The sequence below is a fragment of the Denticeps clupeoides genome, chromosome 1, assembly GCF_900700375.1.
Source record: "Denticeps clupeoides chromosome 1, fDenClu1.1, whole genome shotgun sequence".
In the NCBI taxonomy this organism is placed as follows: domain Eukaryota; kingdom Metazoa; phylum Chordata; class Actinopteri; order Clupeiformes; family Denticipitidae; genus Denticeps; species Denticeps clupeoides.
Genome location: NC_041707.1, coordinates 17,966,933 through 18,039,021, shown reverse-complemented (window position 1 = coordinate 18,039,021; position 72,089 = coordinate 17,966,933). Strand labels below are relative to the sequence as shown.

Here is a 72,089-nt window from a genome sequence, read left to right as displayed (position 1 = left end):
TGCTACAATTTTCTTCAATTTTGAGATGTCAAATTCAGTTCTGTGTGTCTTCAGTTTATGTGCCTTTTTTGCATTTGTAACCATTCTAGAATCAATACAAGCACACACTTGAGAATTTTTTTCTTTAATAGCTGGGCTTTGTTGATGACAATGGGGCACACTGGAGCAGAGCTCGGCAATTAGATGACCGCTGAGAAGCTGAGAAGCAAATGCAACAGTGTACGGCCCCTGCTGGACAACAGACATATTACAATCAAACAGTCCGGCTGTCCTCAACACATTTATAAGGGCCAGGACAATGTTCCTAAATATCAGTGGTTTTTGCTTCTCTAACCCCGCACAAAGAAAAAAACGATGAATATACATTGCTCAAAAAAAGGACCTCAGAGTATAGTATCAGATCAAACTTCTGGAGAGTTGATTTTAGCAGAGTGGGTTGTTAATCGGTGATAGATATTTTGTGTTCGCAGGTGCACTAAAGGGCCAAAAAATTTATCTTGCCTTTCATGCTTTTCATATAGGAACAGAATGTTGAAGGGGTATTTAAAATCACTTCTGTCATTTTAAGATGACAGTTTGATTTCTGAAACACTGTTTTATATGTGTTATATGGTTTTTGTAAGATGATTTAAATTGCATTCATACATTTGTATGAAAGCAATGTTTTAATCAGGCATATGACAAGAGCTAATGTTCTCTGAAGAACACAAATGTTATGGAAGAGTTTATAAAAACTTCTTCAGACTATTTCTATCTATTTTCATGATAGAAAACTCAATCTCAGTTTTATAATTAGTGTGAAATAACCTCTAAAGAGACCTGGTCCAGCACTGATGATAGGTCTGTCCCTCAGCCCGTGGCTTAGGGACATGTTTGACATCAATAACTCATTCCCACTTTTTAGTCTCACTGTGTGTGTGTGTTTTTATGTGTTTTTGTCTGTGTGTCCAATCTCGAATATATACCTGACAGCCAGCAGTATTAAAAATGTAGAACTGACAATCAGCATTAAAAAGCATCGCAGGACACTCCCAAGACCCCCTGCAATATGCCTACAGGTCCACATAAGGTGCCATCGCTGCTGCCCTTCATTGCTCCCTCTTCGACCTGGAAAAAAAGACTCCTATATCAGGATGCTCTTTGTTGATTACAGCTCTGCTTTCCATATGGTAATTCCCCACAAACTCATCCACAAACTGATCTCACTAGGACTACACCCCACCCTCTGTGACTGGCAAACCTCAGTCTGTCAGGATCGGTAATAGGGCTTCAGCCAGCATCACCACATACACTGGTATCCCACAGGGTTGTGTCCTCAGCTCCATACTCCACACCCTGTTCATCCACAACAAATTCATTGTAGATGACACCACAGTGACAGGTCGCATAACTGGAGGGACAAAGGAGCCTACAGGAGAAAGTGGCCGGTCTGGTGTCATGGTGTAAAAACCATAATTTCCTCCTCAACACAGAAAAGAAAAAACTGATTATAATGGACATGACGAAGAAGAGGATTCAGTCTCATGAGCCACTGTTAATCCAGAAGCTTGAAGTGGAGAGAGTGAGCAGTTTAAATACTTGGGCATTCTCATCAGTGAGGACCTCACCTGGACACTGAACACCACACAGCTGGTCAAGAAAGATTAACCATGGTTGTACTTTTTGAGAAGGCTGAGGAAATTTGCTATGTCAACCAAGATCAACTTCTACATCTGCATCGTGGAGAGCTGCATCACAGCATGGCACGACAGCACTACTGCTATGGACTGTGAAATCTAAAACTGCCATCAGACTCCTTAACAGCTGTTAGGAGTTTGACCAATGGACAGCATCACCTCCCTCATACTTTAATTCTTGCACATGTTTCTTGTTGTTATTTGTATAGGTTTTAACATATTATTTCTATTATATTTAAAAGTTTAGCATTGTGTGAACAGCAAAATAAGAATTTCATTGGGCAGAGGAATGTTCACTTCTGCTGTACATATGTCAGTAAGCCCTTTGAATCTTGAAAGAAGTAGTTTATAATGAATTCTTTGGAATTTTTACATATTGCTGTCTAAAAGATTTATAATATTGCTTGCATTTTATCAGATCAAGGCTTCCTAGGTAGAACATGGGATTGTGCCAGTTTTGATGCAAAACAATCATAAAAAACGATGTGAAAAATCTATGTAATAATAAAAAGTATGCCCACCTTTTCGGATATTGGACGCTTTTGTCACATTTATCAATTAGATTCTAAAGCATATTGAGTTGTAATGTCAGCTTTTTACTGAGAGCTGTCGAAAACCTTGACATGGCTGACTATCTATTTTATGACCCTATATTGTATACACCAGCCCTCAAAACTGTGTGTATGTGTGTGTGTGTGGTTTTATAATGTGTGAGTGGCTGATAATAATCTAAATCCTCTAACACAAAGCCTTTAGCCTCCACTGCAACCCCCAGTGCTTCAAATCAAATCAGTTTCATAACTTCTTCAGCAAGCCCACTTGAACAACATTCACGCATGTTATTCTGTTATTCCATGCCTGCATACATAAACAGAGTTGCCTGCTGAAGAGGCTCAAATGAAAATGGGTTTGGTTAACAATGCCCAATGCTTTGATTAGAATGCATTGCACTTTCGGGTTTCCGCAGCTTGAGTGTACATTACTCAGAAGTGTTCTGTCAATTAGTATTTTTATAGAGTTGTTTTATTACATTTTATTACATAGAGAAGCTCACAGGTCTGAAACCTTTTGTGATCCCCAAAAAGATCACTCATCTAAAAACATTTCAGAAAACTCTGTTTAATCTGAAATTGTGACTGATTTTATTGAACAGACCATGCACTGTGAAGATTTAATGATATTTGTGCTTAGACTGTGAGTAATCCTTAAAGCCTGCATAACATTTACAGCGATTTGTGTTTTTGTAATAGCTTCTTGCAGTGTTTTTCTTTTTTTTATTTTTATCCAGCACTGTATTGTGTTCATATTATGTTCTTCATTATGTCCAAAATGTCGCACTTGTGTGTTATCAGGACCTCCGACAGTTCATCTGTGTGACTCACACAACAGGTGCTGATGCATCTGATCAAGCAGTCCTGATCACTCCCAGCTGAAGACACTGGTGCTGCTGCTGCATTAATGTGGAGAGACCTCAGTTAGTGTGTTTAGTGTGTTTTCTTCCTGATGCCCAGTCACACCCCTTTGGGTTAGTATCGGTTTATTTCTGTTATTTGGCCCTCATGCAGGTGTTTATTTGGTGTTTTATTAAAATGTCTTTCCTTACCATGTCACGCTTTTGGACCTCATTTCCCTTCAAACACCGAACAGTAACAATCCCAGAGGGCCAGCGAGCTTGGACATGCCATCAGTTTGCATGCTATGGCCCGTTCTGCTGACATTTTAAACATAGGTCAAACAGAAATTATTCTGGCAGTGTGACATATCAGTACATCATGTGAGCGTGACGTGATTCGCTTACCAATGAAGGTAATAGTGCATAAGGTAATAGTGATCTGAGGTTTATGAATGAAATAACAATATGTAACTCCTTTATGACTACTGCTGACAGCCTTCTTAAAAGGTATAAGTAATTACTGCATGTGATATTCTGTTTTTGTGTGATCATCTGGGGGATGCACTTCTAGCAGCTTCAAATATTTTTCAACAGCAGGCAACTCTTTTATATTATATAGGGACTGTTCCTGTAACTACTAACGCCTGCTCAATGCCGTAAATGTAATTGTACTGAAAGCTATTAAGTTTAGACTTTTCACCATCTAGCATCCAGGTTTGTCCTTCTACCAGCTTCACCTTCCTTCTTCAACAGTGCCACTAAATTATTGACGACCATGTACATCACTCATTCCAACCCCTTTATATACAGCCAATCAGAGTTCAGGGTCAGATCCCGGTAGACTGCTTTGAGCTTTGCCCCCATGAAAATATATAACAAAGTGCAGTGGGGTGGGACATGCGGAAGCGGTTATGCCATTTTAATCAATTGCTTTTCCTGTTTTGTAAAACCATCCTTATTGCCAACACAACTGAAGCACGAACCTTCAGCCTGATTCTATCACACATGCATAGAGCAGCTAATAAATCACTCTGCTGCTCTCCGCTCAACCCTATTAAAATCGAAAAAGCCGAGGTACACAGATTTCGACAGTGTTTCAGGTTGTCACGCATAAGCAGAAGCTGAAATACTGTACAGCTTATAAGAAATTGTAATAATACTGTGAGAAAAAGCAAACATCCCGCGGCACCATCTCTTTGTGCACAATTAAAATGCAGTAACGCTGACAAAAAAAAAAAAAAAGCATTTCAACAGACAGATGCTCACAGCCAGAGCGCAGCTCAAGAACATTAATCTGTACCAGTTCCCAGCTCTCTGAGGGGTTTCAACAAAACAGATCCCGGTCTCTGAACACTGCTACAGCTGCGCTGAATGCGTCTAATCTGCCAGCGCAGAGCTGCTCTCTGCTGTTTCTGTGTGATAGATTCCAGCCTTCCCGGATTGGCCCGGGTATGAGGGCGCCAGTGCCTCTTTTTTAATGAGCAAGCGAAGGCTGCAGCAGAGTCGCCAAGATGTCAGCGAGAGCGGTCTGCATGGGCAGTGGAGTAGATGGTGAACTTCTGAGATCAGTTGTCATGTTCTGCAGGTGCTGATCACGGGTTGTGTTTAGCTGGAAATAGCTGCAGTGCAGGGGTTAATTTTTCTGGGCAGACACCTTGATGCAAGTGAAGGGTCTCAGACTGAACCCCAGATGAGCTGAAGAGGTTAAGCTAAATTGGTTTGTTTATATGTTCGCCCTATAATGGACTGATTGCTTGTAAAATGTACCAATATTTGAAAATTACTTGGATGGGCTCTGGCCCCAGACCTGAAAATGATCGTGTGTGTCTGTGTGTCTGTGTGTGTGTGTATGTAATGCTTTGGAAATGTTCTGCTGTGAAACCTGAATTCATGTCGATGTTACTTTGACACTTTTACCACTTAATGGTTTTACCACAACTGGTTCTTGTTTACCAGAAATGGAACCAGTTTTTCGCGATGGCACGCTGCAAAAATGGTTCAGGAAAGGTTTGAAGAACACACTGATGCGTTTAAATTGTTTATTTGACCTCCAAATCTCCATATCTCGATCTAATCAAATATCTGTCGGATGTGCAGAAAAACAAGTAAGCAGAACCACTCAGGACTTCAAGGACATGCTTCTGTCTGTTTAGTAAATTCAGAGGACTAGTGGAGCCCATGCCTTAAAGGCTGTCAGGGCTGTTTTGGTGCCAATGTCAGGTGGGTGGTGTTAATGTTATGGCTGATTGGTGTATAATCCCATTCTCCAACCCATGGTTGTTCCTCACAACCAGACATGGATGATCAACACAAGATCCCATTGGTCACAACACAAGTTCTCATTGGTTGCAGTTGCATGCAAAAGGCCAGATATTCATATGCATACACACGGGGAACCCCACCCACTGGAAATGAGAGGAAATGAGAGAAAACTATTAGACTGAATAATAAATAATCAATGGAAATGCTCTGCAGTTGCAGTTGCTCACAGATTACTACAGAAAAATTAGACAAATATGAACTGGTGTTTACTAAAGAGGGACATCGCCCCTGGGAAATCCAATCGTCTCAAACAGTCAACGAACAGAAATTAGACTCAGACTCCTGACTGTGTGTCTGAGAGAGAGAGTAGTGAGCGAGCATATGGGGATAGAATGAACAAGATTAATGAAAGTGAGAAGGATGGGAGAGAAAGGGGAAAAGGAGGGTGGGAAAGAGCTTAGTTGTCTTGGCTCTTTTTGTTCTAATCAACATCATAATGACTCCAAAAGAAAAGGAGCAATTACAGAGGAAGCTGATGGTAAGGATGACAGCCTCTCCGGCAGCTCTGTCAGCTCCCACCGTGACACAACGTGCAGAAGCCAAGGAAAAAATGAATCAAACACAGACGTGCAGGAGGAAGGAAAAAGAATGACTGAGGAAATCAAGTATGAGAGATGGTGCAAATGCTTCTCAGTGTTAATGTTCCTCAAAAAAACAAACTGAAAGTATTAATTCAAAGAGGAAAATCCGTCTTGAATTATTGGTTGTTTTGGGGAGGGGCCTCGGCATGGGCTCACCCCACTGCTAGGGGCATCTGTTTCATGGAAATGCGGCTGCCATGAAGACACACCCTGTGAGATTGACACCTGGTATGTGCAACATGGATAAACAGAGGAGGTAGGACATGTGCACACTCTTTTTAGTTCTGTGGCTCCTTTGTTCAATCACTACCGTCTTTTGTACATTAAATGCATTCTGTGCATTCACACTTTATGTTGTGTCCCAAAAATTACAAAATAAACCACACCACACCAGCACATCCCATGCAGAAAAGACAATGTCATAATTTTACCTAAGCTGAACCAGGACTTGTCTTCAAAATATTGTCTTCAAATATCAATCCAGTGGACAAAGACGTTTTACAAATAGCAAGGCAGCAAAGGCACTGCTGAGTGGACTTACAAGGTCATTTTTGCCCAGCGGTATGAGCAGGGGAGTGCAAATGTAATTATTGAGGGATGTTTTCATCTTCACTAAGGCCATCAAACGTAGACAGTGATGGCGCTTCCTTGTGTGTTTGTTCCTCTGCATTCTTTCTAACCAGGTTAGCAACACAAAAACATGCCACTTATGATCGGCTTTTTCCTTTGGTACCATCTGCTGCCTTTTCTTTGTCTGGTCCCTCTCCTGCTGTAAGAGCTCCCGCTGAGTGCCAGGGGCACAAACTCTGTTACTGTACTGCTTCCATATTCTACAGCAATTTCAACACGGACGTTTTATAGATTTCCCAAATGGAGATTGAGCCCATGCTGAAACATTAGCAGATTAGTGGTAAAACTATGGCAGCTAGTTAGGCACCAGTTTAGGGTGGCGCGGTGTCCCACATGAGTTAATTCAGAGTTAATTCACCACTTAATTCAGAAACAGAAATGTTTTAATTCTAGCGCGTACACAGACACTAGCCCTTGTCTTCCAAGCAACACAGTACAATACAATTCAGCTGCTTTGTACATTTATTTATTTATTTATTTGGATGATGAGGCAGTCAATATTGATGTATGTGTAGTTCTCTGGAATAAGTTAACTTATTACTGGCTGATTTGCAGTAGTAATCTGTCCCATATTGTCCCATAATGTCATTAGTCACTGCTATCTGATCATTTGTTTTGCTCAAGTAAAGGCACTGTTATTTTGCACTCTAGGTTAGTTAGATTAGTTAGATAGTTGTATCATAATTTATGTCATATTTGTCTAATCCATTGAAAAAAAGACATACCAGGTCACCAGGGACAAGTTTAATAGGTTGACATGATCTAGTTTTTCAGGACTGAGTGGCAGTATGAATGCCGGTGACTGTTTGTTGGAGGATAAATTGTTTGAAAGTTTTAAATGTTACAGTTACTTATTTATTGATTTCTTGCTTTTTTGACTGGCCAAGAGAGTTCAAGAGAGTTCAAATTACCCTTCATTTCACTTCAATGCCTTGCACATACAATATTCTTTTGAGTATGGCCTATGAACCATTTATAGCACAGTGTATTGTTGCAGGCTGCCTGCTTTGTTAAAGGGAACTGTGGGAAGGAACTTGTTCCATGCAAAAAACTGAAGGCAACAATTAAATATAAATGAGTCAGAATAGCCATTCAAAAATAAAAGCCAGAGAGATGCAGAATCAGTGTTGCTTGGAATTATCGACCCATCCGCTGCAGTTCTGATTCATTCATTTGCATGATTTGGAGTATTGATTTAGCTCTAGCAGGTGCTTTATCTGAGAAACTGCAAAAAAAAGTTCATTCACAACCACTCAGGCACACACGCACACACCATAAACAAATGACTGAACAAACAGAAGCAGTTGATGCTAAAATGGCACTTGTGACAATATTTGATGTAGAAAACTGCAAAAATTTAGTATGGTAATTTTTTTTTGATAATTCAAATATGATGTAATAACCACACTGGACTTGTTACACTTGTGCTTGTAAAATATATAAAGCAGCCAGTAGATGTTTGTTATGGGTTATATATTGTAAAACTGTGGAGAATAGTATACAAAACTCTCTCTCTACACACAAAAGTGGTGGCCCTGGTTAATCAGAAGGTTGCCGGTTCGAATCCCGATCTGCCAAGGTACCACTGAGGTGCCACTGAGCAAAGCACCGTCCCCACACACTGCTCCCCGGGCACCTGTCATGGCTGCCCACTGCTCACTCAGGGTGATGGGTTAAATGCAGAGGACAAATTTCACTGTGTGCACTGTGTGCTGTGCTGCTATGTATCACATGTGACAATCACTTCACTTTCACTTCAACTTGATGTTACCTGGCAGAAAGAGGCATGGCACAATAGAGGTTAAAAGGATGAACAGTTTCTAATTTATTAACACCAATAGACTATTATTGCAGTTACATGTAAATATTATATGTAAAAAAGGTACCAATGTTACAGAGAAAACCAAAATTAAGAGAAAGGAGAAAACATAGGAGAAAAAGCTAGGAGAAACAGAGAAAGAAGAAAAAGGCTCAGGAACCGGAAGGCCCAGTTCCCGATGGAAAAGAAGCTGGAACTCCACAGGCCACAAGAGAAATTCCTTTTATACATTTGACACCCAGGACGTTGCTACAGACCAATCAAAATTAGTTGTATTTTGTCTTGTGACACCCCAATGTCTCCCATCTGGGGAAGACAAAGAGAGCGGGAGATCTCACACCTTTTGAAGGCCGCCAAATGCCAGAATGCCGTTTGACAAAGACATGGAGAACAAAGAAGTATCCTGGTCCTGCCGAATGTCCGATCTTACAATATGATCAATGAGCTTTTTTAAAACTATTTCTTTAGTTGAGAAATTATTGGCCGCATAGTTAGTTATAGTTATTACAGACATTCCTATGGCTTCCATCATTTTTTTAAACATATTTTATATAATTATATTTCGTACCTCGTATGTAATTGCGTACAACAGTCAATAAAATTTTTACACATCCAGAATAAATAAAATCCTAGTTTAAGCAATTAACCTCCACCATGGTACCACGTACCATGGTGGAGCACTGCATCAGGTTTTGTCTTGGACCAGCTTCATATTCATTATTCAGCATTATTCATGATATGCTACCATATACACAATTTATCAGCCCATTTTTTTCTGATTTTAATCTGCCATTTCATTCATCTCCACCTGGATAAATTAATATCTTTATATCACACGTACCCTGATTTTTACACTGAAATATATGCTTGTATTGATAAATAAGGCCCATTGAGATTGTGATGCCTTGGTGCACACTGCTTTGCTCAGGTGGCACCCATACACATGAGTGCTGGGCTCTGATCACTCACAGGTACTGCCTATTTGAAGATGGTGATCAGGAATCTTCAATAGAGAACATGTGACTTGCGTTCCATGTTTCTCACTCTGCCAACATCCTCCATGTGTTTTCTGGCCAATGAGCCAACATTCTTTTCTGTTTAGTTTTTTCATTAATTAAAACATTGTTTGCTCAATCCATGTTGAGTGTTTGTGCTTTTTTCATCTGTTGGCGTGGTATGACATAGACAAATATACACCACATTTTTAAAAGACACCGAAACAGTAAATGATCAAAAGATCATGTTTTTGACAACCAAAATGTTAATAACCAATAATCAGAAAACATGATGGCAGTATTTTGAGCTTTATGGATCACCCTTTGGTGAAATGGAATCCCGGTTTGATTTATGATCAGACTCAGCTTACATATTCCCATAGAAATATTTGACAAGAGAATAACCATTACCCTTTCCTCTCAGCCTTATTTATTAGCTCAGGGAGTTGGCCTACAAATGATTTATACCCTCAGGGCAATTCAGCATGAAAATATGATTTTTCCTTTCCTTTAATTAAGTCCAAAATGTAGGAGTTTCCACACCCCAAGGCCAAAAACATTTCATGGCCTTTGAAGGGTCCATATTGAGCTCTGAGGTGGTGACATTATGGCAGTATTATTGACTAGAGATGATATCAAAGCTCAGGGGCAGGAGAAAGGAAGAAATCAGGGATGAATTTGTTTCATAAATTAACATGAGTTACAAGAATATACACACATATGTTACATATAACCGTTTAAACCGGAAATACAATAAAGTAATAAAAATGAATGCTAGAATTGACAGAACATTGGCAGTTAAATCAATGTATTTAATTTTAAGACAATGAAATATACTTCATATTACCTCATATATTAGTAGAGGCAGTTTTTAATTCCAATTTTTAAAGTGATTCATTTGTTGTCAAGTTTGATATACCAGGAAAGCATTATGACAGAGATTTAAAAAGAATTACCAGTTAATTAAAAAAAACACAATAAAAGAAAAGTACAGACAATATACTGCAGTAAAAAGGGGGATCTGAAAGTTTAAAAATGTATTTTAAAATCTCATAGGGCACCAAACAGGGTAAAATGCCCCTGGTCATTTCCACGCACAGGCTGAACTTAGTCAACCCAGAATTGTGCAACACTGCAGTATTTTTAAGACCTTTAAACTCTGAATTTAAAGGTTATTGGCCAATTTTAATGATATTTAAAGCCTTAAGGAAAATCAGATGTAACACTTTTTAAGGAAAACCTGTAAGAACTATTTAATGCATCTGTAGAATATCTTATAAGCAGAGAATTACAAAATTTAGTTCTACAAGAAATAAAAGCATGGGCCAGTTTGTCAGAATGAGTGAAGCACAAAGTGCTTAAAAGACAACTATGATTTTAACAGTGTTAAAATAGATAATGCACTCACGCAAATCCTAAAATTGATAAACATCCTTCTAACTTTCATGGGAAAAGCCAGTGTAATCACAGTATTGTCAGTGTTAAGTAGAAAAACTTTTCAACTGAATGGCAATACAATAAGACTTTATACTGACAACATAGGCATGACTTGAACAGTGAGAAAAGAGAGGGCCCAATACTGTCCCCTGTGGAACACCATACTGAAGTTTTACCTGCGAAAAGTGTAGCTGTTTGCACAAGTTTTGGGGTTTGCACAAGTTAGGGGGCACAGTAATGATGCAGTGGGTGTCCCTAACCTAGATTCAGGTTTCTTCTGTACATGTTTCAGATCTAATTGAGTGTTTACTGACTCATGTGATTTCAGGACACAAGTAACACCATATAACACTTGTATGTTTTTGGGGGACAGGAATGAGGGAATTTAAATGCTTTGAAACAGTCATCTGTAGACCAGTGCATCATCTTGTGACATGTTTGGGTTACTGCGAATTGAAGGGTCATTGTGATACTTTTTTTCTCAGGACTAGTCACTTCCTGCCTTTGTTGACAAACTTCCCAAACAGTTTCCTGTTTTCTCCTTCTCTAGCGACTGCTCTCGCAGGAAAGTTTGAAGGTCATTTCCTCAGAGAAAGATGCAGTCCACGTGTCACATAAACTCCCATGGGTCACATTTCCTGGAGAGAATGGTTTCAGAACTGTAGGGTGACACAAGGGTCCTGTTCAATCCAATAGAGCTTTACATCCTGCTGACATCCTACAGTTGGTCTGCTTCCTTAGAATAAATAGACAGGTGTGCAGTATCACAACCTTTATATCATCAACTCTTTCCACAGTAGCTGATTTCATTTGGACAAAATTATTACTATGAATAAGTCTTATGTAACAATACAGATATTTCAAAGATCTTGTGGCTGCTGGTCTCCTGTCACATTCCCAGCCTCCTGCCAGTCACACCCACAGTCTTTTCAGATCCGTGGTAGCCCGTGTTAATGGTGTTACCAGTGTTATTGTAAAGTTGCCATTTATTTTCAGTTTCAGCCACAAACTGTTTTCAGTCACTTTGTCTGGTCAAAGATCCAATTGTCCAATACATTTAAAGAACAATCAACTGTAATCAACATTTTTTTTAAAATGTGTAAATTTGTGTGTAAAGTGTGCGTGTCATGTTTTACAATCAATAATGCTTTCTTGCCAGCCACATTCTGGTTGCTTACACTGGTCCATGCTATTTTCTTTTTCTGTACTCTCTGGCCAATACACACTGGCAATAGCAGATTTCTCGATGGTGGGAAAGGATGTCTGTCCTGCTGGGGTCTCAGGATTTGTGAAAAGCCTCTGACGTCTCCCTGGGGCAGAAAGATTTAGGGCCTAACTCAGAAGAGCAGATTTATAGATACAAATACCAGATCAATTCTACTCTGACACATTATCCCCTCAAGGACCCTCTGTGTTGGTGGGTTTATCTCCACTGCTCCATATGTGGTCATGTATTGCAGTGCCCTGGTGTGTTTGAATTTAAATCACCATATAATTCCCACAGGATACCTTGTTCAAAAGGGCACTACAGGAAGGAAGTGATGTCATGGCACATTTGCACAGCAGAAAGATGCAGTTTTGGAAAATAAAAGCTGCAGGTGCAGTTTTGCTATTCCTGCATAACTGTGAGAACATACAGGAAACAAGTAACACCATTCATCCAAAAAAAAACTAGAGTTTGTTCCGTGGTCTGTGTTTACATGTTCATGCCCTGGCATTGTTGTTTTATTACATTACATATCACAATACTGCACTTCTTTTAAAATTGTTGTAAAAATACTCTGTGAACTGTGAAAAATGAACCACCGAACGGTGTTTAAATACTATTGTCCTTGTCACTCAAGGCTGATATTTACTTGTCTATCATGTGCATAATTTACTGTGTATGTATATTTGTCTTCTTATGTTGTGCACTTATGTTGTGCATATTCTGATCATTGTTTATTTACCCAATATACAAATTTTGCATAAAATTTCCAGTGACAGACACACAGAAACAAACAATATACACTGCACAAAAAAAATTGAAAAATGAACACAAAAATAAGACATCCTAGAGCTAAGTGAATGAAATATTCTATATTAAATACTTTATTCTTTACATAGTTGAATGTGCTGTCATCAAAATCACATAAAAATTATTAATTTATTAACCCATGGAGGTCTGGATTTGTCGTCACATTACAGGTTGATCCAACTTTGATGTAATGTCAAAATGAGGCTCAGTACTGTGTGTTGCCTCCATGTGCCTTTATGACATCCCTACAATGCCTAGGGATGCTCCTGACGAGGTGACCAATGGTCTCCTTAAGGATCTCCTGAGGGTTCTCCTGAGAGACCTCAGTCTTTACGGTACCTAATGGCAGTCAGGCTACCTCTGGCAAGCACATGGAGGGTTGTGCGAACCCCCAAAGAAATGCCACCCCACACCATTACTGACCCACTGCCAAACCGGTCACGCTGGAAAATTTTGAAGGCAGCAGAACATTCTAAATGGCGTCTGTAACATGTGCTCAGTGTAAACTTGCTTTCATCCGTGAAAAGAAAAGGGTGCCAGTGGCGAATTTGCCAGTCTTGGTGTTCTCTGGCAAAAGCCTAAGTGCTGCATGGTGTTGGGCTATAAGCACAACCCCCACTTGCGCATGTCAGGCCCTCATACCACCCTCTTGGAGTCTGTTTATGACCTCTGAGCAGACACATGCACATTTGTGGCCTGGAGGTCATCTTGCAGGGCTCTGGCAGCGCTCCTGGCAGTGCTTGTCAATCAGTGTTAATTCCTAAGTGGACTATTTCATTTCACAGAAGTGTGATTGACTTGGAGTTACACTGTGTTGTTTAAGTGGTCCATTTCTTTTTTGAGCAGTGTATATGATGCCTTGGTGCCCCTAATCACATGACAGCATGGGTCACAGCTGCTGTGAATGATTATGTGTTCACTGTGTTATTGATGTGTTTTCTTGCTGCAATTTCTTGCAGATCCTATACCTTTCCTTAGCTTGTGGTAATAATACAACAACATGAACAATGAACAATCCCATAACAATAAGCAAAACTACCCATTATTGAATTTCTTCTGCATTTTCTTTTATAGCAAATTTTAGACCTTCTGTTGATAAATTTGGACTGTTTTTTATTGTGTCCCAGCATTGCGACAGTAGTGCCAGCATTGGAGTGGGCAGCTATTTGTGTCGCCGATCTACTGCCAAAGTCACAAATGGCTGGCATATGCAGGGAAATATTGGAAAACTTTTTTTTTTTTTTACACAGGATTGTACAATGGATTAAATATTGCACTTGATTGTGTTGCTTTTTCAATAGCAGCATGGAACACCTAACACACGTGGTCTATAAGTTGAATGGACACCTTTCATTCTGAAGCAGATGCATTTTTATGAATAATGCAGTGTGAACACCTCTGTCACAGCCAATACACCTCCAGCCCACCAGAGAGCACCAGACCAGACAGAGAGACGGCAACCCGGAAGAGGAAATGAGAGCGGGCAGCGTAGAGTATAAAAGTCAGGTAACTCCGAGGAGACGCTGCCCGCTCTTTGAGTTGAATCTATTCCCCAGAGACGCTAGCCTTTTTTTTCCCCACGCCCAGCTGACTAGAATCCACGACCACGACCCTTGCCTGTCCCTGACCACGAGCCTTGCCTGCCCCCTTTATTACGAAGATCTACGGACGGATTCCACCTCGACACCACGACCTTCGCCTGCCACTGACACTGAGTTTGCCTGACCCTTGTAAGAAGACGATCTCCCCGCTACCCCCCACGAAGCCCTAGTTCTCTCCACGCCGCGCTGCGGCGCGTCCACGATTCCACTCCCGTTACCTCCGGCCTCCCTCTCCCCGACCAAACGCTTCCGGTCCTCCTCCCCAGCGCGTCCTATGTCTGCTCCCCGTGCGACGACTTGTCCCCTTGCTCCCAGCATGCCTGCAAATGCGTCCCCGAACTCCAGCAGTGACAGTAAGAGCGGGCCATCTCCTGACGCAGCAGGCATGTCCACCATGCAAGAGACGCTCGGTCAGCTGACCGCGTTCCTACAGCTGCAGCACATCGCAATCCAGGATCACCAAGACACGCAGCTCCAGCAACAACGCGCACTTCTCCAGGTCAGCTCCGCTCTCGCTGACCTGTCGGCACATGTCCACTCGCTGCAGTCCCAGCCCAGCTGTCCCGGTCCTGCAGTCGCCACTCCAGAGTCACGTATGTCCACCCTGGCGGGATTGGCCCCCCCGCCACTTTATGACGGTGATTCCAAGAGTTGTCGCGGATTTATCACGCAGTGCCGGCTGCTTCTCCGCCTCCAAGCCGCCCACCTCCCTGACGAAGAAACGGCGGTCGCGTATATAATTACGCGGCTGACCGGACGCGCGCTGGACTGGGTCACGCCGCTGGTAGAGCGACGCGACCCGATCTGTCTGTCTGTCCCCGCCTTCCTGGACCGCCTCCAGACCGTGTTTCAGGGAGAGACCGGGCGGCGCGCGTCGTCTTTGCGGCTCCTGTCGCTACGTCAGGGAAATCGGAGCGTAAGCGATTACGCGATTGAATTCCGAACCCTGGCGAGCGACAGTGGGTGGACTGACGGCGCGCTCCCCGCCGCGTTCTACCACGGCCTCCGGGAGGCGGTGAAAGACGACATGGTAAATCGCGATTGGGGAACCACGCTGGACAGTATAATCACGCTGGCCACGTCCATAGACAGACGTCACGCTGAGCGCGACCAAGAACGACGTAGCCACGCCCCTTTCCACTGTGCCCCCGCCGCGCGCCTGCATGACGCCCCTAGGGCTCCGCCCCCCCGTCGATCCTACGAACCCATGCAAATGAGCCGAGCCCGACCCCCACTCACTCCCCAGGAACGAAAGCGCCGAGAAGAGCAGAGACGCTGCTATTACTGCGGAGAACCTAACCACCTCAGCGCCGTCTGTCCCAACCGCCGAATAAAACCACACCCATCTGGAAAAAACCCACGCTTCCCTGAGGTCTGGAGTCCCCTGGCGAGGACCAGGGCCATTCCCAGAGCCACCACCCACTGCTCACTTCCCATCATCGTCTGCTGGAATAAACCCAGACCCGGCCACCATCAGGGGCGAGCGCTGGTGGACTCCGGGGCGGCCATGAACTTGATCGACGTCGATCTGGCCACCCGACTCCAGCTCCCTGTCTCCCGGTGTGATCCCCCCCGTGCGGTTATGGGACTGGATGGCAGCCCGTTGGGCTCAGGCAGAATCCTTTTCCAAACCAAACCCCTTCTAATCTGCCTTGAGCCCAATCATGTGGAAACCGTGACATTCTACTTAACCACGACCCCCCATGACCCAATTGTGTTAGGATACCCATGGCTGACCACCCACGAGCCCCACATTGACTGGACCACAGGCACCATCAAACAGTGGGGACGCCAATGCATCCACCACCAACCCCGACAGGCCACGCCCCCGAACCGCTCTGGACCCACACATGTAGCAACGGTGAGACTCGGCCACGCCCCTCAACCCATGCCATGCTCCCTGCCTAGGACCAAGACCCCGGTCCAAGACTGCAAACCACGCCCGTTAGCTGAAACCACTCCCCTTAGAGACGATGTGACCCAAAAGCTGCCAGAGACCACACCTCGATCTCCACATGACACCACCTCCTCCTTACTGGGGGTCCCTGAGTGTTACCATGACCTTGCTGCGGTCTTTGACAAGGACAAGGCAGCAGAGCTGCCCCCCCATAGACCTTATGATCTGGCGATTGACCTGCTCCCTGGTGCCTTACCACCACGAGGCCGACTGTACTCGCTCTCACTTCCAGAGCGAAAGGCGATGGATGAGTACATCACGGCATCCCTGGCTAGCGGCATAATCCGTCCTTCCACCTCTCCAGCTGCTGCCCCGTTCTTTTTTGTGGGTAAGAAAGACGGGGGACTGCGGCCATGCATTGATTATCGGAAGCTGAACGCGATAACTAAAAAGAACCGGTACCCCCTCCCACTTCTGAACACCGCCTTTGAACTCCTGGCAGGGGCCACTGTCTTTACTAAGCTGGACCTCCGGAATGCATACCACCTCGTTCGGATCCGGGAAGGGGACGAGTGGAAGACGGGTTTTATCACGCCATCCGGACACTATGAGTATTTGGTAATGCCCTTTGGTCTCTCGAATAGCCCAGCCGCCTTCCAGGCGCTCGTTAATGATGTCCTCAGAGACATGTTGGATCAATTTGTGTTCGTCTACCTAGATGACATTCTAATTTACTCACCCAACCTCTCGACCCACATCTCCCACGTCAGAAAGGTCCTCCAGCGCCTTCTACAAAACCGTCTCTTTGTGAAATTGGAAAAGAGTACTTTTCACGCAGCGGAAATCTCCTTCCTGGGGTTCCAAATCAGCCCCCAAGGAATTGCTATGGATCCCATCAAGACAACCGCAGTCACGGACTGGCCTGTACCCACCACCATTCGTCAGCTACAACAGTTCCTCGGATTCGCCAACTTTTACCGTCGCTTCATCCGCAACTTCAGCAAGGTGGCACAACCCATGACCTCCCTCCTTAAAGGCCAACCAACCCGACTCCACTGGAACCCCCAAGCTCAGCAGGCATTCAGTAAACTCAAACAGCTATTCACCACGGCCCCCATCTTATTCCACCCAGACCCCCAACTCCCATTCGTCGTTGAAGTTGACGCGTCTAGTCTAGGAGTGGGGGCGGTACTATCGCAACGCAACCCCCTGGACCACAAATTGCACCCATGTGCCTTCTTCTCCCGAAGACTAAACCCGGCGGAGCGGAACTATGATGTCGGGAACAGGGAACTCCTGGCCATCAAACTGGCCCTGGAGGAGTGGCGCCATTGGCTGGAGGGGGCAGTCCACCCATTTTTGGTACTGACAGACCACAAAAATCTGGCGTACCTCCAAAACGCCCAACGCCTTAACCCACGGCAAGCACGGTGGGCCTTGTTCTTCACAAGGTTTGAATTCACCGTATCCTACATCCCCGGCACCAAGAATGCGAAGGCTGATGCCCTGTCCCGCCGCTACACCCCAGAGGCTGAGGACAATCCGTCCTCCCCTATCCTCTCCCAGCCGTTCCTACTGGCCCCCGTACGCTGGACCCTCATGCAAGAAGTGATTGCGGATCACACACACCACCCCCCACCTCGGACCATGCCTCCCAACCTCACCTACGTGTCACCCCCTCTCCGACCACGCGTCCTACAATGGGGGCATGACACTCCATTGGCTGGACACCCTGGACGTCAGCGCACCCTGGCCAACATTCAGCAGACGTTCTGGTGGCCAGGCCTGGCCTCAGATGTACAGGCATACGTTGCCGCTTGTAACACCTGCGCCTCACACAAGGCCGACACACAAAGACCCCAAGGCCTTCTCCTTCCCCTGCCTCGCCCCCATCGCCCATGGTCCCATGTCTCCATGGATTTCATCACGGGACTGCCACGATCAAGAGGGATGACCACCATTATGGTACTTGTGGACCGTTTTTCCAAGATGGGCCGGTTCATTGCCCTTCCAGGACTCCCAACAGCTGCGCGAACCGCCGACGTCGTCCTCCAAGAAGTGGTACGGCAGTTTGGACCCCCAGTAGACCTCCTCTCTGACCGCGGCCCCCAGTTCATCGCCAGATTCTGGCGTCACTTCTGGGGACAACTGGGGGTATCGGTCAGTCTGTCATCAGGGTACCATCCCCAGTCCAATGGCCAGACCGAGAGGGTCAACCAGGAGGTGGAGACCTACCTTCGCTGCTACTGCTCGGCCCGACCAACCTCCTGGTCCCAACACCTCCTCTTGGCGGAGCTCGCACGGAACCAGCACAGTTCCTCGGCCACAGAGCGCTCCCCCTTTGAGGTGGTCACTGGCCTCAGACCCACATGGTTCCCCACGCCCATGGTCGAGGGACCGGTGCTGGCGGTCAACAACCGACTCCGCCAGCTCCACACGGTCTGGTCCCAAGTTCACCGGGTCCTCAACCGCACCGCGGAGCGCATGAAACGACAGGCGGATCGCCGCCGTCGGCCGGCCATCATGTACCATCCCGGAGACAGAGTTTGGGTCTCCACCCGAGGCCTGCCTATGCCGTCCAGTCCGCGAAAACTAGGACCCCGCTTCATTGGACCCTTCAGAGTGACTCGACGCATCAACCCGGTTGCATATCAGGTGGCCATTCCACGCACTCTGCGTGTCAGCCCAGTCTTCCATGTCTCCCACCTCCGTAAGGCTCACTCATCCCCTCTGCAACCCCCCCCATCTCTGCCACCATCTCCGCGGCGCATCGACGGCTCTCTGACCTACACGGTCCGTCGCCTCCTGGACGTCCGGAGGCGGGGCCGCGGCCTAGAATATTTGGTGGACTGGGAAGGCTATGGACCAGCGGATCGGTCCTGGGTTCCCCGGCGGGATATCCTGGATCCAGCCCTTCTCCTGGATTTCCATGACCGCCACCCTGATTTGCCGGGCCCTTCAGGAGCCGGGCCTAGGAGGGGGGGCTCTGTCACAGCCAATACACCTCCAGCCCACCAGAGAGCACCAGACCAGACAGAGAGACGGCAACCCGGAAGAGGAAATGAGAGCGGGCAGCGTAGAGTATAAAAGTCAGGTAACTCCGAGGAGACGCTGCCCGCTCTTTGAGTTGAATCTATTCCCCAGAGACGCTAGCCTTTTTTTTCCCCACGCCCAGCTGACTAGAATCCACGACCACGACCCTTGCCTGTCCCTGACCACGAGCCTTGCCTGCCCCCTTTATTACGAAGATCTACGGACGGATTCCACCTCGACACCACGACCTTCGCCTGCCACTGACACTGAGTTTGCCTGACCCTTGTAAGAAGACGATCTCCCCGCTACCCCCCACGAAGCCCTAGTTCTCTCCACGCCGCGCTGCGGCGCGTCCACGATTCCACTCCCGTTACCTCCGGCCTCCCTCTCCCCGACCAAACGCTTCCGGTCCTCCTCCCCAGCGCGTCCTATGTCTGCTCCCCGTGCGACGACTTGTCCCCTTGCTCCCAGCATGCCTGCAAATGCGTCCCCGAACTCCAGCAGTGACAACCTCACATACAGGGAATTTCAGTGTACATTGGGGCAAAGACACCAAGTTGTCCCACTTAAAAAGATGAGCGAGGTCTGTCATTTCATCATAGGTACACTTCAACTGTGAGAGTCAAAATGTAACAAAATCCAGGAAATCACATTGTATGATCTTTATAGAATTTATTTGTGAAGTAAAGTGAACAAAATAACAAACTTAAATGTGGATGTAGAGTCAGAGACAGTAGTGAATGAGGTTCATATTTCCAAAATTAGTCTCTAATTAAATGTTTGACCTCTGCCATTGCCAACAAAGATTTAATTACAAAGTATTAAAGTGAACTTTTGCTACTGCCCAAATAAATTCTTTACTTCATACAATGTGGGTTTTTCTTCACATTCTGTCTCTCACAGCATCTCCTGTAACATCTCCTCCAAATCGTCATGTGTAATGACTCGTAATGAGTAAAAAATCCACACAATATAATTAGAATCACACCAAAAGCCATAAACATGATAAACATAAAAATCATACAAGTGAAATGTACTCATGGTCAAGACTTGACTGAGGGTTTTTTGGTTTGTTAAAATCTTTTTCCATTAACAGGTCAATAATACAATTCACCAACAATAGAGTAGTACATATCATAAGAAAAAGTGCATTTCTTATTTAGCCATTACCTCATAACATATCGCCATATGAAATGACTTGTAACGAGTAACAAATCCACACAATATAATTAGAATCACACCAAAAGCCATAAACACGCATTACACATATTCTGTTACATTAAAATCATTACATTCAACATTATATCAAACCACGATCTTTCTCACTTTCATTTCTTTCTCATCCATTCGCTTCCTGCAGCTTCTCGAGATCTGTTATAACTGTTAAATGCAGAGGACACATTTCATTGCGTCACCGTGTGCTGTGCTGCAGTGTATCACAGTGACAATCACTTCACTTTTAACACTACTAGTGAAAAGAGAGAATAATGATATTGTTCAATATACAGCTATTGCACAGTATTTCAATGCTAAATTAATATTAATGTTGCACAGCTGGAGGAAAGAAGGAAGTCCGGCGGTTTGACAGAAGGGGCAGTATTTGCTATGTGTCGGTACACTTCTGATAAAACACAGTCATGTCCACGTTAACCAATAAATTGCTTTCAGGCATGGAACCCAGTGAAATTTGTAGGATAAAAGCTCCACAAATGTAACGGGGCTGCCCCCTGGTGTTTTTAAATCACAGTACAGTGACAAGAACTAGGACATATTACACTCAGCTGAAAATGTTCTTTTTAATTGAACTGCAAATTCATAAATATTCAGATACTGGGTAAAGATTTCAATGTTACTATTAGCAAATAAATTGTCAGACCTTCTTATATATCCTCAAAGTATATACACAGATTAACCTTCATGAAACATTTCTGAAAACTGATGATCATTACCTGTCCATTCCATCAAGCTCCTGGCAGTGGACTCATGACCATAGTCAATATGAGAGGCAGGGTAATAATGGTCATGGATTTGTACATTATCTGCCTGATTGTGGGCTCGTGGAGACCAATCCCTGTACAGATGGTTGCCTGATGAGTATCAATAATTCTTTATTTGAGGTTGATGCACTATGAAGGACAGTATAATGGGTCTGATGAAGGTTAGCTCATTTGGTTTGATTCAATGATGAGCTACTATAGTACAAATTACTAAAACCTACAATGTGAGACATGACAGAAGAGTGTCAGTGTATCATAGCTTACTCCAGCCATAGCTGCTCACCAGTCAGAGTGACCATGACCCACCTCTGAAAGGATTAATTGGATGTTAATTGTATAGCGGCAGGATAGACTATGAGAAGATAGCAAGATGAAGCAATGTGTTGTTAATGTCTTGTAACCAGATACCACACAACGCTTTCAGAAATCATGTGTAAGTGAGCAGTTGACCTGAATATCTTGGCTAATTTGTGTAAAAAGATTTTTCATTTCCATGATTCCATTTAGTCTCACTCAGCTTACTTCTCGATCATACAGCTCAGTAGCTAAATCCCTTCCTTTTTCACAAGATCAGCCAACATGTGACTGTGTGGGATTTCTCTTTGTCAAGTGAACATTTTAATAAAGACGTGCTTTCCTGTGTTCGCTATAATGTAAAATATCAACTGCAGGGGTGGAAAGAGTAAAGAGAAAAAAGAGGAATTTTGTGCTTAAGTACAACTACATTACTAAAACAATACTGCATTATATAAGTAGAAGTACATAGAGTACAGGCTAAAGGTTTGGACACACCTTCTCATTCAATGTGTTTTCTTAATTTTCATGACCAGTTACATTGGTAGATTCTCACTGAAGGCGTCAAAACTATGATTGAACACATGTGTACTTAACAGAAAGTGGAGACCTGGCCTCCACAGTCACCGGACCTGAACCTAATCGAGATGGTTTGGGGTGAAACCATTTCAGGTGACGACCTCTTGAAGCACATCGAGAGAATGCCAAGAGTGTGCAAAACAGTAATCAGAGCAAAGGGCGGCTATTTCACCTTTTTTGTTAAGTACACAACTCCACATGTGTTCATTCATAGTTTTGATGCCTTCAGTGAGAATCTACCAATGTAAATGGTCATGAAAATAAAGAAAACACATTGAATGAGAAGATGTGTCCAAACTTCTGGCCTGTACTGTATAACTGAGTTCTCAGCTTCTGACCATCAGCTTTCTGGTCACCACAGTAGTCTCATCACCTCTCCTCCTGGGTTTCCTCTGGCTGTCCACACACAACCTTTACCCTCTAAACACCCGGGCCAACTGCGGTCCCAGTCTTTCCTCCGCTGGCCGTTCTGGTGGCCCTCCATGACCAGGGAGGTCTGGTCCTATGTTGATGCCTGTGATGGACCCCTTCATCCTCTTTCGGTCCTTCGTCATCCCTAAACCCACCTTGCCTTGGGTCTCAACACCATAGTGTGACCATAGTGGACCAGTTCTCCAAAGCCATCCACTTGGTCGACTCGCTCATACATTTACATGGGTTACCCCAGGACATTCGTCTCTGACCGGGGACCCCACTTCATCTTGGCTGTTTGGAAGTTGCTCTGCCAACTTAGTGGATCCACCCGCAGCCTCTCCTCTGGATGCCACCAACAGTCCAACGGCCAGGCAGAGAGGGCCAACCAACAGCTGAGACGATTCCTGTGGTGCTTCACCACCAGTCATCAACAGACATGCCCACGCTACCTGCTGTGGAAGAAGCTTGCCAACAATCCCCACATCTACTCCGCCACAGGCAGCTGCCTGTTCGGGGTCTGCTATGGCTACCAGCCCACCATCTTCAGTCATAAAGAGCCCACAGGTGGGGTCCACATAGCACGTCAATTGGATCCTCAGCCATTTCACTCCAGTCACCGATCATCTCCAGCTCCCACCTTCTATCCATGTTCATCCCGTCTTCCATGTAAACCGTCTCAAACCCTTCATCACTTCCCCTCTCCATTTCCCTGCTCTGGATCCACCCCCACCCCGGATCATTGATAGCAGCCCTGCCTACAAAAGGATCCTGGACTCACGTTGCCAAGGTTGGGGTTGTCCAATATCTGGTGCACTGGGTTGGCTCCGGCCCCAAAGAACCGTCCTGGGTGCTTAACTGTTTTTTCCTGGATCCTGGGCTCATAACCAAGTTCCGCCTCCAGATATAAGCCGGCGGAAATCACGCCGTGTCGAGCGATCATTGTTCTCATCCACAAGAGACTTCGACTCCAAAACCAAGTAATATTATTAATATGTTATAGTGTGTCATGAATCACAGATCTTTGCGCTAATAAAAGTTCGGTTTGTGTCATTGCACAATATGATAAATATTATAAGATAAGAAATGATAAGATGATCCTTTATTACTCCCACAAGTGGGAAATTCACATTGTCACGGCAGGAAGTGGACGGTACAAGATAAGAGCAGCAAAAGACAAAAGCACAGACACAATGTCGACTATAAAACTGCTGGTAAAATTGTAAAAATAAACTCACATTACGAAATAAAACAAAAAACAATAGGTTGTAGAGTCTGTGGAAGAAAGATTTTATGGTGGACAGCTCAGTGAAGAATAGCCATCACTGTCCACAAATATGAACGTGTTTGTTCTATTATTGGTTCAGTTTTTACATGAACCGAGATACATTTTACCACCAGGGTGCGCTGTGCTCAAACTTGAAAAGCTCGAATCCAGAGCACCGGAGTCCTTAATTGTGAACCGAATCATTGACCTGTGCATTGTGGGCGCAGCGAAGTGGACTGTCCGTGGTGCTGAAACGGCCCCACGTAGAAGTGGGACGGCGTTTGCTGGCTCATACTGACCACGCCGGTGAGCCCGAGGCTGGGTTGTCCTGAAACACCCATAAAACACACCCACCCCTGTACGACCGCGCACACACAGGGCGTTGGTTTCTGGGACTTGTTCGCAGTGTCTGCTGGCCTGCGTGGAAAAGTTGAGGCACCCACGCAGGACCCTGGGCGCGGAAACAAGGCTCCTCCTTTCTTCTTTTCTTTTTTTTTTTTTTTTCGTGGGGTCGTGGGCTTCGGGGCTGGGTCTCACCGGGCGTTTCGTGGAAGGTCCCTGCTGGCTGTAAGATCTGAGGGGAGGGAGGCGGTGGTGGCGGCGGGTGGGGGTGCGTTTTGTCCCCCCCTCCCCTGTGGCTGTAGGCGCTTTCTGCGCAGTGCAAGACGCTGAATTAGTCGCCTCATCTGCTGACATCTAGCCGCCGGAAGGCTGTAGGTGAGTCCGCGGCTTCATTCTTGCATCCACCCGCGCTGTTGGCTGTGCGTTCGCGGGCATTCGACGGTTCATTCATTCATTCATTCATTCATTCAGTCAGTCAGTCAGTCAGTCAGTCTTTTACGACGATCGGCGCAGTTAATTGATCAGCTTGCGTGGCTATTGTGGGGGAACATGGACGGACGTGTTTCTTTGCTTATTATTGTTGTTGTCATTATTATTACTATCATTCCCCTGCACGGGTCGCCGATCGGATAAAACGCAGCCGCTGTCCACGGTGGCCGTGCGTGTGGAGAGACGCTAAATTAGCACCATTACGATCACGGCAACGCCTCCTTGTAATAAATACGAGCCCGGCCCTCCACCCAGCCCCACGCACTCAGCATCCCTCACCGCCGTGACAGGTCGCATCAGCCCGAATCATCTCTGCGTGCCTGCCTGCCTGAAATAAAAAAAGAAGAAGAGGGGCTTTGGCAGGAAGTTGGTGAGATGTGTGTGTGTGAGGTGTGTGAGGTGAGAATTGCGCGAATGTGGAGCTTGATGTGGTGTCTGTGGTTCTCCTGAGGAGTGGTTGACACCAACGTGGCACCACAGCCACAAAATGTATGCCAACAGGCATGCCCAGGTGACCACCAACTGATTCGTAAGGGTTCGGGGACCCTGGAAAAATGCCTGGGAAAGGTTGGGGGGAGGGGTGCTGAATGAACTGCCAGCCTGCAGCTGCCACCACGTGCAAACACTACCACCCTCCTGATTGGCTGGCCTCCTTGATTTCTCTCCCTCTCCCTCTCTCTATCCCGATCCCTAGCTTACTCTTCCTTTGTGCTGTGGAGTAGAAAGGGCTTTAGGCTGGATGAGGATGTGATGTGGCTGCTGTGTGTTGCGTACGACACGCGCCGCTGGAGGAGTGGAGGAACGTGGGGGAGGGCAGGCGGTGCAAGGAGGAAGTGGGATTCTCAGAGAGAGGGATAGAGTGCTCTGAGCCTCCTCTCTGCATAATTCAGGATATTAAAAAAAAAGGGGGGAGAGAGGTGGATGGAGAGCAGCGCCTAGGCTGAGGAGCAGATGATGCCATTTTTGTTCTGATCCGAGCACTTTTTCTATCAGAGGCATCCTGAGCGAGACAGGGAGCTGCGTTCTTATGGGCTGCCCAATTTAGACCCCATTCTCAACGCACTTGAGATCTTCAATAAATGGCTGCAGGATTCCAGGTGGGTTGTGGCTGTTGAAAGAGCTGGAACACTGGAATGCTGGGAAAGCGGGCATGATCCATGTTTTATCTATATTATAGGAATCATATACTTGGGTCTGACTGGAGCCTGATGGGGGATATGCTTGTAGGACATTACGTATGTTGCGCATTTACTGAAATTTGAAACAAAATTAGCTTGTGTGTACATGTGATGCAATGCACAGTCAGATATGTTTGGCCTGCTGCTCTTAATGGTGTTTTTATGACTAAAAATAACGCTGTTTTTCTCAGACGTGAAGAGACAATTATCAGGTCTGCCGTGTCACCGTAAAAGCATTTGAACTATAAATGTCAGTACATATACATCCAACATTTGACCTGTATTCCACACAAATGTACTAATTAGAATGCCTATAATTTGACTACATATGAGGAGTTCATAGAATGTTTGTTATTTTTAGAAAAGGTTCAAATGCATGTTTTAAAATGGTTTATTGACTGAAGAAGGGTAAAGCTGACAAGAACAACTGTGCTGATTTATCTTCCTGGTTTTTGTTCATACTAAAAAATGTTTGCACGGCTTCAGCTGGTCACTGTTAATGTGAGCATGTAGTGATCTTCAACAGCTTCTGAGATATGCTTCCATCTTGGTTTCTATGGCCACAGTACAGTAACGCAGTTGAGATTGTAACTGTTTTTAGACTCCAGACCTCCTTCAGCCTCCTCCACATGCAAGAAGAAAAAGGACTTATGTTTCATTTGGCTTTTGGGAAGAATGTGTCTTGGTGTGTGTGCGTGTATGGAAGTCACCCAGATTCTGGGTTGGAGTAATAATCGCACTCGTGCTGGCTGAATCATCAACATGATGTTTTGACGGTTGTCATCGGCTCTCCAAAATTGCATTGAATGACTAACATGAAAAGCATGCACCTTGGTCTCAGCTAAACATATATGTACATGGGTGGTTATGGTTGATCTACGGTCAATTCACACAAAGGTCCTCCTTAACTATACTGTTGTCAAACTTCAAAATGTTCAGATTTCAACTAAATCTACCAAGCATAATTTACACCTGAATCTCATTTTTTTTCCATTTGCTGAGGTACATTCCTTCACTTGCACTGGCATCAAGCCTATCAAGTCAGGAACAAATCAATGGATTATGTCTCTATTTAAAAAACAGAATGCATTAATTGTGGCAATGCATCATCATCTTTAGATCTGTAACAAACTATTAACTGTGAGAACAAAATGATGATTGACAATGGTCAATCCACCAAATCACTAAAAATTGAATTCAAATTAGACCAAAAATCTAATTAGACAATTTTATTGGCAGGTGCGACTCAATAATGTGTTCAGCCCCCATGCACCTCTGTGCCTTTGGCCTACTTCTTAGGAGATTTCCTTCCAAACCTGGATCAGGGTCTCCATAAGATTGGAGACAGCCTGGATGCACCGACACAGAACATCCCAGAGGATTTTCAGGTCCTTCAATTACCTGTCAGAAGCTCCTGGCTGGACCAGTTTTGGAAGGGTTACTATTTAAAATACAGTACAGTTCCCTAGAGATTAAACAATATGTTACACATTTTGTTGGATTGTTCAAATTAAGTAACTCACATCTAGTTTGGCAACTAGACAAGCAAGTGTTTAACTGAAGCAAGATTAATTTAAAACTTCAAGGTGTTTTTTTTCAAGTGGATTCTTTAGATGTGGAAAGCAGAAGCTGCACTTCACAATGATGCAGCAGTCTCCTTTGCCCTCTATGAATGTGAAATGATCCTTGAATTTTTATGACTTTCCAACTGTAGACATTCAGTGGTTATTTGGAAGCATTTCTTATTTAGTCTCTTTTAATTAGTAATCCCGTTAATTAATATACTAGTTTTAAGAATACAACTTTATTAAAATTACCCTGAGTTAAAATGTAACCATATCAAAACACAGATACTCATATTTTGCACTCTAATTATAAAATGCCGTCACTCCCCGACACTGCACAGGACTAATGTGCTGTATACCTGCACAATCACTTTATCACATATAAACCTTCACACTAGTCCCTCTTCACCATACCACTTGAACTGTTATGGACCTTTGCTACTCTATGCTTGTTTATTATACTGCCGTACACACTTTCTGTTCAATTTTGCCATCCGCCCTTTCCATTTTACCGTAAATAATTTCGCTTAGCACTCAGGTTTGTTAACGAGCGTTCATTTCAATGATTTTAAGTGATTCATAAAAACATTTCTATTCTAAGCTATCATAATTTCTTTGACCCAATAGAGGCTGTTTTTTTTTTCGCCACTCATTCAGAGAATGGAGACATTTATACATTTTGTGTACAAACTAAGGTTGACAATTTGGTGTTAGGAGCAGTAGGACCATGAGGATATTTTCACGACTGGATAACATTCGGACGTAATGTAGGGGTCTGTTGTTTGCAAACACGAGGGCATCACAGTTGTAGTCTGGCCAGGACGGGTGACAGCTCGGGGAAAGTGGGCCAGCAGTAAAGGCAATGTTCCAGGGGGACCGCTTCAGGGGGACACATTCACTCTGGTGGCAACTCGTGTCCTCGGCTTCTCTTTATCTTAACTCCACATTCGCTCCCCTTCTCCTGCACCCTCCCATGTCCAATCAATGGCCGTACATCACAGCCTGCAGAGCTCACAATAAGGGCCGGCTGATTTGGACAATGGAAGCGGCGCGCCGGGGCTGTGGACTGTGATTTAACGCAGGGTTATCTGATTACTCCTGCTGCTCCTCCGGCTGAGCCGACAATATAACAAAACCGAGTCATGAGTGACAGCTTTATCACCCCACACTCCTGGCTGTTTGCTCACTTTTTTTTATGTCCATAAGAGAGACAAGACCTGTCCCAGTCTTACACTATTAGGAGTAATCGATCATGTGACTATTCACTGTCATAGAAATGTAGGACATATAATGCCCTGCTTTTCACGCACGTATGCTTTACGTCTCATTACGCAAAGTTGTGTAATCGCATCTACTAATCACTGACTGTGAAAGCAGTAGACATTTCATTGGCCTTCACGCATAGGAGTTCGCATATGGGCTTCATAAAAGGATAGGTGGGATCATCATCATCTTCAAATTGTTGCCGCAGTTCAGACATGCAAAGTCATTTCATTGTGTGGCTTGTTCTTGTTGCAGTCTGTCTCTCTCTCTTTTATTTTTTTAAGTAAATCTTGGCTCATGCGACTCGAGCTGCCCAGAATAGACTTGCAACACCACCAAATTTGGACCAGACAGGCATGTTTTCCCTGTTTGTTTCCCAGTCAGGTGCTGGATCGATGCCTTCCAGAGGAAGTGAGATCAGCTCCTTCCAGCCACCACGGCCCTTCTTCCCCTTTGCACTGCAGGGGTACTGAGCCTCGGTACCCTGGGCAGATGGCTGAGCAGATGGTTCCCAGTTCTTCCAGCTCACTGTTGAAAGTGGGACTGAAACATGTGCAGCATCAACAGTGAGGCCCAACAGTGAGAGCTCCACTCTGACCTCTCCCACTAGGAATTCAATTGATTTTAATTTTTTTAAGTGTGCATGTGCATATGGATATGGATCAGAGATATTTGTTACGAGCTGAAACACAATCATAATCGATTCAGAAACAATTCTGGTCAATGAGGGTGATGGGGGGTAGGGAGGATCCAATGGCTTTGGTTTGTACGAAATATTGTTGACTTTTTTGACTTGGTGGCACTACACAGTAATTCCCCCATCCCCCATGCAGCATTTATTTCAGACTGACTGAGAAAGAATGTTTTTATTTGACACATTTGAAAAAAACATGTTTTTGAATGGTGTAGGCTCTATTTCAACAGACAAAGATCATTTTTTGCACCTTTTAATGCTATGTGCGGATTTTGTGTGCATTGGTAGGCGTGGTCACACCAGTTGGAGTGGGGTGGCTAAGCATAATTTTGACATGACACACTTTTGTCAATGGAAACAATATGAGATACAGGCACACAACATTGTGAAAATTTGGTTTTAAAAAATACAACACAATGTCCAGAAATCCACACACATAATGCAGCATATATGGGATAACCCCAGAGAATGTGCTGTCCTATAGGGTCTGTAGCTGGCTATTTGGACCAAGCACATATTTGAATGGTGCCACCTGGTGGACCAGGAGCACCCAGCCGTCAAAGTACCCATTTGCAAAGGGCGCACCACTGGGGTCACCGAAGGTGGTGTTTCTGGCAGGGGCAGACACCAGACCACGTGTTTCCAGCTTTACTGTCATTCTGGTTCTTCTCTTTTTCCGGGCCAAAGCACAGGACCCAAGCAACTTCCCCTCATGCATCAGGAATGAAGGTGGGCCCTGCTTGTTCTATCTAAAGGACTGGAGAACTCGCAGGCCTTGTTCCTGCATGTCCCTTTGGGAGTTAGGCCTGCAACATTGCCCACCCTGCCCTCCCAAACAAGTGGTGCTCCAACCCCTTCGCCTTCTGGCCCCAGGGCTGGAGCGCATAACCCATGCTGTACCCCATCACCAAAAATATATATTTGATTTTACTGCCATCCCAGCTTTGGGATGGGGTCTCCTGACCGAGGCCTATGTCATCTGTGGGGATTTCAACTGTCGGACATGAAAAAAAGGGTAGGGAAAAGACACAGTGTCACAACAGACACCCAGGAGATACACGCATGCACACATTGATGAATAAGTAAGATGGGAAATCCCAGGTCCATGGCATTTTGGGCTTTTGTCTTGCGTGAAGGTCCCCCGCCTGTATTTTTGTCAGGATGTGACACCCCCCCATCAGGAGGTGTGGAGGGCCAGTAAATGGCTTGAGGTGTTGCGGCGAGGCAGAGACATCAAAGGAAAAATCCTGATTGGTCTGTGGGAACTTTTTGAGAGTTAAATGTATAAAAGAATTTTCTCCCATGGGCTCTGGTCTCTTCAATTTCCTTTTCCATCGGGAACTGCCCCCCCCCTCTTCCTCTATCCATTTCTCCTTTCTTTTATTTTGGGTTTTTCTGTAACATTGGTAGCTTTTTTACATACAATATTTACAAGTAACTGCAATAATAATCTACTGGTGTTAATAAATTAGAAACTGTTAATTCTTTTAACCTCAATTGTGCAGTGTCTCTTACATACCAGGTAACATCAGATGACTGAGTGTTTTAAATACAGTGCTTGTGACTGCACGGTGCCATTGAGCAGAATGGTGATGGAAGGAGTTCTGAAACCTTTTTGTTGTTGCTGCTGCAGCTGCTTCATTTTTAATATGAATCAATGTTGTGGTTTAATTTCATGCAAAAATTTACATTAATTACATGACTATGGATCACTGTTAAAATGAGGTGAAACAGTGTTAATCCTGTGCATAAAGTCACAATGCATTTTCCATATGCATATGAGCAGAGCTAAGGTGATGTGCAAATCTGATTGATCACATTATACCCCAAAACATGCCACTGAATAATTAGGTTAGGAAAACATTTTGCCCCTTGTTCAGCATGGTTTAATGCACTGTTTTATTGTTCTTTAAAATTGGGACCTATTTAAATTTAAGGCTTGCAATAAATTATAATATATTGTAATATTCTCAAATATGACCAAAGGAAATGAATTTTCTGAAAACAGTGCTTATAATCAAGCAATCATCATGTGACCCAACAAAAAGTAAATCTGTTATTGATAACAAAAAAAAGGATATCATTGTTAGAAGTAATGGCTTAAAAAGCAAATGACACATTAAGTAAAAAAGGGAGCTTGCATTCATCATCTCTAAACAGACCAGGCTTTGAATGGCAGATTTATAAACATATTTGTACAGCCAACCACGTCTTATTCATGAAATAATTAGAGTCATCCATCTCACAAACCCCATCTGTGCAGATGCCCAATGTCGGGCACTTTCAGCAATAAGCAGCCACAGCAGCCCGCATCTGGCATCCTTGTATTGGTCTTACAATCTTATTACAGAGCAATTTTATCTATATGTAATCCACCAAGGTGCAAAACAAACTTGCTTCCATGTACCGAATGAAATGCTAGCCACTTTGCACCAGCATTTACAGCAAAATAGAATATGGAAGAGTGCATTTATTTAAAAAAAAATATATGGAACCAAAGAAATAGTACAAGATGAAAGAAAAAATGAAAGAAAATAAAAAGATGTAGAATGACATAGAAATGGATTCAAATGAATACCTGCAAATTATGGAAACATATATTTCAACAAAATGCTGAAGTAAAAAAAATAATAATGTGAAACACACCTCATGTATTTTGTATCTGTGAAATGTGAAGATTAAAATGCAGTCTTCTCTCAAATTTAACCTTATTGTTTAATTTTGGTTATCTTCCATGCCATTATTAATTATAACATATGACATTTTAAGCAACTAAGCTTTAAGCACATACTAGTGTTCAAATGAATTGATTAACTGAATCAGATTCCTTCTTGTCAGCTTTTTAGTTCATCCTACTCTCTGTCAACTTCAGTCTGAGCTACATCAGCAAAAAAGAACTGTTCATCTTTCCGTAGCTGTAACTATTTAGGTCACGTTATTGGTTCTTGGGGGTGAGGGCCATTGTGAGTGAGTGATATGACTGAAAATAAAATTCTGGGATAAATGACGCTGATATATTCTCTGCTGAAAGCGAATCTGTGAGGGGTTTTGTAGGCCCCTTTGTCATGCCCTCCTCTATTGGCTCAGCATGAAATATTCGAAATTCTAGACATCGGTGGCGATTCTGTCTATCTTCCTCTGCCCCTGCAGTTCCATATGTGAATCATGGAACCGTGGGAATTATTCTTGTTTTCTTGAGTAGTGGAGGAGGAGGAAGTATGCAAGAGAATATGAAATCATAAGAATGCAAATAGACAACCACATGGCAGATAAATTGGATATAATTGTCAGGATATTTTCAGATCCTGTCCACCAATGGAGACAGTGAACATATTCATCTGTTTTATTAGCATGAAGAGATTGCTACTCCTGGGTTTAGTCATTACAATCGATTAGAGAGCCTGAGACACTGAAAGCTTCATTAAAGCCGTTCGTTCAAAGGCGTCTTCCATTTTGTCTGCATCTTTTCTTTCCTGTGGCTGAGTCATTTACAGAGTAGCAACTTGCCTGGTAAAGTGCACAGTAAGTAAGGTGTGGCAAGAACGGATCTGCTCTGTAAGGCCTGGCAAGAAGAATTTTGCAATGATTTAATTATTTTTTTGCCGTAGTTGTTGGAGTGATTGCGGGGACAGGCTCTGTAAATAATTAAGGAATGCTGAGCAATGTTTTCCCCACTGCGGTGGAGTAGAGGGGTGGGGGGGGGTAAATGCTGCAGGAGAAGCTCTTTTACAGTTCTGTCAACGTTCCAGTCAAGGGACCAGGTTTTTGCTTGGAATGTACTGCGTATTCAGTTTTTCCTTCTTTTAAATACAGCATGGAACTTGAATGCATTTGTGCCACTCAACAAAAATGTTTATGCAATCAAAAAGAGGAACTTTTGTATTCAGAACACTTGCACACATCAAGAAGTTATGCAGAACCTTTCTTGGTTTGTAAAACCTGTATTTGAATAATATGATGTGGCAATCGGAGGGATTGACAGATTATGCAAAGCAGATACTAAATGCAATAATCTGAATTAATCTCTGCAATTTCCCATGTACAGGCAAAATCAGATAACACTGGGGCAAATCAATATGTGTATAACATTGGGTAGTGACGAGAATCAGTAAATCAATGCATGAATCTCTTTAGAAGTCCACAGCTTTAGAAACTCACAGTGAATTCTGTGTCCAGAGCTCTCCATGTGTTCACTCTTCTGATGCTCTACTGTAGTAGTGCTGAACAATCTTCGTCAAAAAAAGTCTCACCGGGTTAGGGCTGCTGTTCATTGCCTTGGATAGGAACCATCCAGAGTGACAGGGACAACAGACAAAATTCTGATACTGCTTCTTATCATTGTTCAGTCAGTGATAACTCCAAAACAGCCTGTTTCAAAACTACCATGGCTCTGGTTTATCCCATGGCACTCTACTGATTTGTTTCAGATATATAATACTGATTTGTTTCAGATATATAATATTTAAATTTTTGCTTTTTTTAATATTCGTCTAGCACTTAACAATTCCCTAGCATGTTCTGTTCTTGACAAGTTAGGCCTTATCAGAGCTCTTTGTTTTGTAATCTATAGAAACCGAATGGGAATTGCTGGTGTCTTCCTCTTGTAAGTCGCTTTGGATAAAAGCATCTGCCAAGTAAAGTAAAATAAAGTAAAGAAAATTAAAGTAGATTCCCACCATGCAATCATGTGTCTAGATGTCAATAACTGGAGAACTGGACCTAACGACACCTTTAAAAGAACCTAATATCTTCTATAAACCAGACGGGCTTTGGACTGGAAGAGATTTTTAGCATGCTTCTAGGGACCAAAAAAACAATCAGACATAGAACAGGCTTGATGAAACTAGTATAAATCAGAGTATGACTGTTCCTATTGTGACACAATTTTTGTCCGTGCAGGTGTTCTGTGCTGTTCTGATTCTATGTCAATCAATATTTATTTACAGATGTGACACTAAGATGATCCCCTATCTATTCTTTTCAACCCACAAGGACACAGGGGCACAAGACACAAAGCTAATGTACTTTTCACATTTAAGTAATTCTTTGAAAATACTGTTATTATTCATGTTCTACTAAACTCAACAGCTTTTAAAAATTGAGAGTTTATTATTTTTGTGTGATCAAATTAGAAAACAAATGTTCACACAAGTTCACACAAGTAACACACTCGCCTATGAACCAGGTTCAAATCCCACTTACTACCATTGTGTCCCTGAGCAAGACACTTAACCCTTACTTGCTCCAGGGGGACTGTCCCTGTAACTACTGATTGTAAGTCGCTCTGGATAAGAGCGTCTGATAAATGCTGTAAATGTAAATGTAAGTTCCAGTCCATCACCCTTTATCCAAGAACCCTTTAATTGTGTTATATATCAGGGTCAGGGATGGGGAAGGTTGTGCAGAAGCAAAATCCTGAAAGGAACAAAAACAGACCCAATGGTGTGAGACTGGGCATCAAGGGGGAAACACTATAAACAGGAAGGATTAAGATCTCTCCAGTGGTGGCAGTGGTGGCCTAGCGGTTAAGGAAGTGGCCCCCGTAATCAGAAGGTTGCTGGTTCGATTCCTGATCCGCCAAGGTGCCACTGAGGTGCCACTGTGGTGCAAAGCACCATCCCCACGCACTGCTCCCCGGGTGCCTGTCATGACTGCACACTGCTCACCAAGGGTGATGGTTAAAAGCAGAATTCAACATTTTGTTGTGTCAGCGTGTGCTGTGCTGCAGTGTTTCACAATGACAATCACTTCACTTTCACTTCACTACACATCAGTGTGGCAGGACCTACTGGGTCACTGCTTTAAAGGAGTCCTGATCGCTTTGCATAATTGACTTCATCTTGGACTGATTAGGATTCCTTACTCAAGTTCTTGAGCACAGGCTGTGGGAGCCTAGCGGCCCCTGGGCCTTACAGTACAGGCCACGTGCAGGCCCTGTTCTTGCACGTCCCTGCCTGTAGACTGAACGCGGTGTTTGTGGCGAAACTGGATTCAGTGGCTGCTGGGGACAGCGCTCTGGTGCTACACGCATGTGCAGTGTAATGGAAGAGTGACATTTCAGAGCGCTCAGACATGAATTTACACGTCCGTGAAACGATGCCTTCCGCATCATCGCCATCTCCACCGCCATCTGCTTGGGAATTGTTCCAGTCGACCTGGGCATTGATGAGTTCCTGGCTTGTCAGCACCTGCACAGAGCGGGGCGCAAACCCCACTCACAAGCCCCCGATCATGCCCACTTCTGAGTTTTGTGGTCATCATGGTTGGGGCCACACTCTTGCCATGGCTCAGCTCGTAGTGGTGCAACCCACTAACAAGGGTGGCATCACTCTTTCCGATTGTGGGGGTAGTTCTTCTTCTTCTTCTCTGCTTCTTCTCTGCCTTACATGGCTTTTGGTCTGTTTGGTAGGCTGCCACATTCTGTCATGTCACACATTGCACTGTATTTGGCCAGTCTGCTTTGTATGTGAAAGCCCCTGCTTGAAATAAACAGTTGTAGTTATGATAGCAGCATTACTCAAATAGAAAAATCTGCTAAAAGCAACCTAGCTCTCCATATTGATTTTATCTTGCTTGACTGTAATTTTTAATATGACAGAATGGTGGTGCTGACTAGGCACAGCAGTATTATATTGATGTGTTTAATTTGTCATATGAGTTTTGTCTTCTTTACTTGGAGTAGTCACAAGTACCTGCCAATAACCTGCAGATTAAATTTATCCTTACTCTACCTTTGGTATGATACATCAAATGTTAAGATTAATATGTGATAAAATATATGGTCCCTTATAAATAAATAAAATATGATTAGATTTTATTTTATGTTTCTGGCTCTTTTAATTAGTGGAGTGTTGCTGCAGCAGGGCGTTGATGTGTGTGTGCGCGTGCTGAGGGGTGGTGTTCAGGTTGGTCTACCATCCAGTTTCAACCCAGAGATTCTCAGTGCCCAAATGTCTGACTACACACTTGCACACACACACACACACACACACACACACACACACACACACACACACACACACACACACACACAGGTTAATAGACAGATCTGTCTTATCTTCCAAATAACCTGTTGGCAATTGGTGGCGATTTATGAAATTTGTTTTCATCTCTCGTGGCTTTCTCGCAATTGTTCTAATCCGAAATTAAGGTTGAGCCCAGGGCACTGTATAGGAAATATTGTTGCACTCCTCGGTGTAAGTAAGTGGGGTTTGTACCTGTGACATCGTGGTCTTCTGTGTTACCAACTAAGCTTCTACCTGCCTTAATTTTCTGGATAAACTGTATTACTTTGACAATGTGGATTTAAAAAAAATCCATTATTATCTGGCAGACCCGGTGTGACCCACGCTAGTGGTTTTGGTCCGCTCCAACCAGTCCAGTCTGAGTTTATGAGATTCATAGGTCTTGGGGCGTGTTAGTGGTGTTGTATTGTATTGTTCAGATGTGTTGTGAGTGTGGAGTGTCCCTGTGTGAGTGAGCCTTTTCTACCCGTTCCCACATCCCCATCCCCAATGTAGATACATATTACAATAAATGTTTTTTTGTTCAAGTACCTGTGCTCCTTGATGTCGTGGCAATGCCAGCTACAACTGCCAACAAGACTATACAGTCTTTGTTTTCATTATTGACTAGTTTCCTTTAAAAAACAAGGAAAAGCAGGTGTTTCAGTGGGTATGACAGTGGCTCAACAGATCCTTTCGGATCCTTTCAGATGCGCCCCAAAACCCTGTCACTACATGACTGTTGTCTAATTCATGATTAACTAACGCAAAGTTCACATTGATTTCAGCATCTCATTTACCTATTTTTGTGAACTTCTTCACAATTCACATTTGAGAATCAGTCAGTGCTGAGTCAGTTAACACTTAATTAATTTTTTTCATGTTGTCGAGAACAAGAAAAAAATGGGCAGAGGCTCAACAAATGATTTAGAGAATGCTGTTGCAGCATGAGTACTGCTCTACTGGATGAGGTTGTTGCTGGACTCGCTCAAAGCCTCAGATTCTTATGAGTCAGTTTTTTGTCTTGAGAATCCTGTGAGTCAGTATTCCTATGAGTCAGTGTTTGGTTGGGAATTGGCAGTCTTAACAGGCATAGTACAAAGCTCTTTCATCATTAATGTCCATCAGAATGGATGTTCCTATTTTAGGACTAGCAAAAGAGTCATACCTTTCTAAAGTCATGTAAAAAACAAAGGTAGAAGGTGGCGATTCCCCTGTCTGAGTTAATCAATGGCAACTACTCATGCCTTTTCCTTTCTAGGACAGGCATGTATATTTGATTAAGTACTTAAGGGTTAAGAGCTCTTGTGAAGGGCACTAGCTTCTTGTCATCACCTCTTTTTCTTAATTGACAGAGTGCCACCATTCAAATGTCAGACGTATTAACTCACTTAAAGCTCTGATTGGTGGATCATATGGCCACTTGGGTGAGGCCCAGAATGGTGTAGCCATCACAAGCATTCTTGCTGATTAATTACTACTTGTCCTGTATTGAGTCCAAAGTCTCGTATTGCTGCATTCACATCAGGCCTTCCAAACTACTGCAACATAATGAATCGTAAGCTGCAGTGCTGATGCATGTCTATAAAACGCTCTGTTTGCAATCAGTGCTGCATCAATAGGTGCTGCATTTCTCTAGCAGAGCCCATGCTCCACTGTCCTGTGGGCATTTTGCTTTGTAGCCTGACGCTATGCGTGTTCTGATTTCTCAAGTTGCATCAGCAGCCTGATTCTATCATCTGTTCTAGCAGCTTTCGCAAACCCCTGAACAAGCATGTGAGTGAATGGAGCTGTAACACAGGCATTAGCCGCTCTCCCATGCATCTATATATCTCCAGAATGCAGGGATAATAAACCGTTGTTCATAGGATCGTGTACGTGGATGGCGATGAGGGTGGCTAAACCAGTACTCAAACATGGATGTACACTAAAATATCAGGAATTACCAGCAATTGACAATTCATCCAGCAAGTTAGTCTTGTGGTAATAATTAATAATAAATGCATACATGTGCAAATAACAAGGGCACCCCCAGAATTATTCACTATTACTAGTAAAAGATCTTAATTAAGAGCAGATGAGGTATTTTCCGGTGTAGTGACCTTATCTTAATGTAGGAAAACTCTGTACACTCACAAGAAATTCTGAGTTTTAGTGAGGAGACGAATCTATTAGTACAACATAATAAACAGGGGGGGGACAGAAAATACATTTAATCCGGTTTCATTCACTCACCCATTCACACATAATCATGATACATACTTTAATGGTATGGTCTTTACCTTTAACTAAACATCAGATTCAAACTTTATACAGTGGGGGCAGTGGTGGCCTGGTGGTTAAGGAAGTGGCCTCATAATCAGAAGTTTGCCAGTCATGGCTGCCCACTGCTCACTGAGTGATGGTTAAATGCAGAGGACACATTTCGTTGTGTCACCGTGTGCTGTGCTGCAGTGTTTCACAATGACAATCACTTCACTTTCACTGTATAAGCAGGTTGGTGTAACATGAAACTTTGAAAGTGAAAGTGAAGTGGTTGTCACTTGTGATACACAGCAGCACAGCACACAGTGAAATTTGTCCTCTGCATTTAACCCACCACCCTGAGTGAGCAGTGGGCAGCCACGACAGGCGCCCGGGGAGCAGTGTGTGGGGACGGTGCTTTGCTCAGTGTCACCTCAGTGGCAACTTGGCGGATCGGGATTGGAACCGCCAACCTTCTGATTACGGGGCCACTTCCTTAACCGCTAGGCCACCACTGGCCCGAGCCCACATGCAAACTCTGTCTTGAGACTGACAGAGGAGAATCAGAAAGCAGTTATCAGCAGTTATCAGGAAAGCGATATCGTTGGATATCGAGAGACTTCGCGTGGTGCGTGAGGGATCTTTGTGTGAGCGCGGTCGTCGGCTGTCTTGTTGCTTAGCAGCGTGTTGCGGCTGTCGGCGCGTCGCCTCGTTCGGGCTGGCTTCGTGTATTTCCGTCTCTGCTCGGGTTCTGCTCGCAGACAGCCGGGTTGTTCGGGCTGGCTTCGTGTATTTCCGTCTCTGCTCGGGTTCTGCTCGCAGACAGCCGGGTTGTTCGGGCTGGCTTCGTGTATTTCCGTCTCTGCTCGGGTTCTGCTCGCAGACAGCCGGGTTGTTCGGGCTGGCTTCGTGTATTTCCGTGTCTGCTCGGGTTCTGCTCGCAGTCGGTTAGTGAGTTCGGTGCCTGAAGTTGCCGCGGACTCCTGAGCCTCGACGTCCGAGAGGAGGCGGGTCACGTGTTGACTAAATTAGAGATTTGAAAAGTTTAGAGAGGCGAAAAAACAAACGACGAAGGACGTGTCAGCACTTTTATTTTCGGTATTGATCCCCGCCCTGGACATGGCGTGGACAAATGATCCGTCGCGGAGGGAGGGGGTCGGTGCCTCCTTCGTGAACCAGTGGTACTTATAATTATCTGCAATGACCATACAGTCCAGAATCTATTCTTTTTCATTCAGACACATTCTTCAACATTCTTTACACAAAATACAGAGGAGACTGATATCAAACATGGATTACTTAGTGTTTCACCATAGCATAAAATACCGTTTATACTAATACACTTTAATAAAACATGATAGTTGAATTGTCAATGTCTGATGCACCAGTAATGGTGAAGGTTAAATGAGTCTGAGTCTTGGTGTCCTGTTTTATCAATTTCCTGTAAGGTCTGTAGGTGAATTGTGCTTAAAGGCAGAATGTGACTATTCCTCCAGCGGGCCACCGCATAGTCTGGTCCTCTGGCTCTGCCGTGTTATCTCAAGGAGGCCAGTGGAGTGTTAATCCCTATGATCTTTAAATTACTACGGGTTGTGTTTTTCCTTTGTTTGAATAGAGTTTCACTCCTCCTCCTCCTGAGAGTTGTAGTCCAGACACCTGGACTACATTCTGAACTCTTCACGTAGCCTTTAGGATCCTTGAGCCATAAACTAAATGTTGTGATAAAGGAAGGTCTGGTTTTAGATGATACTTATCTTAATGCAGAATCAGATCATATTGGCATTTGCTGCATCAGCTTCCATCCTCATCAATTTGGCGTTGGATGGCCGCAATGCAGGCGCGTGTCATTATGCAACTTTGTAAGCACTGCAAGGCCTTAGACAAGGCTAAATGCAAAACACAGTGCACTTTGAAGGTTTCTAATTTGAAGTTGGAGACTTCTGTTTCTCATGAAAAGATGAGGAATGGTTGCGATGGGAACGATGACAGCAGCACTCTCATTTCCTCCTCAACCCCTCCCCATTTCCTCCCTCCTCTCCTCCAGCTCTCGCTGCCTCTTTCGCGTAGTCAACAGGATCGCTTTCTCTTTCCTTCCTGAAATGCAGCACATCACAGTGTGCAGCTGACGTTGAGACAAAACTATTCAAATCTTTAACGCCACTCTGTCAGAATTCCATATAAAATGAATGTAATGTAACATCCTTTTGTAAATTTGCCTCTTAAGAGTATTTTGTCTAGTGAGATAACCCATGACATGATGAACAGAAAAATACATATATTTTATACATATATCTCATAGACTATAGTTAGAGCTAAACCTAACTATACCTATACCTGACATGGTGAAAAATCTAAATAACTGTATTTAGTCCCTGAACTTAATCAATATGTATTCTTAGAAAGTATACCTAATTTTGCATTCTAATGATTGTGCCTGGGTAGCAGTGTGTGGGGATTGTGGGGACCTTGGTGGTTTGGGACCACTGCAACCTACTGTTCACTGGTCAGTTTCCTTACTTGCTAGGCCACCACTGCGTACTGTGGACATTGCCAACTCAAAAAGATAATGGTGGGACATTCGCAGCCATAATACAATTATGATGACCGCAGTGGGATTACATTCACTCAGCGCACACACTTAAACTTTGTCTATGGGTTTGACATTGTGTTTGCATGAAGGAGCATATAATGAGCACTATATACATGTATGAATGTGTGTTTTGAGCACTATCATTTATAGTATACAGTAGATATTGAAGTGCATTATGCACTGACCATTGTTGTATGCCTTTGAGCATGTACACACGCACACACACACAGAGAGGCTGTTACGTCCCTGGACGTATGCTCCCACGTGTTCTGTGTGTTTGGCTGTGTTTTTGTGTCCTGTCCCTTTTAGGTTGACTTCGTGGGAGGAGTTGAGGCCTACCAGCTCCATCTGTCATTGGTCACCTCCACCTATTTAAAGAGACTTCAGATGGTCTTCGGGAGGTCCCCAGGGTCTGCTAGGCCCTTATGCTTTTGGGAGGTCCCCAGGGTCCACGGAGATCTGCATAGAGCTCCGTTGGGGATCTCATTCGTGTTTCTTGTTTCGTTGTGTGATAGACCCTTTGTTGTTAGCCTGTTAGCTTTTAGCTTGTCATGTGCCGTTTTTGGTAACTTGTACGTGTTTTAGTTATCCCTGCTGTTATCCCATCCCTTCCATTAAGCTGTTTTGATGTTAGTTAGCTGTCCTGAGTCCTCTGTCTTATTGAACCTGTTAGCACACTGTAAATAAAAGCACTGTTTGTATTGTTTGTTTGGTTGCTTGTGTAACAGTGGACCTCCTCCTCTCCACACCCTTGTTGCGTTTCTGAGACCCTTAGGAATAGTGACATGACAAATGGGGGCTCGTCCAAGATGTTTTTTTCCTTGGTTTGGTGTTTGTGAGCAGAATCATATATCCGGTAAGTTAGGGTGTCTCTTGGGGTCTTTGCTGTGGCAATGCCCTCCCTGCAGAGCACCACTTTTGTTATTTTGCTTTGTTATTTTTCCTTTCTTTCTTTTGGAGCTACTCCGGGTGGGGGTACGCCGTCACACGGACAGCCTCAGCTTGAGTCTGACCGGGGTGACGTTCGGCGTTCAAAGTTGCCTCCAATCGGTACCCTCCGAAGAGCAGATAGGTTAAGGTAGATTGTGTTAGGCATGTTTAGGACCGGATTTACAATTTTGCTGTTGTGTTTGTGGCCTCAGGTATACGTTCGGGTGGAGAGGAGTTTGTGTAGGCTTGGGTGGTTGTTAGTATTCAGCTTTTTGTTTTTGGCGTACAAGTTTGTGTGGGGCAGTTGATCTGTTTGTGCACACAGGTGTGGGTCTAAAGTTAGCACAAGATGCATTTTGTGTGTGGTGGCTGTGTTTGTATCATTTGTGGACATTCGTTAGTGCTCCTTCTGCATTCGTTCGGCACAGTGTTTGAAAGAGACTCTTTGAATTGCCGTGTGGTGTTCGCTCACTCTCAGTAGTGAGGTTCTTCGGCGGAAGGATACACTGTTTCAGTTGTGGAGCGTGATGGTCAATAGGAACGTTTTTCCCAGCCCTGCCTGCTGATGTGCTCTCGTCAAGCATTTCTGCCGATCCGGCGAGTGACTCTGATGCGGATGTAAAAATCCGTGAGTGCTCATTGGAGAAGCGTGAGTGGCTTGATTCAGCGAGAGTTTGTCCAGAATGCGAATACCGTAACTACGGGCTTGCAAAATGGTGCAGGAGCTTCAGCTTTTGCCAACTGGAGTGTCAGCATGAGCTTGAGCTCAGAAAGTTGGAGCAGCAGGTTGGAATGGAACGTGACTAAGTACCAGAGTAAGCACTGAGTGTGCTTTTGTGTAAAGCTCCCGTTCGGGTTAAGTCTAGGACGACTGTTGTATGGCGGTGCATCTGTTTGTGGGCCTACTGTCTCTTAGGTTATTAGTCCCCAAGAGCAGTGTGGAGTGCCCAGTTTGCCCTATTATTTTTCCCAATCGCTGCCATTTTTGTATTTCTGTGGAAGTGGGGGAAATATTTCATTGGATCATAGTTTGCTTAAGTTTTGCCCTATTTTACAACCACCACCATTTTTGATTTTGAGTATACAAATTTGTTGTCCACTGCTTGTTTTTGGACCTTCAAAAAAATTGAGATTCGTTGAATAGTGCAGATATTGTATTTGAATGCCAATGCTTTATCTTGTGCACTCTTGGATCAACCGAAGGGTTGATATTTGGTGGTGGGGGTGTTACGTCCCTGGACGTATGCTCCCACGTGTTCTGTGTGTTTGGCTGTGTTTTTGTGTCCTGTCCCTTTTAGGTTGACTTCGTGGGAGGAGTTGAGGCCTACCAGCTCCATCTGTCATTGGTCACCTCCACCTATTTAAAGAGACTTCAGATGGTCTTCGGGAGGTCCCCAGGGTCTGCTAGGCCCTTATGCTTTTGGGAGGTCCCCAGGGTCCACGGAGATCTGCATAGAGCTCCGTTGGGGATCTCATTCGTGTTTCTTGTTTCGTTGTGTGATAGACCCTTTGTTGTTAGCCTGTTAGCTTTTAGCTTGTCATGTGCCGTTTTTGGTAACTTGTACGTGTTTTAGTTATCCCTGCTGTTATCCCATCCCTTCCATTAAGCTGTTTTGATGTTAGTTAGCTGTCCTGAGTCCTCTGTCTTATTGAACCTGTTAGCACACTGTAAATAAAAGCACTGTTTGTATTGTTTGTTTGGTTGCTTGTGTAACAGTGGACCTCCTCCTCTCCACACCCTTGTTGCGTTTCTGAGACCCCTAGACTTAGGAACGTGACAAGGCTGTGTAGTGTATTAACTCCTTATCAATTGGCGTTACACAGGTTCCTTGGGGTAAAACATAGATCTGTCAAGCACATTGTAATTAAGCCTTACCTTACTCTGTAATTAAGTTATCTTATCTTAAATAGGACGCACACACCCTACAGGGTAAATTAAGCCCAAATGTGTGGTTATAAATCAATTTGTGAATTGATTCATAAACATGATTTTTAGTAAATGATTAATAATTCCACATGTTTGACAACTCATCCTCAAAGTAAGGCTCATGGTAATTTTAATAATAATGTTTTTATAATGAGACAAAAAGAGTGTCCCCAGAGGTTGTCTACAATTATTATAAATGAAATCAAATTAGAGTAAGTCTTATCATTGTCAGTGTAGGGACCCTAGACTTTAATGCAGATATTCAACATACTCATGGGAAAAGCCTTTCAGGAATTGTATTGTATACAAGTTCTAAAACTATTACAAACATCATGAAAGAGGAAAGGGAGGTTTCATTCACACATATTCATACATTTTGATAAACATTAAGATGCTGGATTTTACCTTAATCAGATTATCAGGTACAAATTTAAGGACCAGGTTATGATGTTGGCTTCACAGACTTATGCAATAAAGAGATCTATCTATCTCTCTGTCTGTCTGTCTATCATTTAATTCCTGCTGCATTCTGATCTTCTGATCTTCTTTACCAACCTTCTTTTTTCTCTATCCCCCCTTTCGTCCCCACCTCACCCTCTCTCTCCACCACCCACTGTCAGTTCTGCTGCGCTGCCTCAGCTTGCAGTGTAAAATGCAGACAGATGAGGTTTATTGATTTTCCCATCCTCACACTTTCTTTTGCTCCCTTGCTTGAATTTCCCTTCTATGCCTTCTCCCTCTTTCTCTCTCGTTTTGGTTCTCCCTCAGTGTGTCACATCATGCTGCTGTGGGCACAGAAGCCATGTGGAAAGAGAAGATTTCTAAGCAGAAAAAAGTGGAAAGAATAAAGTGAGGCGAGAGATAGAGAAAGAAAAACTAAAAACAAAAACCAGCCACTGTCATCATCATGTCCCTGTGTGGCTGCTTCTTCTTCTGATGCCAAGAAGTACTCGCGACCTCACTGGGAGTGGAAAGTGCTCTCTCTCACTAAAAATATGCCACCTACAATCACCCACATGTTTGTTTAAGGCTTTATCATGGCATTAAGAATGGGAGATTTGTGTGGTGTTGTCTCATCTATTGTCCCACTAAGTGATATTGGAAGGGGCATCTTGGATTTCTTGTAAATGCACTGACTAGTACACTGACAGATGAACAACAAATATCTTACACTATGAGCATTTGACAAAAGTGCTGAGATCAGATCTGATCTGACTGAATATTGATTGGTGCAGAAGCAAGGCTCCACGTCCCATAGTTTAAGAAATGCTGGCCTAGCCAATGGATCAGTTCTGATTTTCACCACTATTTGTCAGTGGCCTCTTTGATTCTTGGTATTGTCCTTGGAAAATTCTCCAATCTCTCCTTCTGTCACAAAACACAACCTCAGGGTAACCATGAACCCTTTCCTACTCGACTCACATTGACAATATTTCTCCCTGGTGCTGATTGCTTCTCTACAACATTTAGAAGGATTTGTCCATTTTAATCAACATTAAATTGGCTACACACTATCCACTATATCCACTACACACTATTTTTGCTGTGTATATAATACCTAATTGGGTACAAAATGGTCTGTGGGTACAGAGTTAGAAAAATTCCTAGTATCCTAGTTTAATTTTGCCTGACTGCATTTGTGTGTGCATTTTGATGTAGTTTTAGAATAAATCTGAAAGAAAGTAAATGGCCAATAGAGCGGCTTGGTGGCAGTTTGTAGTGCAGTCAAGCCCAGATGTAAGGCTTAAGGCTGCATAGAGTTCACATAGACATTTACATTTACAGCATTTATCAGACGCCCTTATCCAGAGCGACTTACAATCAGTAGTTACAGGGACAGTCTCCCTGGAGCAACTTAGGGTTAAGTGTCTTGCTCAGGGACACAATGGTAGTAAGTGGGATTCGAACCCGGGTCTCCTGGTTCATAGGCGAGTGTGTTACCCACTAGGCTACTACCACATAGAGAGGTTGACACTGCAGGATCCTGGAGGGACTGTATAATAGGAGTGTTACATTATTATTAAAATTGAAAACAATACTGTATAGGAGTGCTTTTCTATGTGTAGCTGTCTTTGTCTCTAGATATGAGGGGCAAAGGGGGTCTGATTATACATGGGTTAAAGCTGCCAACCATGATGTAATGCTTTGCATGATAGCTGGTGTCACAGGTGTGAATAGCTCTTCTCTGACTTGGCACATGGACCATGTGATTGGTTGGTTCTATGTGTGGGCAGAGATGGATGAAGTAAACTGGTGAAATCTTCACAGGGAGTATAAACAGATATCTGTAATAAACAGAGTTTTGAGAGAAGTAGATGAGAGAAGATCCAATCTTTGGACATCACCCACATCAGCCAACCACCGTATGCTAGTTCTGCCCCATACTGTAGTGGGCATAATAAAGTGTACGTTTTGTTATGGAGAAAAGGATAATATTTTTATGTAAATTATAGATTAGGATGCATGGGAGTTTTTCATACTTCGATTAATTTTCTTATCCAGGAAAATTACATTACACATATCGGAGCTATACGGGGTGTTGCCAAAGGCCACACGAGAGAGGTCCATAATCATGACTTGTGGGTCTGTACCAGTCACCACAAGTTTTGTTTTCTACCCCCCTCATTTTTTTTCTACTTTGTGATAGTGACCGTATGGTTAGTTGATAGTGTGCATGCAGTAGAGTGAAGCGTAATGTTTTTTTCTCTGCAGAGCCAAGGAGCTGCAGCCATGACAGACGCTGTGATGGGGATGAGGGGCTTTCATGGGAAGTGAGTAGCCAGAACAATCACAAATAAAGAATATCACAAAGGGTAAACAGGAAATAAAACAAAGAGGTCAGTGGGATGTTTCTAGTGTGGAGATTGCAAGACAACTGAAACGAGGAGCTCATGGTTAACGTACATCTAATGTCCCTAATGGTTTATTGGTTGATTGATAACTTTATCCCTAACTGAAATAACACATTGTTTCTGGATTTTCTTTCTTTTTTTGTTCCCTGTACTTCAGTGATAAAGACCAGTAAGTACCCTTCTGCTTTACTCTTTTATGTCTGTCTGTAGTGTTTAGAATTGAAAGCAAAAGCTGATATTTAGTCAGCATTGCTATATACATCACCAATGTACAGTCCTGTAGTTTATTCTCTGTGTCTTATGGTTATCAGAGGAAACTGGAGCTCTCCTCCAGGCCCCGGCCCTGGGCCCGATCTGACAGATGAGGAAAAGGAGATCATCAACAATGTGATTGCCCGTGCTGAGAAGATGGAGGCAATGGAGCAGGAACGCATTGGGTCAGCGCAAGAGAGGGACTGAAAAGGAGGGGCTGCTAAAGAGAGATATAGAGATCAAGCAGTCTTACCGACAGCTAAAGAACACGGAGAGAGCTTGTTCTTTGGGGAATGTTAAATAATATCACTGGGTTTTGGTTAAACATAATGAAGTGCTTTTAAATATAGCAATGATGCATCTTTTTGTATTAGTGACTGTGCAGTTTGTGTTGGGTGGAGTTGATTTGTGGATTATTTTCTGGTTATGGTTGAGAAAAAGGGATAAACAAAATATCAAATATTAATTCTGAACAATAACACATATGTTATCCATTGCCTTGAAAGACTGAGTGGCTGTCTGTTAAACTTCAACTTAAGGTGAACTCAAAGGAGTCAAATGAGCCACTCTGAATTGTGTATAATGCCTGTCCCGTTCTTTTGACAGACGTCTGGTGAATCGTCTAGACAACATGAAGAAAACCGTGTGTGGAGATGGTGTATCTCGCTGTCTGCTGTGTGGAGAGCAGCTGGGTACTCCAGGGGTCAGCTCTGTAGTGTGCGAGGACTGCAAGAAGGTAAGACATTTTTTCCCACTGTTGATCCAGAGCAGATCATAGAGATGTTGTTCTGTGATGAACCCCTATTTGACGTTGTGTAGATTTGATATCAGCCTAAACATTGGCAAAAAAAACAAGAGTCAAACAAGGTTCGTCCAGGACACTTTAGTGTAACATGAATAAGAACATATTGGGGGGGGGGGGGCATACGGTGATAAAAATATTATCTATGGGAATTCCTATAAGTGGTCCAAAAAGTGGAACAAGAGTAGGGACTCTTTTTGTGTTCATTTGAAAGGGCTCTTGGTTCTCTTTCTGATCACTTTCAGCTCAGGTGAGGCCTCAGTCCTTTACTGTTCACATTTTAGTTCCTCTGGAGATCTGGAGCAATGCCATGTGATGTCATCTATGGCAAGGCTTTGGGGCAAAAAAAAAATCAAAGAAAACCATGAGTGCTTTTTGTGCAGCAAACCACAATATGGACCACAAGGCAGACTGAACTAAGAGGACCTGAGGACACCTCAACATACATAAAATGCAAATCAGAACATAAAGCAGTACTACGTTAACATTTATATATAAATGACTCGTAACATTCACAAAGCATGTTGGTATAGTCATGTTGGCTGACATACAAAATGTTATTGAGTTTGAGCTTTTAAAAAGCTGTACTTGTTGGACTTGGGTCTAACTTTTAAGACCTGGTTAAAACTCTAATCCGTGGCTACATCTAGTCAGCACACACACTTTCAGATGTACAGGAATTTCTGGACTACAGCCAATCAGATGCGGGCCCCAAACTTTACGATCTCTGATTGGTTTAGAATACAATATGTTCCTGTTCCTCCTTTGCAGAGATCCTCACCAACAGCAGTTTTTTTCAGATATTCAGATATTAGGTCACATGTGCAACTAAAATTTGTCACACTCTAGATCCCTGCTCTGTCTGTGGACAAAATGCAACAGATTATTATATGATTCATTATGTGGCACGGAATGCATTTTGTGCACAGGAATAAGTAAATGAAACTTTGTGAGGAAACCAATATACATTGTATAAATAAAACGATTGATGGACTTTACAGGGCCTTTTGTTGGTACACTAAGATGTTACTGTAGTACATAGTAGCAATAAATTTTTCCATATTTGCCTAAATTCCATTGCATGCTTTGTTGCCACTACAGCTTTTCTTACACCTGGCTGAATAGGGCGTTTAAATTTGCACAGTGTCTTTTGTGCTACATTTTTTCGTTTGTTTGTTTTGTGTGGTTTTTGACAGTGAATTGCTGATGCTGGCATTTGATTCAAACTATGTGAACTGTAACTCTATACAGAAATAAAATCCCTGCATCCTCACCAGAAACCAAGTGTGTAAAATGATGTCTAATGCAGCTGATGTTAATGCTTCCGAATGGAGAGCAAAGCACCTGTCATAATCCCACAGTTGCCACCGTGCTTGTCAGGCACTGCGTGCAGCTGCAGGAGACGGATGACCCAGGCTCAGTATTGCCTCAGCTTATAGTGCTGATAGTTATTTGAAGTGACTGCCATTCAGTCTGATGAGTCATATTCTCAGAGCTGGCTTAATGCCAGCAGCTGTTTCTCTCAACTCTCATTGCGTAGAATAATATGAAATAAGCATTTTTTACTGTCAGGATACTGTAAAATTAGCTTTTTAATGTCTCATGTTGATGAGATTGCATTATGTTGATTGCACTTTGCTTCATGCCAGTTCATTTTGCCGTACAGCATGCTGTTGTCTTGTCACTGCATCATTTCGCTTTGCTTTTTTAAGCAAGGAATAACCCAAAGCTAATTCTTCTATACATATCTTCTAAACTTATAAACAAACTATTCTCTGTAGATAGATAGATAGATAGATAGATAGATAGATAGATAGATAGATAGATAGATAGATAGATAGATAGATAGATAGATAGATAGATAGATAGATAGATAGATAGATAGATAGATAGATAGATAGATAGATAGATAGATAGATAGATAGATAGAACTTTATTGTCACTATTACAAGTATAGCGAGAGCAAACCAGCAAACCATTGGAGCAAACCAGCAGATGAAATGAATGGGGCACCTACATATTAGTTATAATGTAAAAGCTGATTGGTTTATGCCAACATGCAGATGCCATGCGAAAGCTAATTGCCAGACAGAGCTGACAAGTCTTACCACTCAGTGAGGTTATATTCCAGAATTAATCTTGAATGAGGTTATCTTTCCAGGAAACCATTAATATTTCCATTTTAGAAGGCTGATTGAGCTGGAACTCAAGAATGGTTCGGATGTTATACATAGCACCCATGCAATGTACACCACTGCTAACGTCTTATCTTACCCAGTCATGTCTAGCGAAGGAATGGGGTTGTTTTATATAAAAGCCAGAAATAACTGTTCCAGTGTTAATATATACAATCCGTCAGTTGACTATTCAGAGGTAAAGGTTGAGCTGAAAAGCCATTGTGATGCAGTGTCATAAAAGAAATTTAGCAGTTTGCAGGATTAACCTGAGCAAGAAGTTGTGATTAGCAAATGATAATTTAGAGTATCATCCTGTATTTAGCTAACTGAGAAATCCAGCTTTGTGGAACAATGCTCGGTATACATTGAGAACCAACTAATTACTGCATTAATAGAAATATAGAATCCACCTTCATATGTATGGTTCTATGTTAAGGTGGTTTCTATGTTTTAATATTTAAAAAATATTCAAAAACATTTCAATAGGATACTGTTTCTAATGGTAAACAAGGACTTTCCTGGACTTTATTCCTTCGTTTTCTCCTGTTAGGGGTCACCACAGTGGATCAACCAGTCTGATTGTTTGCACAATTCCTGGCGCAACCCTCCCCATTTACCTGGGCTTGGGTCTGGCACCAAGAAATATACTGTCTCATGCATCTCCGGTTACTGGGTTGAAAGTGATACCATGTGGTCTTTATTATGAGGACCAAGAGAAAAATACAAGTAACCATACATATTGTTTTGTATATCACTCACACACTCACTCTATAACCATCCATGAGGGTTTTGTTTTTTTCTGAATAAATGTAATTCAGGTGAAAGTTGAACATTTCAGTTGAAGCTGAAATGTTCATTGAAGCTACTTAACCAAAGTGAACATGGGTGGCAATAATATCTCCAATAAAACCTTGTGTAAACATTTACTCAGAGAGCAAGACAATTGAATCAAATCGAATTTTTAACACCATGAAAATAAAGCATCTTCAGAGAAATCAATTCCAGCCTGCTTCACTCTGTGTTAGGGTGAAAAATATGTAACATGAGGATAAAATTTCTTATTCACCTGTTTTTGTTTTTGGGCTTTATTATTTTCAGACCGCAACATGACATCTACCAGGCCATAATCTTCAATTGCAATAATATATAAATTGAGTGATCAACTACCTGAAAATACTTTGATATGTTCTTTCAGCCTTAAATTTAGTTTTCATAATGCTGGGGAGTCCCTTACAGGAGCAATGGCTAATGGATTTAACTTTAGCTTGGTGTGTGTTTTTTCCACTCTAGAACTGTACAAAAGAAAAATGCTAAAAGTAAAAGCCTTAATCTTTTGATCTCCTGCTCACTTAACTTTTCAATTGTATATTCATATTGTATATGTAATTACCGGACATTGTGTGTTGCACAAACATTTGGTAAATTCTGAAATGTAAAGCCTTCCTGTAGCCATCATGCCTAATATTTTGATACAACTTGATTGATTTTTTCCTTGCTGTATCTGTGTCTTTGGCTGGGAATAGCACAATGTGGTTACTGGAGAAAAGCTCAGGAGTGATTCAGCAAGCATCTTTCAGACCTCCTTCAGTTTAATTGCATTTGATCGATGGAAGGAAATGTATCCTCGCCCCTCTTTATGATTATCGCCTCAGTTTGAAAGTCTTCTGTTATTTCACTGGAGGCAGGTGCTCAGAATATGAGACCATGCAGTTTCTCTGGTCACCAGACATGTTTTACCTTTTCATCAATCTTTTGTGTTTCAAAGATCTTAACTGTGTTCCATGCCTTGAATAATGGATTCAGTGATGTTTCTGTGTCAACTGGGGCACTCTGATTTACAGAAAGACTTAATCTTGATCTACAGCATCAGACTGCTTGGATGGTCTTTAACACTGGAGAAACACTGGCTTTTCACATTGCTCAGAGTTACTGCTCAAGTACCTCTCCAGTAATAGTGCCTCTGTCAGAAGATCCTTTGTACAACAGTGAGACATTCCTGTTCCCCAGATATGTCTCCATGTGTACATTAAACTATGAGTAGTTACATTTAATAAACTAATAAACGTTTAAGTTTAAACTGAATATATGCTGCTCAAAAAACAAAGGGAACATTTAAACAACACAATGTAACTCCGTCAATCACACGTCTGTGGAATCAAACTGTAGCAACACTGATTGACAATCAATTTCTCATGCTGTTGTGCAAATAGAATAGACAACAATTGGAAATTAAAGGCGATTAGCGAGACATCCCCAATAAAGGCATGGTTCTGCAGGTGGTGACCACAGACCACTTCTCATATGCTTTATGGTTGATGTTTTGGTCACTTTTGAATACTGGTGGTGCTTTCTCTCTAGTTGTAGCATGAGTGCAGCTCATCCAGGATGGCACATCAATGCGAGCTGTGGCAAGAAGGTTTGCTGTGAGTGTCAGTGTAGTGTCCAGAGCATGGAGGGGCTTCCAGGAGACAGGCCAGTACATCAGGAGACGTGGAGGAGGCCATAGAGGGGCAGCAACCCAGCAGCAGGACCACTAACTCTGCCTTTGTACAAGGAGGAACAGGAGGAGCACCACCAGAGCCCTGCAAAATAAACTCCAGCAGTTTGGGCAAAGACTGGCAAATTCGCAGCTGGCGCCCTTTGCGCTTCACAAATAAATGCAGGTTTACACTGAGCACATGTGACAGATGTGACAGAGTCTGAAGACGCCGTGGAGAATGTTCTGCTGCCTGCACATCCTCCAGCATGACCGGTTTGGCAGTGGGTCAGTAATGGTGTTGGGCAGCATTTCTTTGGGGGTCTGCACAGACCTCCACGTGATCACCAGAGGTAGCCCGACTGCCATTAGGTTTTTCCCCAAAGAGTGTGCCTCCAAATCCAGACCTCCAGGGATGGATAAATTTGACTTTTTGTGTGATTTTTCTCAGCATATTCGACTATGCAAAGAACAGTGAACAGAAGTATTTAATGAGAATATTTCATTCATTCAGATCTAGGATGTCTTATTTTTGAGTTCCATTTTTTTTGGTTTTGTTCTTTTTTTGAGCAGTGTATTTCTCTTATCTCTGAAACATTCTCCGAAACGTTCTTTCTCTGTTCTGCTCTATTCTTTGCAGCTGCAAGCCTACATCATATATACTGAAACTTTAGTAGTCTCACTTCAACCCCTTTTATTGCTCTGCCATTTTACCAATCAATTCTGCTGTCTGCTCTAGTTCAGAATTTCTCATAATTTGAAGTCACCTGGGCAGGGTGAAAGCTGGGTTCTTTCTCCCTTTACCAAAGCCAACAGGCAACCTGAAGGAAAAGCTAAATGCTATAGAAATCGATAAGTGCACAAGCAAAGCAGTTATTTCCTGCCTCTATTAGCCTAGATATTCAAGAAAGGAGCAAAGAGATTAAATATATGAATGCATAAGTCGGTAATACTTGAGATAAAACATGCAAAGCTTTGCCATTTAATTGGTGAAATTATTATTACAAAACACAATATAATTATTATTCTCAAAACACTACATAAGAATATTAAGTTAATGTGTTGCATTTTTTGCTGAGGCTATTCAGCCATTATGACTCAAAGGGCACTATTAGTGCTATCATGGATGAACATATCGTGAAACCTGTCAATGAATTAGAAAAAGTACAATTGCAAAAGCTAATAATGGTTTTAATTGTAGACAAATAAATTCTCCCTTTTGCCTATTTTAGAATATGTGCTCCAAATGTGGCGTGCAGAACCACAGCCGACCCAGAGCTGTGTGGCTGTGCAAGATCTGCAGCGAACAGAGGGAGGTGAGACTCACTTGCGCGTCTTTCTTTATAATGCTGTATAATTGTGATGACTGGGAGCATGCAGGAGTCAGGACGATGGAGAGAGTAAACAATAGATTAAGACATGTGGTAGAAGACCTGCATTGAGATTAATGAAACACTGGTGAACTAATGAAGACAATAAGGTCTGGTGTTCATCACAGCGCAGCAGAGAAGGTCATGGCAAATGTGTTATCCTCCTGAAACAATGTTCTTCCTGTCAGAAATACACAAAGTTACCGCTTCATTTCTCCTCCTTTTTTGATTAAGAGAGTAGAGTACAGGACCAAGAGGAATAATTTGGAGAGCAGACACCTTTTAGCATCATTGAATTTGACTGCCTTTTATGGCCTGTGATTATGGGCACCTATCAGGGGGGGTGTTGAATCCACTGCTTAAAGGCCTGTCAGGCTCCTGTACATTCCTGGGTTTTTCAAAATGAACCAAAGATTTACAACAGCTGCCATCAGAATGACTATCCTGTCTCTCCCATCCAGGATGGTTATTATGTAGTAAAGCTGCCACAATATGACATTCTGAATAACCACTTCTAGTATGACACCACCTTCCCTGTCGTTACCAGGAGATTATGTATATAATATAGTATCAACAAATTTTACGCCACAGAGAGACAAGATGAACCATAGTACTTTTCTGTTATGATGGTAAGATTTCTAAGAAGGTATCAATATAACTGCCTAAATGCCAGACCATTTAACGTTTATTCATATTATTAGTCTATATGCCTGTATTAAGAGATAAGATAAGATTAGATCCCACAAGTGGGAAATTGCATTTGTCACGGCAGAAAGTGGATAGAAACAGAGGTAATAGCAGTAAAACAGAGATAATAGCAGCAAAAATAAATATGTTATATGATATAATATGATATATATATCTACAAATGTACAATTGAAATCTACACATGTGCAATGGGTACACCTGTACAATTGGTAACTACCGTGGTGTATTTGATGTGTTTTTTTATATGCCTCTTGTTTCAGGTATGGAAACGATCTGGAGCTTGGTTCTTTAAAGGCCTGCCCAAACAGTTCCTGCCCTCTCCCATGCCAATCTCCAAGCACAAAGAGCCGGCCAGCCAGTCAGCTGTGGCGAGCAAAGTGGCTCCTGTTGCTGCTGCTGCTGCCCCTGGGCCTCCGTCTGCCCAGCCCAACACACAGGCCAGAGGTTTGACCAGTAGGCCTGTAGAAGTTAACTGACAGATTAACAATGAGATGACTTCTTACAGCTTATTGTTATTGTTACTGAACATTTTGAGGTCTTATATTTTCTTGCCTTGTGCCTGTGTGTTCAGAATAACTAATGGTTTTGACTGTGTTTTGAGCCAGTAAGGAGCGGTGGCATATGGTTGGCACATGGCTATTTTAAGGCATCAAAATCATCTGTGCTTTTGTCCAAAACAAGATCATGTTAAAATTCTGCCCTGTTTATTCTGGGATGATAACTACAGAGAAGAACACACACCCACTATCCTTAACTGCTGAATCGATTCCAGACTCACCCTGGGTGGGGCACCAGCCCACCACAGGGAAGAATTTAAAGCCCTAATAAACTACCCATTAATTCAGAAGGCATGAAAACATGGATGACACTGACGTGCTCAAGGCTCCGGCAGATGTGACATTAATTTGACAACAACAACAACCTCTAGGCCTCGTCAGGACAAACCCGCTCATGCCCAGAAGCTACATGATGGTCTTTCTTTCACTTAATTTGCTGATTTCAACCGGGGGAAGATTGACTTGAATATAGCAGTTTAATTTTTGTTCACACCAGGAGTCGATTTGAAAACAACATTCTGTTTAATGATCATGATGATCAAGCGTGATGCCTCTTTTTATGATTGGTGTATTACTTAGTGTCTTACTTGGTGTATTACATAATCATTATCCTAAATAGATAGTGGCATGAGAATTATTACTATGAGATTTCATTTCAAGCTAAAACATATTATGTCCTCAGTGTTGAAGTATTAAATCACAGTGATTACAGAGAGAAGTGCAGTGTTCATGGTAATTAAAGATAATATGCTAATCTATTCTCCTTTCAGGCCCAGTACAGAGTCAGGCTTCAGCTGAGGAACCTCAAACTGCAAGTAAGACTGCAAGCTTCACAAATGCACACCAGATTGCAGTCTCACACCAGATACAAAACCATGTGTGTATGCTTTATTTTCATACCATGTGAAAAAGTGAAGCGAAAGTGAAGTGAAGTGACTTGTGATACACAGCAGCACAGCACATGGTGCACACAGTGAAATTTGTCCTCTGCATTTAACCGATCACCCTGAGTGAACAGTGGGCAGCCATGACAGGTGCCCGAAGAGCAGTGTGTAGGGACGGTGCTTTGCTCAGTGGCACCTCAATGGCACCTTAGCGGATCGGGATTCAAACCGGCAACCTTCTGATTACGGGGCCGCTGATAACAAAATAACACAAAAAATATCAATGCAAATCAAATTTATCAACCCATGGAGGACTGAATTTGGAGTCAAAAAACACATTACTGGCTGATCCAACTTTCATGTAATGTCCTTAATAGAAGTCAGTAGTGTGTGTCCTCCATGTGTGTTCTCCCTACAACACCTGGGCATGCTTCTGATGGTCTCCTGAGTGACCTCCTCCCAGACCTGGACTAAAGCATCCACTAACTCCTGGACAGTCTGTGGTGCAATGTGGTGTTGGTGGATGGAGCGAGACATGATGTCCCAGATGTGCTCAATTGGATTCAGGTCTGGAGAACGGGCGGGCCAGTCCATATATTCAATGCCTTCATCTTGCAGGATCTGCTGACACTCTCCAGCCAAAGAAATGCCACCCCACAACATTATGCCAAACCGGTCATGCTGGAGGATGTCGCAGACAGCACAACATTCTCACTGGCGTCTTCAGTCATGTGTACTCAGTTTGAAGAGCACAGGGAAAATGCCAAACGTGCTGTACATGTTGGGCTGTGGTTGTCGGGCAGTCATACCACCCTCATGGAGTCTGTTTCTGCCCATTTGATACATGCAGATTTGCGGCCTGCTGGAGGTCATTTTGCAGGGCTCTGGCAGTGCTCCTCCTGTTCCTCCTTGCACAAAGGCGGAGGTAGCAGTGGGTTTTTGCCCTCCTACGGAATTATATTATGTTGTTTAAGTGTTAACTTTATTTTTTTGAGCAGTGTATTTTCATGTATACCCATGAAAGTGCAGTGAATTAAAAAGATGTCTGAAATCAAACAGGACGAGTGTCTTTGAAACAAATGTTTAAATACATGTCCCACCCTGTTTCATCTGTTTTTATTCACTCAATGCTGCTGCCATTGAGAAAGGGCTTAAGTAGAACATAACTTTTTCTATTTAGGTCACCTGCATTGCAGATCACCAAGATCTCCATATATAAATTGCATGTGTGTGTGTGTGTGTGTGTGTGTGTGTGTGTGTGTGTGTGTGCACTTTTAGGAACAGAGGGGAGTGGTAGTTACCCGTCCATGGCTCCAAAACCTGCTGTGGCGCCCAAACCTGCACTGGCTCCAAAGCCCACTGATACCTCTGGCAATGCAGTGGTGCTGAAGAAGGCAACAGTTGTCCAGAGCTCCAGACCAGTCCAGCAGGGTGAGAACACAGCTGGGCCCAAAGCTATGATGCACAAGCAGAGACTAACAAAGAGGAGTCTGCTAAGAGCAGACAAGCAGATAAAGGCCACTATTTCCAAAATGGCCCTGGGCTTGTTCACTGAAATAATGTTAATTGCTGCCTCAGAGTTTGTATGAACAGGAAACAGGAAAAGAACCATTTGGTAGTTATCTATATCTCAAAGAAAAGAAACTGTTTGATGGTAACGTAATGGCACGTTGTAAGTCGCTCTGGATAAGGGCATTTGCCAAATGCCTTAAATGTAAATGTAATGTAAAATGTTTAACCTTTTAGTTTGCCGTGTCATTATGTTTCTAACACGGAACATCATCTTTAATGATGATTTCATAAATAGACTTTAGTTATTTATGTAAATACTGAGGACAACTTTGATCAATGCACTAGAAATCAAGCCCCATGGACTTAACACCAGGTTCAACATGAGGCCCAAGGTGTCTTCATGGGGACTTGGTAGTTGGCTGTTCAGGGATAGAGCAACCATTTTTGGTGCTTTAGTGATTTATAAGTGCTAATACAACTCCTTTATTTACTAAGTCTCCTGTAGAATATGAAGGAACTAAACGTTCTGACAGAAGACATTAGACTGCTAAGTGAACAATTTGGGGCAGAATCTTACAAATCCATAAGGTCCTAAGCACTGTTTAAAGTAAAACTCTTTGGTGCTCAAGCAGAGGCAGAGGGTGGAGGCTATCCATCTCCTGGCATGCAAAGAGAGGAGAGAGCACCCCCTGCAGAGCGGGAAGAGAGAAGACAGCCTGCCAATTACAGTGCTCCTCCAGCTCGACAAGCTGCTCCTCCTGAGGAAGAGGACGAAGATAACAGCTACGACTCAGATGAAGGAAGTGAGTGTACTATACAAAACTTACAATCACTAGCTACAGGGACAATGGTAGTAAGTGGGGTTTGAACCTGGTTCTTATGGTGAGGTAATCTGGAGTGGATCTAAAAATACAAACAGAGGAAATTTACTGGATGTGCCTAAATCAGAACAGAGAGCTGCGAACAGCTTCCTGAGCTTCACCTATTCATTCTTTTTATTTCTATATCAAGTGTTGCTGTATCCTCTATCCTCCTTTTTAGAACCCAGACAGTGTGTTAAAGTGAGCAGTCTGACTCGCTCCTTTTTTTTTTATTTATTACTTCATCGCTTTCTCACTGCTGCGGATCACTCTGACATACGTTTCATGTGAATGGAGCATTTTTGGTGTGCACCCCATCTGTCCAGAGTGCACTGCGGTGTCTCTTGGCTCTCTGTGCACTACAACCCTGCTCTTATTCATGTCTATTGATTGGCTGTAACTCAGCATGACATCAGGGCAAGTAAGTTTATTCACACACTGATCTTAGCCATCTCCTTTCAGAGCCCTGCCATATATCACAGAGCCTTGAGATGGAATAACAAAAGTCTCTCTCTCTCTCTCTCTCTCTCTATTTTTTCTCTCTCTTTCTGTCCCATTCAGTAAGTGGTCCTAGTTTTAATTTAATGAATCTTTAATCTAATAAATCAGCATGAATCTTGCCTTTCACTTTGTAGTTTTGGACATTCCCTTTCAGAGGAAATACTCATTATTACCTGTGCAGCATTGTGTGATTTTTAAAGTTAATAACTGAGCTTGAGCTGCTGACCTTAATGTCACTGTTGTGACATCTTATAAATTCAGTTGTGTAATTGTACACAAATAAACTTGTGCAGGCGGGCCTGAAAATTTGAATACGGAGCTGGTGGTGGTTCTATTCGTAGACACAAACAACTGAGCTTCAAGCAAAGCATGCACTGCCCATCTGTTCTGTTGGAATGGGACTCCTACTCTGCTGAAGGCTTGTTAGCAATTCTCAATTAAAGCTTTTTTTGTTGTTGTTGCTGATACATCATGGTTTTGTGTTAGCAATAGGCCGCTTTGTATCAAATGTCTTATTTCCTTCAGGACAAATACCATCTAAGTAGTCTCACAGGAACTTTGCTTTTTTTTGTTTCCAATATTGATTGATCCTGTTGGGGGATCTGCATATTGCATATAGAGCCTAAATATTTAGAAATGTAGACATTTCCCTCAATAGAAAGGTGCAGTGCATCTGGGGGAAATGATGCTTCCCTTTGCTGTTTTAATTTAACGCCAGGAGAATGCGCAACCTACAGGTTTCCGCCCGCTTTTGTAGAGGAAGTTGTGATTTCCCCCGTGTGTTCCCTTCCTCATCCGATCAGAAATAGTAGGTAGGGCTACTCCCAGTTGCCCTGTTACCATGACAGTTACTCCAGTCCCATCGGAATTACCAACTTAGTTGAGACTGCTCCACTGGCTTGGGTTGGCTTTGATGTTCATGGTGTTGTGTAAACCCAACAATAATTTTTTTTTCGTACATAAATTGGCTTTCATGTCTAATACAAGCCGGCGCTTTGAAATGTAATTTTCAGAGGAACAGTTAATGAGCATTACAGCTATTGGCAGTGAGCTTCACGTTGGACTAAAGGTGAAATATAAAAGCAAAATGAAGTGGTAAAGCTGACATAAGATTGCTTGGATAATGAGAGTTGCTGTGCAGTGTCCGTCTCTGTACAACTAAAATTAAACACGGGGACAATAAAAACATTTGGATTCTCAAAGTATGCAAAGAATTAGCAAGTGTCGTGCCTCCCACTTTTATATACCACATACAATTGGTGAAATAAGCAATTAAATAATAATTAAAACAAATAATAAAACATCAACCTCTATTATATACCACATACAATTGGGGAAATAAGCAATTCAATAATAATTAAAATAAATTATAAAATATCAACCTCCTTTTGTCATTTCCTTCAAGCATTTTTGCTTCGATTTTGACATGCTGAAAGATCTAATAATGACATTGTCCTGATGGACACCATAATTAAGTTTGCTGACGACACTGTCGTGGTGGGCCTGATCTCTGACAACGACGAGACGGCCTACCTGGAGGAGGTTGGAAATCTGGAGAATTGGTACCAGAGGAACAATCTCCACCTGAACGTCAGCAAGACAAAGGAGTTAATAGTGGAATTTAGTACCAAGCAGGAGAGGAACTATCAGACCCCTGTCATCAACAGGAGCCCAGTGGAGAGAGTGGATAGCTTCCGATACCTCGGTGTTAACATCACGCAGAACCTGTCATGGTCCTGTCACATCAACATCATGGTGAAAAAGGCCTGGCAGCGTCTCTACCAGCTCAGAAGCCTGAGAGACTTTAGACTGTCCTCCAAGGTGCTCAGGAACTTATACTCCTGCACCATAGAGAGCATCCTGACGGGAAACATCTCAACCTGGTTCAGGAGCAGCACCTTGCAGGACAAGTGAGCCCTACAGAGGGTGGTTCGATCAGCTGAACACATCATCTGTACCAAGCTCCCTGACCTTCAATCTATCTACAGCAAGCGGTGCTGGATCAGGGCCAGGAAGATAGTGAAGGACCTCCGCCAACCCAACAATGGACTCTTCTCTCTGTTGCGATCAGGGAAGCGCTTCCGCTCCCTGAAGTCCAACACAGAGAGAATGAGGAGGAGCTTCTTCCCGCAGGCTATCTGAGCTCTCAACAACCACAACACTTCATAGAACTCTAATACACTCCAGCACTTTCACTCTGAATCACTCTGGACTCAATCCCCCCCAGAATTTTTGCACAAACTTTTTACTCTTTTTACTCTTGCACAAATTTTTACTTTTTTACTTCTCACTTTATATTTTGACTTCACTCATTTGCACACCTTCACCCTACCTATTACACATATGTTATGTTTTATGTTAAAGAAATACAAGTGTAATATTTGGTTATGTTTGCAATATTTGGTTCATTGTATACTTGCAATACTGTGGTCTGTAGCAGTCACTAAAGCATTTCACTGCATATCATACCATGTATGATTATGTATGTGACAAACAAAATCAAAATTTGAATTTGTATATAATGACCTTTTTTTCCTGACAGAGGCAGTAAATAGGTATTTTATTAGAAATGTATTCTTAAACAGTTCATTTGTAAATAGATTTAGCTGTGATGTGATATGACCGGCACTTGTGCTTCAGATTGCTCACATTAACTTATTAGTAGACTCTCATGACAGCAGGTTGTTGGGAAGTTCAAGAACACTACATCACAATGTGCTCCCAATTAAAAGTAAAATATTCAGTTTCCACCTTGTGTTATTTTGAGCTTTTATGCCCTAAATGATTGTTTTCTGATTAGGGTCTGTCCCACTTGCTGTAATCTAGTTTTCCTTTAGTGACTCTTTTGTAATTGACTTTCGGTGTGAACACAGTGGCCTATTTTTGCTCTTATTAAACTGGATTTCCAATACATATAAAGTTCGAGGAGATTTGACACACCATGGAACTCCCATTGTGTTTTCCATTGTAAATGTTTTGGATCATCTCTGTGCTTCTTTCAGCCACTTTGGGAGCTCTGGAGTTCAGCCTTCTGTATGACCAGGACAACAGCAGCCTTCACTGCAACATCATTAGAGGAAAAGTAAGAGAGCAGGAACAATATTCATGCAAAAAGCATACACTCTTATGTTTACTATGACATTAGTTTATTTCTTTCTTACAATTGTAGATTTATAGATTATAAATTATTAATAGATTGTCATTGTAAATGTCATGCCACATCTGTGAGGGATGAAGATACCAGTCCGTGCCATGTTAAACATAAAGGGGTTTTAATAATGTAAACAGAAATAAGGTGTGAGGGCCTGAAAAAGCACATACAAACCAAAAAGGAAACACGCAGCATTACACAATCTCGAGTGAAGGCGAGTGTGGGCACTACCCTGCTCTTAAAGGGCCCTAATTACCTAACTCTGAAGCAGCTGAAAGTGACTTGGGGCCGAACACAGATGCTGAAAGCCGACACCTAGTTCTCCAGGAGGACCGCAGCATTACAGTAGCGCGGGCACATCTTCACAGCTTACGTGTTACCAGAAGACAAAGTGAATGTCTTCGCAAGATACTGCTTTATTGTCCCATACTTGAATTTATGAATGATGTATATGCTAATCAAACAATGTGTAAGAATCAGTCGTTATTCTGTGCAAAGGTTTTTATTTAGGTACAAGTAATGAAAGCATGACTAATATAATATATTAAAAATGCAGCTTTGCTTAAACTAACAACATTCAGCGGAAAACAAAGATCAACCCAGACAAATTAGCAAAGGCATTCGTTTTAACGGAACAGGGTTGATTACATGCCTGAAAAGACCTGTGCTAAATGCTTACACACCCTGACCAAAAATAAACACACACACATACCAATAATGAAAAACAGCCATTACTGTTAACAGTCACTCAAACCTGATGTCTATTTGTTGCCCATTTTAAACTGGTGCTCCATCTGCAGGGTCTGAAGCCGATGGACTCCAATGGTCTGGCTGACCCCTACGTCAAACTGCACCTGCTGCCTGGAGCCAGCAAGGTAACTACAGTTAACCAGTCCTGAGGGAGAAAGAGAGTGACAGAGGCTGCATTTGGTGCCACCTGGTGGACGTGGGGACTCAACGCAGGGCTGTTTAGGAAATTTACATTATATTTACAGCATTTGACAGGTGCTGTGATGGCATTTGCTTTGAAGTCACTATCAGTGAAAATATTCTGATATTGGTTCACCAGGGATCTGGTCTAAACATATCATCAGTCAAACCTTTTTTTCCCATATATAGCATGTAGAATAAGTACAACACACTTTTTAATGTGTGTTTAGCCCCCAGTTTAAAGCCCCCAGTGACTGCTTGAACATCTAGGGGAAGTTCATTCCACCACCTACAGAGGGTACGGAAAGTATTCAGACCCTCTTAAATTTTTCACTCTTTGTTATATTGCAACCATTTGCTAAAATAAAAGTAATATTTTCCTCATTAATGTACACACAGCATCCCATACTGACAGATAATACAGAATTGTTTACATTTTGTCTGATTTATTAACAAAGAAAACCTGCAATATCCCATGGTCTGTTCCCACTGTAGACGCCAAAGCAGAGAAGAGTCTAGATGATCTTACAGGGTGAGGTGCAGTGCAGGGTGTGATAAGTGCTTTGGGGAAGGAGGGTACTAGATACATGCAGAATAGTTTTATCTGTTTCTTCATCCACCGAAATTGAAAGTGAAGTGATGATTGTCATTGTCAAACAATGCAGCAGAGCACACGGTGACACAACAAAATGCGTCCTCAGCTTTTAACATCACCCTTGGTGAGCAGTGGGCAGCCATGACAGGCCCCGGGGAGCAGTGTGTGGGGACGGTCCTTTGCTCAATAGCACCTCATTGGCACCTTGGCGGATCAGGATTGGAACCGGCAACCTTCTGATTACGGGGCCACTTCCTTAACCGCTAGGCCACCACTGCCCCGAAGGCCACCACAGCCAAATCATTGCAGATATATTTTTATGATCTTCTAATTTAGTGTGTTTATAGTTAAAGTTATGTTAAAGTAAAGTTAAAATGCTAAATTTTAAATTCCCAAAATATAAAATTATCACCAAATTATCCACTTGCAGTCAACCAAGCTACGCACAAAGACCCTACGCAACACCAGAAACCCCACCTGGAATGAGACTCTTGTGTATCACGGGATCACAGATGAGGACATGCAGCGTAAAACCTTGAGGTAGGGAGATCAGTGAGCTCGCTCTCAGGGTGGCTCAGGTGACAGGAGGCGTGGGGTGGGGCTGACTGTATCCCAAATGTCTCCACTGCAGGCTGTCTGTGTGCGATGAGGATAAGTTTGGACATAACGAGTTCATTGGAGAAACCCGAGTCGCCCTTAAGAAGCTGAAGATGAACCAGAAGAAGAACTTCAATGTCTGTCTGGAAAGAGTGATTCCTGTGAGTCACCATTACACACAGCCAACAGATAGTGAATTATATGCAAACTAGCCATACCTTTAAACCTCAGAAGGTACCCACTAAGCTCACAACAGTAAAGCTAAAACTTTCAAATGTACAAGAACACACAAACACACAAGCACTGACTTCATGAACACACTTTCCTTAACCGCGTAGTGCTGTTACTCAGGGTTGTGGCTGTTACTGGGGATTCAACCAGGGCAGGGTGCACACACACCAACACACCATCCAATCACACGCTCATACCTACAGTCAATTTAGAGTCAACAATCCAATTAGTGCGCGTGCTTGTGGATGGCGAGAGGAAACGGGAGAATCTGAAGGAAACCAGCGTCAAAACAGGGGGAAGCATGAAAACTCCACAGCCTTGGAGGTGTCAGGTCACGCGCCAACCATGAATACATACTGTATATGTATTGAATATATTTTATTTTTTCATGTTTGTGTTGAGACTAGAGCTGTCCTCACGTGTCGACATCATCAATTGCGTTGCCGCAAAATTAGAATTTATAAATAACTATATTAGTCAATTAATGTGGGATTACTTGAGAATCTAATCCAACTGATTAGGAAAAAGGAAACGTTAGATTCATCGATGCACCGAAAAAATAATCACTAGATGAATCATTTAGAAAATAATCGTTTGGGACAGGCCTAGTTGAGACCCATAACCAAAATATAGATTTGAAACAAGTCAAATGAAATACATGCATATGGAGCATCTACTATGAAAATTAATGAGATAACCCGTTTACCCACTTTACCTTTCATAACTCTCATACTGTCTCTCTCAGACAAAGAGAACTGCTACAGCTGGTGGAGCACGAGGCATTGCTCTTTATGAGGATGAGGTAAGAGGAGAATAAATGAAAGATATATATATATATACAGGTATTATACAGTAAAAAAATAAAACATTGTTCCTTTCTTTTTTCTATTTATCAGTCTGTAAAAGATGGAGCAGATGTGGAGGAGAGGGGCCGGATCCTAATCTCTCTGACGTACAACTCTCAGCTGAGTCGGCTCATTGTTGGGGTTGTTCGCTGTGTTCACCTTGCTGCTATGGATGCAAATGGGTATTCAGACCCCTTCGTCAAAATGTGAGTTATCATGCTCATTTATCCACTCTTACATGCATTTACACTTTCATTAATGCATCCTAACACATGTATTGATGAATGTGAGTACATTAATAGCTTTTTTCATATCAATGATTTTACCTGCATCACACAGGGAGTGTTCCTCTTTTATCTAAGCAAAATAGCTTCTGCAGTAACAGAGAGACGCACTGTTTGCCTCATTCCTAGCCAAACATAGACAATTGGTGCAACAATGTTCCTGGTGGGCAAATTTTTAAATTGCTTGAGAATAAGGCTGAGCTTTGAAAGTTCTCTCGATATAAGATCGATTATCTTGCAAAAACCTAAATGAATCCAGTAAATAACAATTTAAGGTAACTTTATCATTTGCTGCCTGTGCTTCTATATACAGATGCCTGAAGCCTGACATGGGAAAGAAGGCTAAGAATAAGACACAGATCAAGAAGAAGACCTTGAACCCTGAGTTTAATGAGGTTAGAAGCTGCCATTGATGTATGTTTTTTATAAATGTATTTATTTAAATAAATGTAAATATATGAAATTTATTTAATTAATGAGGCCTACATGTGGCTATTTTACAGGAGTTTAGCTATGAAATTAAACATGCAGAACTGGCAAAGAAGACACTGGACATTTCAGTTTGGGACTACGACATTGGCAAATCTAATGACTACATTGGTGAGAACAGAGGCAGCACTCATTGCTTCTTTTTAATTGGCTGACCTGCTTGACCCCCTCTTGACATTTATTGAGTACATAAAGACATGGCATTCACACATGTTCTTTTCTCTAACTGCTTTTAGTTGAAGTGCTCTTTTTTTTGTCTCTGTGTTTTTATGATGATCAGGTTGCTATAAAGATATTTTACTATATTCTTAAAAGGTTAACAAAGCTTAAGCTACACAAGATGATCTGAAAATATAAAATAACAGCACTTTCTATTTTTCCTTTTTTGTAAAAGGCAATAAATCTATATCATTTACAGTACATTATCAAGAACATTTATGCATTAAATAAATTTTAAATAAACATTTACTTATGTACCCAGCATGAGCTTGTCACATATTTATGTGAAATCCTGCTTTCAACAGAGTGGTATGTATTTGGGACTACGACATTTTATTTCTCCAGAAAATGTCCCAAACAGACATTTTGCATAGGCTAAATAAAACAAAATGAATGCTCCATCTTGACCAAAGAACCAGCCACAAATGTATCATTTAGTAGTGATAGAGAGAATGTAAAGTAAGGATAACTGTAAGCATATGAAAAATATTCTCAGAAATGTAATTCCTCAGTGTCTGTTAATGCTGAATAACATAGAAGGAGATGAACATGTTTATCAAACACATCTTTTTCAATGCCTTCAACCCTTGACAGGAGGTTGCCAGCTGGGCATCTCTGCTAAAGGAGAGCGTCTGAAGCATTGGTACGAGTGTCTGAAGAACAAAGACAAGAAGATTGAACGCTGGCACACCCTCCTCAACGAGAACCACGTCACCAGTGATTAAGATTGCTGCTCTGCACCCACCCTGACTCACCACCGCCTCCCTATCTACAACCTGCCCTGCATGACAAAAAAGAGACAACTGTCCTATTCCAAAACTCTTTACATCTCCACCCACTCGCACTACAACTGTTTACAACTGCAGCCCAAGCCCCGAATTTCAACTGTTGCTCGGATGTGCTGTGCAGTAGCTGCAACGGAACACCTTATCATATACCCATCTAATACGGTATCATATTCCCATCAAATATAGTGACATTATCCACCCTTTTGCTCTGGCGCATAAACATCAAAATGCCCAAATTCAAACTGCTTATTTATTAAAATACTAATTTTTCTTTTAGACTCAAATAGTAGTAGTTTCATAAGTGGCCAAATGCTAAAAACTGATCAACATCAAACAGAAAAACCTGCCAGGCAGATGTATGTGGGTGAACTTTTTCACCCATACATATCAGCCTGGCAGCTATCTACAGTTCCAAATGCAGACATGTAAATAACAATGACAGTTCTAGCAAGTGAGCAACACTGTTGGCATAAAGCGTTCTGTTGAAAGGAGAATAACTGTACATTCAACAACTCGTTTCAAAGGAGTGGCATCTTGTCCTGTTAAATATGCTTGATGCTTGCTAACTGATTAATACATTAAACAGCGTGTGACCAGCAAAGATAAGAAGCACCAGAAAATAATAAAGAAATTTGTTTTTAAATTGTTATTATTTTATTGATTTATTTATTTTAAGCAGATATCTTTGGATATATCACTGATAATACTATGTTTAATGTAATAAGCAAAACAATTTGTCACATTTACTTACAAAAATCTGTTAACAAAGGCAAATGCACAGATCCCATCTCTCCAGAAACATTAAACCATCTGTGATTCTGTAAGCCATTTTCTTAGGAACCAAGAATTCATATACAGTGCACCTGCTTCAATGCCAAGGAATCAGGACACATAAGTCAACTATTTGGTAGAGATCATATGTGTTTGGACCCCTGACATTGACCACCTGCCCATCTCCACATCCTACACTCCCCATCAACATACTGTAAGTACACTTCAGTGTCAACGTTCACTGTCACTGACACTCAACTGCACAGCAGGCCCAAACAAAACCCTGCCCCTTGCCCCAATGTCTGCACTAGTGACTTAAAGCTTTTGGGGTCTTGGTGTAGCCCAGACGGTGTGTAAGTGAAAAAGAAAGCACACACTTCTACATGGTAGAATGACCTCAAGACTTTCTAGTGCTATTATATTGCAAGTTTCCATGAGAAAAACCAATGCATGTACTGGTGTTGTTCACGTTGTATAAGATTTGTTGAGATGCATACGATGACATCCATAGGTGCCAACTCTGTGGGTATGTTGGAGCCTGCAGCACCGATAATGGTTTACCTCAAGATCTAATAACTAGTCAGACTATGAAAAATATGTTTATGGAGATTCTTTATATTATTCTCCTTGACAGTATTCAGGTGGAAGGTCCAATATCTATGCCTTATTTCTGCAGAATAATAAAAACATGAAGAAGATCGGATACATTTTTGCATCTAAAACACTAAGACTAGATCTATACTTTCTAGATCTGTATTGTCAGTGTCAATGGCCATGCACCATGGACCCGTAAAAAAAAACATGCACCGTGCACATTTTTCCAGTTTTCTCAGTTTACAAGCAGATGTTTGCGAACTTGAAAATATTTATGGCACCATTGCGGTATTGCATCAAGAACGGTGTAGTATACCCATTTTGTATGAATAAAGTCAGCTTATTTAGGCATGCTGTATGACACGGTAATGCCCCCCAGCCCCCCAACAATAGTCGGCGCCTATGATGACATCTCTTCTTTTTATACCCTCCCCATAGTCCTTCAGTAGTCTAGTCTGAAATTAGTAGTGCTTTATAGTTCAACTCATGGTTGCAACCACTTTGCATTTGAGGTTTACATATTTGAACTTTATAAAATGCAATCAGGCCAATCGGCTCATCAGATTTGATGGGGTAGAACTTAGTTACTGATGTCCATCAGTAACTAATTAAGATAAAAAAAAACTCAGGTGAAAAGGCGAGTTGAATATATGAATACCCCACCCCAAAACCTTCCTGATTTTCTATCTTATGCGTTCTATTGACTACTACTATTAACTACTACTAGTCACTACTAATAAGCACTTGACACTGATTTTGAACAAAGATGCCTTGGAACAAAACTATATTTCATTGACTGGAAGGATCTCACCTTCCTGTTTTCTATGTTACAAAGAATACAAACCAGTACTTACTCTGTGTAGGTCACCCACTCTGTATGACCTGTTGACTGCCTATAAAATGGAATGATTGCTGCTTTCTCATTTATGGACTGTATATATAGTGCATGTACTGGAGCAGGCAGAGTAATTCCTGTGTGTTTGGACCTGTATTGTTTTGCATGTTAAATAAAGGGTTTACCTGGAGTTTGGTTGAAACTGACAATAAATGCTAATGCAACCCATGATTGTTTTTTTTTTCTCAATTATTTTTTGTAATGTACCCCATGTTAACATGTTTATTTTTTGGACCTTTAATGATGGTGTTTGAACGTGAACCACGTTTCTTTATAAATCATACCAGATTTTCATTAGAAAATTTCACCTTCAAATTGTCTAATAGAGGTTCACACATGTTCCTTAATAAATAGATGGATAAGTGTAGTTTTCAGTCTCATTCATTTCAAAATTACAGGGAATACATCCAACAGGATGCTCTGGGCCATCTGTGCCCATGCCTTTATTTTCTCTATGTATTCTAACAGGAAACCAGAAAATATTTGCACACATGGACCAGAGTTTGCATAAACGTGTGCATATTTTGGCGTAAAGATTGCAACGGATACATAGGAAGAGGCGCACATTTAGGTCCCATTTTGTGCATACGCAGTGGTTATAAATAAGACCCCTGGTGTGTGTCAGTCTTTTCTGGTCAACAGCACATGAGTGATGACTCCTGCAGTAAAGATGATAAGAATAACCCCCAGGGTCATTCCACGACGCAACGCAAGATCCTTGTTGGACAGAGGTTCTCCTACAGTGGTCACAGCGCCATGGTCCACAGTGTCTGACAAGATCTCATTTTCGGTGTAAGGTAAAGAGGTGCTTGTATTCTCAGATGGAACTTCTTGCAACTTGTCTGTTGGGAAGTTGCAAAATGAGAGGCTACAATATATATCCATCTAAACATGTACTTGCCCTGCTACTACAATCGCAGTACAACTGATGCAATTTTTGTCAGCACTTATTGTTTCATTTCATGTTGTCTATGAGTCTGGGAGAAACATTTTCCCACGGCATACTGTAGAATGACCGTAGAAAACAACTCCCCCTCCTCCTACCACCATTGCATAAGTGAGCAACACACATCCAGAGATTGTCCGATTATTGCGCTAATTAATTGCGGTAACTAATATAGAAGAGGAATTGAACTATAATAATGCAAAAAAAATCTGAGGAAAACATATTGGTGATTGACAGCTGTCACAAACCCCACTTCCTCATTGAAGTGAGGAGGATGACTGGAGGTTACAGTGTTGCTGGGACCACTAGGCCACCACTGCCCCCAGTGGCATGGTGGCAACAGAGGTGGGAAATGGGTGGGGTGGCGATCAGGGAGCTTTGGATAACTGTTTTAGTCAGGTAACTGGATTGAAGACCACATAAATCACAGGTTCAAACCCCACTTACTAGTTATCTAGTTATCCACACCATCCTTTTGGTCCATTGGAGCAGCAGTCCCAAGGTAAGATTAGGATGTGTGCGTCGTCCCCTCCTCCCACCCCGACCTCATGGATGTTCTATGGACTCAGACACACAAGACACTGGAAACGATTCAGACGATTCTGATAGGAGAGTCTGAGATTTAAGGTGTGGCGCCAGAGGACATGCTAATAGACCTCTGGGCCTGGCACAGGAAGTGCCTGCTGTGCGGCAGGAAGTGATGTCATGCCTCCAGGGGTGACCGATCTGAAAGATCTGGGGAAAGAACGCAGATAACTGAACATCATGAACATCAGGATGCACGTCCATGAGAACTGTGAATTTAAGGATCACTTCAGCTCATAATTAAAGGGCTCTGCTAACAGAGGCTGTTACTGGAGACCAGTCAGTCAGTCACTTAGCAACAGCTGCTAAACAAATCACTGTTTTAATTGTAATTTCAGGCAGGCAGTAAAAACAGATTTAGTGGAGTTTGAGATTTGGTCAGCAGGAGATTTCACAAGCTGTAGGTACAAAAGAAAGCCACTTGGTGCTCATCTTATGCAGAATCTGTGGTATTTTAAAAGAACCAACGCAGTGCATTGGTGGTATAGTGGTGAGCATAGCTGCTTCCCAAGTAGTGGACCTGGGTTCGATTCCCGGCCAATGCAATGGACATTTTTTGGGGCAGTGGTGGCCTAGTGGTTAAGGAAGCGGCCCCGTAATCAGAAGGTTGCTGGTTCGAATCCCGATCTGCCAAGGTACCACTGAGGTGCCACTGAGAAAAGCACTGTCCGCACACACTGCTCCCCGGGCGCCTGTCATGGCTGCCCACTGCTCACTCAGGGTGATGGGTTAAATGCAGAGGACAAATTTCACTGTGTGCACCGTGTGCTGTGCTGCTGTGTATCACATGTGACAATCACTTCACTTTCACTTTCCGTTATTAGAATATGCAGAATTTATCATAATATCAGTACATACAATGTGAGCAGCTTGTGTGTGTGTGTGTGTGTGTGTGTGTGTGTATGAGTGTGTCATGCCCTGCAGTCTATGAACTCACCCTTTGACATCCCATCTCACATCAGCGCCATGGACAGACGTATTAATCAGTCTTTTCATCCAAGTCTTTCTACAGTACAGTAAATAAGCTCAGGCTGAATCTGCGG

At 42.7% G+C, this 72,089-nt stretch overlaps 1 protein-coding gene and 1 non-coding gene across 4 annotated transcripts; both read left to right on the top strand.

The window, feature by feature from the left end:
- Positions 1-24,567: 24,567 nt before the first annotated feature.
- On the top strand, positions 24,568-69,686 carry LOC114795445 (rabphilin-3A-like). Of its 3 annotated transcripts, none has more exons than XM_028988745.1 (19): positions 24,568-24,666; positions 46,888-46,946; positions 47,185-47,196; positions 47,339-47,464; positions 47,886-48,015; positions 53,967-54,050; positions 55,073-55,256; positions 56,140-56,184; positions 57,532-57,684; positions 58,395-58,568; positions 62,129-62,208; positions 63,078-63,152; positions 64,233-64,342; positions 64,434-64,560; positions 65,376-65,432; positions 65,527-65,681; positions 66,073-66,154; positions 66,263-66,359; positions 67,062-69,686. In XM_028988745.1, exons 2-19 carry the CDS (start codon positions 46,906-46,908, stop codon positions 67,190-67,192), a joined length of 1,863 nt encoding a protein of 620 aa, XP_028844578.1. In that variant the 5' UTR covers positions 24,568-24,666; positions 46,888-46,905; the 3' UTR covers positions 67,193-69,686. The 3 variants fall into 3 exon arrangements, with proteins under 3 accessions (XP_028844578.1, XP_028844567.1, XP_028844556.1); XM_028988734.1 differs by lacking the exon at positions 24,568-24,666 and adding an exon at positions 25,542-25,877 and having other exon boundaries at positions 58,398-58,568; XM_028988723.1 differs by lacking the exon at positions 24,568-24,666 and adding an exon at positions 25,542-25,877.
- Positions 69,687-71,519: 1,833 nt separating this feature from the next.
- Positions 71,520-71,591, top strand: trnag-ccc (transfer RNA glycine (anticodon CCC)). Its single transcript has one exon. It is a non-coding gene; the product is annotated as a tRNA-Gly (tRNA).
- The last annotated feature ends 498 nt before the right edge of the window (positions 71,592-72,089 follow it).

What these genes read in the sequence shown, in the direction of transcription:
- LOC114795445 (XM_028988723.1), top strand. An exon ending in ATGGAGCAGGAACGCATTGG is followed by an intron (nt 47,465 to 47,885) that starts GTCAGCGCAAGA and finishes TTCTTTTGACAG; the next exon opens with ACGTCTGGTGAATCGTCTAG. An exon ending in CAAATCTAATGACTACATTG is followed by an intron (nt 66,360 to 67,061) that starts GTGAGAACAGAG and finishes AACCCTTGACAG; the next exon opens with GAGGTTGCCAGCTGGGCATC.